This window comes from Cyprinodon tularosa, unplaced genomic scaffold (assembly GCF_016077235.1).
Source record: "Cyprinodon tularosa strain WSP-4 unplaced genomic scaffold, ASM1607723v1 ctg281, whole genome shotgun sequence".
In the NCBI taxonomy this organism is placed as follows: domain Eukaryota; kingdom Metazoa; phylum Chordata; class Actinopteri; order Cyprinodontiformes; family Cyprinodontidae; genus Cyprinodon; species Cyprinodon tularosa.
This window is the reverse complement of record NW_024038987.1, coordinates 675,560-747,648: the sequence shown is the minus strand read 5'-3', so window position 1 is coordinate 747,648 and position 72,089 is coordinate 675,560. Positions and strand designations below refer to the sequence as shown.

The 72,089-nt window shown below is 38.7% G+C and overlaps 1 protein-coding gene across 1 annotated transcript; it reads left to right on the top strand.

The window, feature by feature from the left end:
• Nucleotides 1–33,218: 33,218 nt before the first annotated feature.
• fgfr4 (fibroblast growth factor receptor 4) lies at nucleotides 33,219–52,151 on the top strand. The gene is made up of 21 exons (XM_038290457.1): nucleotides 33,219–33,888; nucleotides 37,568–37,787; nucleotides 40,722–40,909; nucleotides 40,998–41,148; nucleotides 41,238–41,288; nucleotides 42,017–42,286; nucleotides 42,386–42,475; nucleotides 42,646–42,812; nucleotides 42,903–43,026; nucleotides 43,925–44,115; nucleotides 44,201–44,339; nucleotides 44,448–44,638; nucleotides 44,851–44,996; nucleotides 45,297–45,418; nucleotides 45,516–45,626; nucleotides 45,761–45,951; nucleotides 47,688–47,810; nucleotides 48,772–48,842; nucleotides 48,940–49,077; nucleotides 49,921–50,026; nucleotides 50,412–52,151. The coding sequence occupies exons 2-21, from the start codon at nucleotides 37,700–37,702 to the stop codon at nucleotides 50,586–50,588; spliced, it is 2,835 nt and encodes a 944-aa protein (XP_038146385.1). The 5' UTR covers nucleotides 33,219–33,888; nucleotides 37,568–37,699; the 3' UTR covers nucleotides 50,589–52,151.
• The last annotated feature ends 19,938 nt before the right edge of the window (nucleotides 52,152–72,089 follow it).

Here is a 72,089-nt window from a genome sequence, read left to right as displayed (position 1 = left end):
TCAAGGACTAAGGCCTCCATACATGGGTTGTGTGCGCTAAGCACCACCAAAGCCCACCCCGTGTAGCAACTTTAAAAAGAAAACCATTTGCCAAGAACAAATTTTCAGCAGAACCAGGGTTTGGTACACTGCCCCAGAAGATTAACCTCTGGGAGGGGGCTATGGTCAGTCAGGACCAAAACATCCCACTACAAGGGTCCACTATTAGTTTTAGAGGCCACTTACAGTATTTTTCATATCTTTTCTTAAAAACTTTTTTTCTCAGTTTTTTTTTTTTTTTTGGCCTAAAATTTTCAAATAAAATTTTTTATCATGCACGACTTTTATGCATTAATAAAAAAGAAGGAAAAAAACTTTGGGGGTTTTATCTCTTTCCTAAATAGGGAAGAGATAAAACAGGAACATGTGGCAGAGGAGAGGAGGATGCAGATAGGGCTCAGTGAAGCGTGACAAACATCTTAGTTTTTGTGGGAAGAGAGCGCGGGCAAGGGGCGGACAAACAAGACGGACAGAGGAGAAAAAGAAACAGAGGGACTGAAACTCCTACAGCTGGAAACAAAGGGCACCATTGATCAAACATGTCAGTCTGTGGAAGTGAATGAAACCTGCAGTGAGGACGAGGAGAGAAAACTACCATTGCAGGGAGGGGAGAAGCTCGAGGAAGTGGGATACAAAGCCTGTCAAGGTCAGTTTGCAGTGAATGGGGACCTCCACCTGGCTGTTCTTTCACTGAGATGATACATGAGGCTGGGCCCTCACAGCAACGTACAGAACGTACACTACAGTCGGTCAACCAGCTATCAGGAAAATGAAGCTCTCCAAATAACCTTTCATGCAACACTTGAGAACAGAAGAAAGTTAAGATAACTCAGGGGACATGATTTTAATATTTCTATCCGTCTCCATAGAACCCAGCCATGCATGTGTCTGGTTTTTAATCTTTTCTCTCTAAGTTCAACCTCTAAAGTTAGCATACTGCTGTAAATGAACAAAAGTCAAATAGACAAATGTCTGAACAGGACTTTGAGATTGGAAGAAGTTGTTTAAAATAGATCTGCATGAAAAAAAAAAATAGATAACTCTTCTTCAGGATTTAATTGAACCTTTGTTAATACTGGAAACACTTTATTGTCTGGAGAACACCTATAGGTAACAACAGGCTCCTTTTTGTCATAATAAAAAAAGGAACTGTTATATTACCTTAATTTTATGGTTTACATCTTATTCACGTTCTCAAACTGTGAAACGAAACGTGCAGCACAATTGCAAATGCTGTATAAATAGAAAAAAAGGTAAAGGAGTTGTTGAAAACAGGGATTAAAGGTGTCATTATCTTGGCACTGGTGGCTGGATTTGGCTCCTTTCTCACATCAGATCCTCCTGTTCCTGTTTCTATTTAAGCTGCCTGTACTCAGCCATTGGTGTCAGATTATTCGAGCAGTGTGTGAGAGTAACTGTAACGATCCTGTGTTTTTCTGATATCCTGATCCTGACAAGTTTCTGCTATTGGATTTACGTTTTGCTTTGCCCCTGTTTTTGCTCTGTTAGCCTGAGCTGTTTTGGACTGATTCCTGGATTCTGCTTGCTTAGCGACCTTGGACCCATCTTCTGACCTTGGCGTGATTTCACCTTTGGTACCTCCTTAGCTTTTTGATCTTCTGGCCTGGAACCTGCTCCTGCTTCTTGATAAATAGAATTTAATTAGACTGAAACTAATTTGAAATTGATTGTTTGCCACCTGATGGATGTCAGTAGCAGCTCAGCCAATGGAAGAATCCCCTATTTTGCAATTACAACATATAAGTGGGGTTTATGTGCAAAATAACTGAAATGTGAAATCTAAAGAAGACTGTCAGCCCAAATGTCCTGTAGCAGCAGCCTGAAGGCCGAGCCCCGTTTCTGTCTGAGTGCCATTTCACAGCTAAATAATAGATGTAATGACTGAAGGGAAAGCAAAACTATTTGTTGCTCTGAAACCACAATTGTTCTACTATTTTCTTAATCTAAATTAAGCAAAAATGTAATGTTTTCTCTAATAACTAGACAAAACATTAATTGCACCACGGCATTCACACACTAGGCGCTTTTAAACTACTTTGCACAATCAACACATCTAAAATCTTACTTATGGGTGTAGGTCTGTGTTTTAGAAGTGAAGGTCTGTCTAAGGCTGGAACTGCGTCAGGAGTCTGGAATCATTTATGTCACCACAGAACCATAAACCAACAGGAAAGACGCGTGGCACCACGAAAAAACACGGTTTACCACTCAGCCTAGGAGCTTAAACACTTCCATATTAAGGATTACAGCTCTGCTCAGGGTTCTTCAGGCACAGCGTGTGTGGTTTAGATTTACTAAAATGATTTCAGTTTGACTCTTTACACCACCACTGATTGCTAACTGCTCAGTCAAAATCCAAAAGTTCATTTTGACACTAGTACTGAATGTTACAGAAATTAAATAAAAACTTAACTCAGCGTTTCATCTTTTCATTATCACAATGGTAATAGAACCTCTTTCCTAGAATAAAGATCAAAGGTCTTTATTTTAGGATTAGTTTTATGAACCAGGCTGATTTCATCAGATTATAATGATAATCATTGTCCTAGCAACACTTTAATATTAAAACTCACCTTTTTAAAATTTGTAACTTAGGTGCTTGCATCAAAGTTGCTTGTTTTACCTGTTTGTTTTCAGTCTAAATTCACTTGATTTCCTCCACAAGAAGTACTCTTGGTCTGTATCTACTTTGACTAGGCCATGTTAGAACTCTATGGATTCCTTTTTCTTTTGTTGAACACTAACCTTAAGTGAGATATTGATGTTGTTGTTGGTTGTTTCCTGACCTCTTAAATAAGTCACTGGTGTGCTCTGAGTAATTTCTTTGTCCACAGTCCTTTCCTGGGAAGGATCATCATTGTATAATGTATTCTTCATTTGTGAGAATAGATCTCACCTCGGCTCACTTCAGTATTTAGGCATTTAAAGGGCTTTTATTACAGTATCCAGACAGATAAATGTCAATCATTTCTCAGATATTCTTTATTGATTTGTGTTGCTTCTTTTGAGGCAGGTGCATGTCTTTATGATAGAAGACTTGATTAATACTATTGAAGATCTGTGGCAGCCTGGTTTGCCTCAAGATCGCATCATGCATCCACTTCAGATATGTGTAAAACCCTGCCAGAGAGTTATGAAGTTAAAGCCTAGTTTCCTTTTCCGACAAATAAACATAACACAGAAATGCAATAGTCTGATAAGGAAATACAAGTCTGAAAACAGTCTTTATGGTTAAGATCTAAATGATACCACAAATAAACTAATTTACTAGAAATCTTTCTCTTGAAAATTGTTGTGACTTTTTCGACACATCATTTCCACAGTAAATAAATTTTGTGTGTCTAACCCAATAGAACAAATCAGTGCGTGTGCTCTGCGTATAACAGAAAGCTCCTGTTTCGTTCTCCCGTGGGACCAATCAGCTGTGCTACAGCTGTGGGTCTCCACACACCAATGACAATGTGTCACTTATACACCCATAGCCTCGCAGAGATGCATGCAAACTTACTGACATTTACCTACAGACTAAAATAAGCATGAATATGTGCATCTGGCCTTTATCCCTGACCTTTGACCTCTTCGACCCAAGCACCTCTCTGGAGGGTTCAGCTAAACAGCTCTGAGCACCTGTCTCACATTTCTTCCAAATCAACTGCACTCAACACAATGCACACAATGAGCACCAAATGGGAGCAAAAACACAGGAAGACGGAAGTAAAACAAAGAACATCCATTCATCAGCCAACAAATAGGAACAATATACATTTTATTTCATTAGCAACTTTCCAAATCACAATTTATCTCTCAGCTATATAACATAAAAAAGCTTCAATAAATCATAACCTTCCTGCTTATCCTCAGCAGGATCAAAGGGGAACTTGTATTTATCTCCAATTCTGAAGAGTTCCCAATACTAAAACAGCCAGTTTTTAAGGTTTAACTTCTTAAAACTCTTAGTATTTTTAAACTTCATATGAATACTATACCATGATCTTCTATACATATTGATTTGGAAAAATAATATGAAATATGCATACATACATGTTTCATCAAGTTCCCCAAGGGGAAAATGAAGTTATACCTATAGCCTTATATATATATGTATATATTATTTATTAGTATAATACTTTATTTCTAAGAAATATTTTTAACTTTAATCTCAAATCCAGCTATTTACCCTATGTATAAATACATTAAGTCAATCTTTTACGTAAATTACTGATATAATGAAATATGTCAAATCTAAATCTTGACTCTCAGACTTTAATCTTCAGGGTTATGCTAATCAACCATGGACATTTAAAGGACGCCTCCTTTCCTATCCACTGGTGGTTTGGTCATGAGTTCAGTCATTAAAGCGCCATGGTTCATTACCATATAATCTATAACTTTACATCTAAGCATTAAGATGTATATTTAGTATATATTTAGATATAGATTTAAGATATAGCTTTAGATACTGTGGGTGGCCCAGTCTGAAAAACTTGCTGAGGAAAGTTTGTGACCCTATGAATACATTTGGCATATAAACACAGATATGATGTAAAGATATAGATTTCAAAGTGCCACAAAACATGAGCAAAAAGTCTGGTTTCAAATAGAGCTACATGGTTAAAAATTCTTCAAATAGCCCAGATAGCTATAGTTAATCATATTTCCACCAGCTGTGTCGCTAAGATCCCCTTCTCTCCAAAGTTGCTTATCCATACAGAACTGTCAGAGTTTGTGTTAGCTCATAACACCTCACCACATTTTTTTCTTTAAATCAATCTCCACCTGGCGTATGCAAGTTTCAGGCCAATTCGATCACAATCCAATTTGCTTCATTCGGATGAGGTGGAATAGAGGATCAGGGAAGTGTAACCAAGAAATCTGTAATGCTATGTAATGTTTGTACAGATGTTTGTACCCAATTATTGGACAAATTTTAAGTTAGGACTGAAAAAGTTTAAGATTGGTTTAAGATAAAATCAGACAAATCAGACACGGCATTAAGTTCCTGTGTTAAAGGAACATTCAGCAAGTTTTGCATCATATATAACACAGTAAATCAATGGAAAGATTAATTAAAGATTCAAAATGTGGAAACAACCGAACAATTTTTTTTTCTCTGCACAGCATGCTGCTGAGGTTTTTCCTTCTCAGCTGAATTTGCAGCTGAATAGCAGAATTCAAAGCCCTGTAGTCAATCCTCCAGTTTTCCTTCATTCAGTATATTTGTCAAACTTTCTTAATGTTGATAAACATTAGAGAGTTAAAATTTCGACAAATATCTGGGTTCAGACGTCCCCCGGCCCTGCCGAGATGACAGAGCAGCACCTAGCCTCTCACTATAAACCGGCGACAAAATAGCAGCTCCTAATTGTTGAGTTTAACGCCTGGTGATTACAGTGGCTCATAAAACTTCCCTGACAGAGAAACCCAGCCGCCACCTTCCCCTCATTCCTCCAAGGCCACACAAGGCGTCAGCGCCAATCAGCAACCCCCTTTTTCTTTTAACACTGTTTCTTTTATTTTACAGCCTCTGAGGAGGGAGGAGAGGTCTGCTCTCATTTAGCTAACAGAGACCAATAAACTCAGAGAGATTTAGATTAATTGACAATTTACAGCCAGAGGAGGAGACAGGCTGGGTAAGCTCTGCTCGGTCCATCAGCTGAGCTTGACTTTGAACTTTCAGCTTCTGGCTTCTTTAATGGAAATGAGATACACTTGGAGACACCCGATGTTTTGTTTCTGTTAATTAAAACAATATTAGCATCTTTGTTCTGCCAGAACCGCCTTGCCACAGACTTACAGTGAAGACTAAATATACTAAGCTGTGATACCATGCTTTAATTAGAAGCAAGACCTCGAACTCAAGTAGAAAACGAGGTCTGTTGTTATCTACACACTTGAGGACAGTATTACCAACTATATTATATACAGTACACACTGCTTAAAATAGATCTTAGAAGGAATACAAATGTAGAAACATTGGAAATATCTCAGCCCTAGAGATTTTACTTATATCACTGTTTAAACATCACTTTTTACTGTAGATCATCAATGTTTTATGTTAACTTTAACTTTAAGTGGAGCATAATTTACAATGCAACCTCATATCATTAAGAGAATTGTTTGTTATCTTTGCTCCCTGTAACATTTATGTCATTTTATTTCCTCTCCTTCTTTTAAATATAAGCTACACCTGGCCGAGCGCTTTTGTCTTGTGCGTCAGACTCTTTCAGGTCCTCTTAAACCCAGGCTACAGGTGGCAGAGGGCTGTTCCTACTGAGCCTGGATGGGAAGTGTCTTACTATCACCATGACATGGTTCCTCACCACTGTCAGCTTATCCATTGCTTTTAAAGTAAAGATCCTCCTCTCTGGGCTTCTCTCACAAGTTTTTGGTAGTATAGATTTCATGGTCTAACGGGGTTGACTCTTTTGTATTGTAGCCGGATCCAATTTTAATATAAAGCTCCAGAGAGTCCTATCAACTTTAAACTAAAGCCTAATTTACACTGACGTCTGAAAACCGATCCGTGCCGAGCTTAGATCAATTAACAGTGTCGAGCTTGGTACCTTACGACCATTTACACACCACGCTAGCATGATTCCTGGCAGTAGTACTGTAACTACAGTACAGTACTACTGCTCTCTAGAGGCAATCAAGCAATTCAACATGGTTGCTTCCGTAACATTCAGGAGGTTTGTGGAGAGTCAGACGAAGAAGGCATCCTTTGGTGAATCTAATTGACAGAGTCGGCTTTTGGAAAGTGAATAAGACAAATGATAGTCTTACAGGCGCAGGAAGCAAGGACAGACGTTGAGGTTCATCAAACTGCTAAGCAGAATCATAACAAAATTGTGTGGCATGGTAGGGAAGCTAATATTTTTATTAATGTTTTTTTTTTTCATGATTGCTGAGGCTGAATGTAAGCAGATGACGCAGTCTGCTCATGCCCTCTTTGTTATCTGACAACTGAGCCAGACCTGAACTGTGCTGAGCCCTACTGATAAACTGGTACCATGTTAGTGTGGTTCGGTTGTGTCTGGCACGGTGTGGTTTGGTTTTGCGTGCTATTTACACTCAACAGTTATCTCGGTTACCGAGCCCGGAGCGATCTCGGCATTGTTTCAAAAGGGTAGTGTAAATAGGGCTTAAGACTCCTCTAACTGCAGTTGAATGGTACTAGCCACTATACCACTGAGGCCACTAGTGTTCAGCTACTCTATTTGATGGTGAATTTGGTGTAACATTTAGAGCCCCCTGATGCTTTTTTGTTTTGCCGCTTGCATGTATAGGGTGGTGAGAGTTGCGTTGGCTTACATTTGCAAACACCTGTGTGTAACCTGCTGTGCGTATAGGGGTATCATGGGGAAGATGCAGCAGGTGGCACCTTCAAACTTACCTACTCTGGCAGCTGGTATCAAATATATCTGGTTTGCCATCTGGTTCATCTTGACTGGACCCCTAACCAACAAAAAACTTATCACATACTCTCAAATCGTTTGTCTGAACAGGAATTTTATAAATACCTTTTACTCTTCAGTTAAAAATGTGAGCATGGGAGAAAAGTCTTAACAGTGTGACTGTTAAGACATTCATACAGACTGAGGCTGCACCAAAATAGAGAAAAAGAGCTGTTACTATCTGCAGGCTCTGACATAATCACTTACACATCAGGAATAAGCACGATACACATTCTCTGTTTATGTATCTGTGAGCATCTCCTTTGTAATTTCATGATAATTTTTACAAGAGCCTCCTGAGACAACCATAACAACAGGCTACACAGATGGGAAAGTTTTCTGCTAATTTGACTTTAGAGAAACAAAACCTCTGTAGCAATGAAAGGACTGTCTAAAGAACATTAAAGGACTCAGTTTGTCCTCTAACTTTTGAGGCTGGTGATGCTTTTAAGATTCTCAACTTTTAAAGTTGACTTTACTACCTAAGTTAGAGCAGATATACTGATTTATACCTTTAGAGTTAAACAGCATGTTTTTTGCAAATTATGTTTTAGCTAATGGAGTTGAGGGAAAACTGTTGTGTTGCTACTTGTATGGCATCTTTGTTAGGATCCTTCAGTCTAAACTGAAGATGCTTTCTCATTAAGTTGGGGGCTGCTGGGATCTTATTGTTGTGCTAATAAGGCACAGATGTGGACACTCCGACTCCGGAAAATCATCTGAGCAGTCCTGACAGCAGACGCCTCTCAGGGGGGGAGGATGAGGAGAGGAGGGCAAAATCCTGCAGGGACCATTGTAATTGTTTTTGACAGGGGTCTATTCCAAATATGTACATGCGTGAAAATGAATCAAGCTTGTGCTGTCAGCCACTGAACTGAGATATTTATGATGGTGGTGTGGAGGGACAGGATTTCTTTGTCTGGGGTGGGAAAGAAATGACAACGACTTATTTCTTTTTTTCCATTACTTATTTCTGGTAGAAGCATTGTGCAGGCAGAGCACTGAGCCTCCCTGCCCACAACAGTAACGCCTCCCCAAGCACAGGCTTTATTGCATTCTGTATCAATCGACTGGCTGAAACTAGGAAAACATGCACTTTACTAAATAAACATTAAATAATAAAATATCTAAGAAGTAAAAGTGCAGATTTTCTCACTTAAAGTATAGGCAACAGGTGTTAATCTGGGAAAAAAGGTCCCATGAGTGTAAACTATTACAAAACACGAATTTACATTTAGAATCAGAAAAAAATGACTGTGTTTGCAAGACAGATTTGTATGCAGACAAAAAGTGACAGGAAGAGGCCTTTATGGTGTTTATTTGTTTGTTTTTATTTTATCTAAGGTTGTGGTTTGTAGTTTAATTCCATGTTTGGTACCTTTGCCACCACTTGCAACTAAAAGTAGTAAAGACAGAAACACTTGTGCAGCCATTAGTGGTTCTAAGCATTTTGGTGTTTGTTAGGTGATCATAAACAAACTGACTTCTTGTATGGCATTTACTTTACTACTGAATTAAAGACTTGATTAGTTAGCTGATATGCTCAGTGACTGGGCTAACCAGTATAAAGATGATAGAAGCATATTTCTTTCATTAGTTTTTCCTAACTCTGCATTTGAACCCAAGAAAGAAGTGCAGCACTGTTTTGGTGAAAATAGACACAAATGATCCAAGAAGAAGGTGATATAAAATATCATAAAGTTTGTGTGTGCAAGGTGGATATATTAGATTTTGATGTATGGGTCTAATACAGTAAAATTGTTACAGGTCTTTCCAAGGGATCACACAGTGCTTAACATGAAGTAAAGATCAGTTTGTTTATTATCCAAGTAAGTATCATTTAAAACTTTTCTTTTTAGCAACTTTTGGATCAAGGAAAAATTGAAATTTTATTCAAGTTTATGAATGTTCTTATTGTTTTCCCTTATTTGTAATTTTCTGTACATCTCTGGAGCTCCTTTTTTAGAACCAGACTCATATTCTAATAGGCTTAAACCCAAAGAAAGACATTAGTTTGACTGGACAGGGACGCTGCATTCCTGAGGGACTGGGAGACTGTTTGGGCAAAGCAGGCCGAGGTGTTAATCTCTACAATGAATTCTCACCCTCCATAGTAATCTTTGGATATACTTAATCCTACTCTTCTTTTCCCATCTCCCCCTGGCAATGAAATGTTTCTATTAATTGGCAGATTAACCAAGAGTTAATTAAAGTCGTATTGAAACTGAACAGTTGAGGATTATGCTGAATGATGAGCATAGAAATGATAAGGAATTTATGGTGAAATCCCCTTGTAAAACTAACCGACACTGATTTTCTAGAATGTCATAAATTAAATAGAGATAAGAGAATGGATAGCTTTCTTCTTATCTCACATACCTTTAATAACTTTAAAGTATTTAAAATATTTAACACACAGTACCTGTTCATCTTCAACTTAATGATTTAAAACATAATGTTAAAAAGTTCAAATGCTCCTTGACCATAAATTGTATTTTTGGAGAAGAGATTGTGGCCAGTAAAGAAGGCCAGACAAATTTTTCAGATCTGGTTATACATTTTTACAGATCAGAGACAGATAGAGTTTCCAGACATTCTTGTAAAAACAAGGACAACCTTCACTTGTGGATATAAAATGTAGTTTTTGAGAGAAGATGTCTGTATTATGAACCTTAAGGTCTAGTTTTTGCCTTGTGCAGATGTTGTGTTTCTGTTCCCCAGGTAAAGAATTCCTGTATGCTCCACATAGTCCGAATGAAAAGCAGCTGAGATAATCCTTTAAGGACGATTGCTCCCTCTGACAAGGGTCAGTGTTTGCCTCAAGCAGATGAGCCAAGGTCTTGGTGTCTTGAACACAGGTAATTGTAGGAGGGTGTGGGCAATGGATAGTTGGATCAGGGTCATGTCTGTAGTGACATAAGCTCTTCTTGGGTTTGCTTTGGTAAAAAAAGAGCTTCGCCAAGAACATGATAATGAATCTAAGATAATTAAAACAAGAAATAAAATAAGCTTTCACTATAGATTCAGCCTGTCAAACCAGTGATGCTTGATTGGTTTTAGGGATAGTTTTAAAACATTTAAAGCTAACAGTAAATTTGTTTAGAGTATTCCGAGCTATCGCTATGCTGCTATAGGCTAAGGCTGCTGGAGGACACAGTCCCCTTCTGAATCAGGATATTTGTAGCTCCTACCTCCTTTTTAATTAAATTGAATTATATTTTATTTTATTAATCCCCGAAGGGAAATTCAGTTTTGGTATAGCTCATCCACTGGATGCAGTGCTATTGAGTAAGAACACTATTCAGAGTAGCAAAAGGAACTCCAGACTGCTGTGCTGAGTTTGGTCCGCCTTCACCCTCTGACATCATGGACACATTGATGATGCTTGTCAAAATGGGACTACAGTCTTCTGGAAAAGAACTACAAAAAAACTAAAGTTAGACAAATGTAGTGAACAGCCAGGGGTCTCTATTATGAAACCCAAAACATATGCAAAGAGCAACCCTATGGCTCCTTTGCGATGGATAGGAATTTCGTGAAGTCCCTATGCAAACAGAACTATCATTGCCGCCCCAATTCGGATGACAACTGACAAACTTCCTATTTGGATTAAGTGTCCTTACTAATTTACACTATTTTGCTCTTAAGTTTAGTTTTCTTTTTACTGTCACAGTATGGGGGGTTTCTGACAACAATGGAATTTAATGTGTACATTCACCAGATGCTTTTTCATAAGGGGGGGTGACAAGAATGTCTTGTCAATAGGTTTTCATTAATGGAACACCATGCAAGTTTAAAAGTTTTTTTCTTTCCCATACATGCCCTTAAAATTGCCTAAATATATAAGTAGCTTGTCTCTGTTTACTGCAGTTCTCTTTAGAGGCTCCATTAGTCAGTTTATGAGAGTGATTTAGGTAATATCCTCTGGGTTTGGGTAAGGTGTGGTGCATGCTCTTATTCACCTTGCTGCTTTTTTAAATTTCTGCCACTACTGAGGCATTAGCAAGATGACTTCAATATTTTATAACTGTCTTATAACTCTCTTCTCACGTTCACAAGAACAACACTGACCTATTATGGAATAATATCATGAAGAGGATTAAGATTATATAGTTGGGCTCTACTTAGGCAATCTAAATTGGACTGAATTAAATTAAAGTGGTTTGAAGATTCTATTGGATCTCTTTTGACCCACAAAAGATGGATGGATATTTTAGATTTCACCTCTGAATTGTTTTAATGTTTCAAACATTGTAAGCTGTGGGGGAAAAATCATTTATTTAACCAATCTTCAGTAAAATGCTTAAAATTAATATAAAACCCATATTATCCCATTAGAATGACTCACGCTAATACACTTTTTTTTGTCTTTTTCCCCCATTATAAAACCATGAGTCATGCATCTAGTGAGCCTTTCCACTTGAACCCTACTATAGGTGTTAGGAATATATGTTTAAGACAATACATTTGACTGTCTATTCATTTTTTGTATACATTAGGTCGTTTTCACATTAATTGATGGGCTGCAACATCAAACTCCAGAGGAGACAGCGCCAGAGAGTATGTACTTAGGTTTTAAATCCCTCATCGTCTAACAACTCATTGTTCTCCAAATCCAGCTGACCTTCTCTGAGCCCAGCAACAATGTGACCTATAAGGCCCCCCTCAAGACAAAAGGAAAGAAAGATCTTCTCTCTTTCTTACCCCTGACTCCCACTCCTCCACCTAGTTTAAAGGGCTGATCCTCTAGGGTGAGAAGCTCTTAATCAGGGGCCAAACAATGAGGCCCCTGCATCCCTGCTTTTTGACAGAGGGCCTGATCTAATAAGCAGAGGAGGACCAAGATGTGGGGGGTGGGTGCACTGATCCAAGGGATTACTGGAAGGGATCTCCATCAGCTTACTGGAGTGGAGGAAGGGAAGGAGTGGACAGAGAAGGAAGAAAAAAATGGAGGTTCAAATGATACATCTTTTTTTCAAGGAGAAATAAGATGGAATACAAATTGTTAGCATCGATGAATTATTCATGTAGTTGTATTACAGTTTAGTAGGACAGAGGGAAATATTTCTTTATGTGGAATAACATATACAAGTACAGCATGATTTATCCAAAAACTTTTCATGTGTGTGAAACTTTTCCTCTCTACTCCTCATGTAGTGTAATGCCCCCAATGTTTCCAGAGAATACTGCACCAGCCATTTGTACCAGAATTATGTGTTGATGATACATAGAACAACATATTTTGCTGCTATAGTCTGGCTTTTAATCAGCTGACCCTCTGTTGAAACCTGTAATCTCTCATTCAAATACCTGCAAGCTTTTTAGGCACAGATAAAATTCCTGGAAATGTTATCATTTACCCGGCTGTACCTGTTTAAAAATGACAATTCCCCAGTGCAGTTTAAAGCTTTCATTTCCTCTGCTCTCTGGGATATTCCTGTTGCAAGATACTAAGCGATATAAACATTATTGTCAGTATTTTAAGCATTTATGTAATACGTGAGGCCGGGACCAGTGACTGCCAAACCTGATGTTCAACAGAGTTCTTTTCTCTGAGAGCTTGAAGTGTAAGGACATTGTTAAAGGAGGCACAGGGAAAATGGGTAAACATTAAAAGACCTTAAAGGAATAGTACACCCAAAACATGATTAGCCTTCATTTTCTACTCACCCCCATGCTGAACAACACTCTGGAGTACTTTTTTGATATCTCAAATGCATCTGGAGATCTGGGAGGCTTCTTGCTGTCTGCTGACATTCAAATAATGGAGGTCTATGGTGACCGAGGCAGAAAGGTCCATAAAAGTCCACAAAAACGTGTCAATATTCCTCCATACTGCTCGTCCAATGTATTCCAAGTTTCCTGAGTGGGTAGCATCCAGAATTTACTCGAAACGAAGTCATTTAGAATGTTTTTAGAGCATAAACAGTAGTGTATAGGATTTCCTGAAAGCGCGCACCTGCGCGATCCCGACGCTACGGAAGCCGGCAGACCAAACCAGATGAAAGTGCGCATTCAGCTCGGCAAACAACTCATGCTCTTCCTCAACACTGAAGTCCTCAGACATTTTTCTTTCGTTGTTTCTTTCTTTGCACAGGTAAACAGCACATTTCTTCTTCTACGCTTGCATTATTGGCAGAGCAGACGCTGAATGCGCACTTTCATCTGGTTTGGTCTGCCGGCTTCCGTAGCCTCGTGATCGCGCATGTGCGCGCTTTCAGGAAATCCTATACACTACTGTTTATGCTCTAAAAACATTCTAAATGACTTCATTTCGAGTAAATTCTGGATGCTACCCACTCAGGACACTTGGAATACATTGGACGAGCAGTATGGAGGAATAATGACACGTTTTTTGTGGACTTTTATGGACCTTTCTGTCTCGGTCACCATAGACCTCCATTATTTGAATGTCAGCAGACAGCAAGAAGCCTCCCAGATCTCCAGATGCATTTGAGATATCAAAAAAGTACTCCAGAGTGTTGTTCAGCATGAGGGTGAGTAGAAAATGAAGGCTAATCATGTTTTGGGTGTACTATTCCTTTAAAGCAACATTCTGTAGCTTTTAGCCACTAGAGGCACTAGACTTGTAATTTACAGGTTTAACGACCCTGAAAACAGTTAGCTCCACTGCACTTTTGCAAAAAATAGTTTCCCTCTTTTGACTAGCAGATTGCTGAATCATGGAGAAAATTGATTAAATCCTACATTAAGGAACCAAAAATATGTCTACTCAGTCATGTGTCACATCTGATTTTTTGCCTCACATTAACTTTTAGCTCTTATGTAAAAATGCATAGACACAGAGGTTAGATATGCACCAAGTTCTGTATATTTGCCTGACAAATAATTTAATAAATCTCCAATTGAATTAATCCTTGGTTTCAAAATTAGAATATGTGGCTTTAAACTGTGAAGGCAGAGTTTGATTATGAGGGACTAATGTCACATAGTTTTATCTTTCTTCATGTTTAATGTTTCCTCTCTCTATTAACTAATAGAGTAACACTAGTGTTCTGAATGTCTTCCTTGTCTTCACTCCCTGAAAGGATGTCAACTAATGTGCATTTTTTACATTTTGATTACCCTTTTATCAGCTGCAAAGCAACATGATACAATATAAAATGACCAGGTTGCTGAGTAAATAACCTTCAATTTCAGATGTCTGAATTCACTTCTATCATTTCAATTCAGTTTATTTATATAGAGCCAATTCACAACACATGTCATCTCAAGGCACTTTACAGTCCACCAGATCATACAGTAAAATTGATTCAAAGTTTTCCATCTAAGGAAAACCAGTTTGCATCGACTCATTGACTCAAATGCAAACCCTCACACTAAGCATGGTTGTAGCGACAGTGGAGAGGAAAAACTCCTGTTTAACAGGAAGAAACCACCAGCTGAACCAGGCCGAGGCCCCGTCCACACGAAGTCAAAACGAACACGAAACGCTGATATTTTCCAAAACGTTTGCCGTAAAGACGGAGACGTAAAATAAATGTGAGCGTCCACACGAATGCATGAAAACGCTGCAAAATGTATGCCAGGCCTGTAAGTGGCGCTGTGGTGCCAAAGCAAAAATAAGCGACGAAATGTTGGGCATGCGCACTAATATTTATACATGGTTGCCCTGCGGGTCCATTTTCGTGGTTAAGTCAAATTCAGGTGCTGAACTATGTCGTCGATATTGCTCTGTTCTTCCTGGAGATATTCCAGAAGAAGAAGATTCTGTTGTAAGCCCGACAGCAGGGTGAGTAGCATTAGCAGCAACGGCGCCATTGTTGTTGAGATGTGTCGCGCATGCGTGTTTAGAGGCGACGCTATGACGCATGCGTGTAAAAAAAAATATGCGGTTAGAGCTTAAAGATGGAAACGCGAAAACGGCGTTTCGAAATCTTCCCACTCTGAAGGCTGAATAAAAAAAAGATCGTTTACAGACCCCCGAAACGCCGGCTTCATGTGGATGAGAGGCTGGTTTGGTGAAAAATTTGTGCGTTTAGGCCAGGGTTCGTCTTCGTGTGGACGGGGCCTCAGTGTGAGCGGCCATCTGCCGAGGCCGACTGGGGTTCAAGGAGACAGAAGCAGGGATACAAAAAGCAGCTTTAAAAGGCTTATTTTTCTGTAGAGGTCCTTTCTGAGAACTTAACAAAAAAAAAATACAAGAATTATATAGATAATGAAATGAAAACACAAAGATTGAACTCAATCGTACACCGAACATTAGAGATTAAAATACAAGTTTTAATTTTAGGACTTTTTCACTTATTGTCAATGATAATAAATGTATTAGTTTAAACAATAATTTTTTTATATCAGAAAATAATATTCCAAAAATGTTATGACTTTTATATTTTTCATTTTATTTTTATCAGTCCAGTCAGATTAGCAGCCTAAATATGTAGGTTTATACTTTCTTGAAATAAAAAATACAAGACAACGTGCCATTCTCTTGGATAAATGTGTGCTTGTTTATTTTATAAATCAGGAAAGAACAGCTTTTAAGCAAAACAGTCAATCATAGAAGCATAAAAGACAGTGACAAACATTTCTGGATGAAGATCCTATTTTATCTATCGCCACACATAGGGAGCAGGATGGTAATGTTCACTGGTGGATTGGCCTTGTGGGGTCACAAAGTCTCATTTAATAAAAATATCTCAAGATTTTTTTCAATTTCTTTTTATTGTGAGTGTTTTTACCATTACACGGTACTGAAAACTTTCATTAAAAAAAAATTCTGACAATTTCGATTAAACTAAATGTGAAGGTTTAAGTAATTGGAGGCCAAAAGGGTCCCTTCATTCACTGAAGTGTGTGTAACTCTTAATATGAACCAGGAGGGCGGGGGTGTCCTGCTTCCTGCCCCAATGAAGAAGGCGGACCCATTAGCAAAAGCTACTGTGACACCTTTGATGTCTTCATATAAGCAGCCTGCAGAGGCGGAGGAGTGAAGACCAGACAGCAGACCTGATGGGGGATCCAGATGGATCAACAAGAGGTTTTTATCCAAACAAGGCAGAAAGAGGCTTCAACATTAAAAAGAAATTCTCACCTTTTCCTCCATTCAGGATATGAGAGCCAGGGAGCAGTAAAAAAAAAAAAACAAGAGAAGAAGATGAGTGATTTCTGTTTAAGTGAGGTCAGGAGGAAGAGTTAGACCACAGATCCGTTTCCACCCTCTCATTCTGTTTATTGAGCTGTAATCATGAGTAATACCCCCCATATGTAAGACGTTACCGGATTTCCTTCGGAGAACAGTGAGCTGGGAGCCTGCGATCACTCAAGTCTCTGTGTTGAACTTAAGCAAACACACGTCTGCAGGAACATCCTGGGTACATCACGCTGGAGAGTGGCCACGTGTGGGGAGCAACACATGCATATGGGAGAGTGACAGACTAACAACACATATTTCTAATGAATAATTAAATATTAATCATGCAGAGGCAACATCAGACTCTCATAATCTGGTGCAAATTAAGATGTAAGTACATGTGGGGAAAAAAAGCTACAATATGTTGGATTCATGAAGCATTTAGATGAGGGGAGCCCGACCTAATGTCTCCTTTTTTTTCTCCTGCTCTTTAATCATTGAATTAAAGAAACGAGCACTTGGCTAAACAAAGCGGTTTTGACAAATGTGTTTTATTTTAATCCACAAAAAGCTTATACTTTCCTAAAACAATTAATCTGTGTTGATTTAAAGACGCCTCTCTTTTTCTTCTGATTCTATCCTTCTACAATGCCATTTCCAATGGGTTCTGACCCCTTGGACATTTTCACCATTGCAGCCATTAACATCAGTACAGTTTAATGCAAGCCTATTAGCGTGGGGTCTGTCTCCATTCAAAGGAACCGAGCATTAGTGTGCATGAAATGAAACAAATCAGTCTCATTAATTAACTAATTTGTTACTTTCTCAGTTGAGCTAAAATCAGTGCAAACTGCTTAAACATTTTAGCGAACTGATTCTAGCAATTAGATTCCCTCAAAAGAACTTCCATTCTCATCACTGAATTTTATCTACAAAACCAAGGGAGAGTCTAGTCTGTGATTTGGAAGTAAAAGCTGCAGCTGTAAGCCTTCTGGATGGCCTCCAACAGCTCTCCATATTTACAGACAGATGATTTTGCCCATTTTTTACTGTGATGGAACTCAAACTCAACAGACTGGATGGTGGGCATCTGTGAACATAACACTGTATTTAGTCCCATCCGTCTCCCCATCAAATATTACCAACCCCCCCACAGGAATGAAGCATCCCCACACAGTATGAAGCAGTGCAAACATGCTCCACAGTGGGCTTGGTGTGTTCAGCAGCTTCATTTTCTGCCACCCACAGTGTTTAATTCATAGACCAAAAAGTTCAGTGTTGGTCTTATCTGACCAGAGCGCCTTCATCCTCTGTGTCAACTGTTCCTTCTTCGTGGCTTATGACAAACTGTGGAGGGGAAAACATCCACAGTTATGGAACCCCTAACTACACTCTATTAAAAGTTCTCACTGGTTATTCTAAACCAATTTGAATAAACCTGATATATACAGACAAAGAATCAAACAATAAAATTTTTATTTTTACTGTAATCTAATGAGAGATGCTTGCTGTTTTATAAACATGTTGAATAAATACAATCTTTTCAGAGTCTGTTTTTATTTTTAAATAGTTTTGGGTATCTTTAACTTCTGTGTGTTTTAGACCTTCATGAGCAAACATAAAGACGATCAAGTAAGCAAAAAAGAGATTACAGTGCATCTCTACAGACAACATTCATAGGTCAATAATTTTTTTTAATATAAATTAGTGCAAATTAATTTATAATTTAATTGCCTTGCAGTTGAAAATAAATTATTTCACAAAAAGATGTAAAAGGGAATCTCTGTGGCTCCTCCAGAGTTACAATGGACTCCTTGGCTGCTCCTCTGATTATTGCTCTAAATGCTAATCCTGTAAGTTTTGGAGGGTAGTCTTGGTGTTGTGGATGTACAGACTACTGTTCTCATTTAGCAATAATATGTTGTATGAAGCTCTGTGAGATCCTGAGCAGCTTTAATTATTAGTTGTTGTTTTTTTAGCATAACTCTATTTTAGGCTTCTTTTCAACTTTCTATCTGGCCTGTCTGTTGGGGGCCTTGGTCTTCATGATTATGTTTTCTCTAATGTTCTCTGACAAATCTCTGAGACCTTCACAAAACAACTGGATTTACTGAAGTCCAATTACACATGAGAAGAATCAACTCCTTAAGGCAAGTTGGTTTTAACTGATTTTATTTGGGGGTAACTGATTAGGGCGGCACACTTTTAGATTGTTACCCTTAAAAATGTTCAAACCTTAATTCTTCTTCATTAAGAAATATAAACATATTTTGTGTCTTCAAAATAAAGAACTAAGAAAAGAAAAAAATTGCACAAGTGATTTTTTTCAGAGCATAAAATAAGTGGACATGCTGTGGGTGATATATAAAGATGTTTTGATGTTCATATGTGTTTGCATTAGGGGTGTAAATAATAATCGTTTTGTATCGATGCATCGATCCAAAAGCCGACGATCCGATGCATCGACACGTCCGCAAGATAATCGATTCATGTTTGTTTTTTCCTCCGGTCTATTTTTATCCATTTGCTCCTGGGCGTAATTCTCCCTTCCGCGCTGCGGTGCCGCTAAACCTATTTTGCCCTCCTACCGCGCTTCCTGGTTATACTCTTACAGCAGTTTGTTGCAGCAAGCTTGACACAGACATTTTTAAATTATGCTCAGTATTGAAGCGTGGTCTGTGCTACACGCTGTGGGTCTAGATACGGCCGAGGCGATGAGGAAGTGGGGGCGAGTTTAGTCCGACGACGGAGGGACAATGGGGCAAAAAGAGCAGAGATTCAGCTGGAAAAAGGGTCCCAGCGGTCTCGCGCACCTCGCTCTTCTAGCGGGTCGAACTTCACGAGTTGTTTTCCGCAATTTCGGTCATAAAAACAAAACAAGCCCGCCTCCTGTCTGGTGCACTGTTTGCAATCAGCTACAAGCTGGGAGAGGTGCAGCGTCTCTCAAGGGGGCGGTGACGTCGACACTGGAGCCTTCTTCTTCTTCTTTTATTTAATGGCGGTTGGCAAACAACTTATAGGTGCATTACCGCCACCTTCCAGAATGGAGTATGGACCAGACAAATTATTATATTCTCCCTAAAATACCCGTTCTTCTTAGAAAATTAAAAATACTACCAAAAACTACATCCCCAGATGACCTTTGAAACTATTTTCTTATATCTAGTTTATTTTTATTCCTGTCTAACTCTCTAGGCAACATCTCTCTTTCCTGAGTATATTTATTACATTCTAAAAAAATATGTTGGACAGTTTCTCTGGAGCCGAGGTATTGCATTGAACTCATAACACTGATATTGTGCAGTATTTTTGCAGTATTTTTTGATGCAACTTTTCTACTTCTGTTATTTGCTGTTGTTTCTAAAGAAAATGCATAATGATATTACAGCTTTCATTGATTTATTTCAAACTTGAAACTTTGTTTAGCCTGTAAGGTGTAAAAAATCGTTGGTTCAGGAAATCGATACTGAATCGAATCGCCATGATGGATGTGATTTACACCCCTAGTTTGCATGTGCACAGAATCACAGAATGTGCACTTCACTTTTCATCCTCTGGCATCGGACCAATGCCTCATTTGTTGCAACAATTATGCTTTTGTTCATTATTTTGCACCAATCTTTAAGACAACAGCCTTGCACCTGGTAAATGCTTACATTACCATTGTTTTGTGCTGTTTGGTCATTAAAATATGATCTGCATGTTGATGAAGGCAAACACATAAACGCAGGTTTGCGAAAACTATTAATTAACATGAATCATTTTGAACCTTTTTTAATGCTCTGCTGTGCGCATGTACAAACATGTTGCCACTTGTTTTAAGAAGCACAATAATTCTTAAGATTGGGCTCTTTAGACATTAAAGTTTCTAAAGAAAAAAGTTAAAGGGCCATGAATAATGAATTACTATAAAATATTATTAAATATTGAATTAATTCATATTAAATAGTTCTGTCTGGTTTTATTTTTGTTGTGTTTTTTAATTGTACAGTGACCTTAAGTCTTTATTGGTCTGATGCTGATGGTGAATATTCATATTTTTATTAGTAGCAGTAGTAATAGTAGTAGCTGTATAAGAGAAACTATTCTTAAAAGCAAAATTCAGCTCTGCGTGCAAATGAAAATATACTTATTTTCTCCGACAAAGCCTTAAACAGTGAATGAGAAAACTACATCTACGTATATATACATATATGAATTAGAAGAGCATAAAAATGACAAATATACCAAGGTGAAATACTTTAAGAGAAGTTTCAGAGGTTCACTGTAATCTAAGGCTGAGATGGAAAACCAGGAAGTGAAGCTTTGGGCTGTGAAATCCAAACAGTAAAATGTCAGAGGCCGAAGATCACCTCCAGGCAGCGTGTCTCTATCTTGGTCCTGTAGATCTCTAACCTGCATGCTTTAGATGTTTTCCTGCTCCTGCACACCTGACTTAAATAAAACCGTCATTATAAAGTTTATGCATAGAGTGATGACGAGCTGTGAGCTTAAATATTTAATAAAACCAAATGAGCAGATGGAGCAGCTAAGAAGTTTGAGTGGGCACACTCAATTTAAGGAATTTTCATTTACCGTATTTTCACGACTATAAGGCGCACTTAAACGTCTTTTTTTTTCCTCAAAATGTGCGGTGCGCCCTATGGTGCGGTGCGCCTTATGTGTGTTGTAACTGCGACTTTTGAGACCACCTCATTGAGGAGATGATGAAAGAGTGGCTGAATGTAAGGAGACCAGGTGTTTTTTTTCCACCCCTCACCATCGCTGTTAATATGTAACTCCATGCGTGCCCATCTCACAGCTGATGTGAAAAACATGGGGAAACAAATTAACGCTGCTCGACATCGGTGTGAACCGGACGCAGCAGGTGCAGCAGAAGCAGCGAGTTTACATGCAAAGTCAATGGTTGACGCGCATATAGGTGCAGCAAAAGGTCCCGCAGCGCATTTTGGTGCAGCACGTCGGGAGCGTTTAAGCATCTGAAGCGCCGCGCTTCTGCTGCTCGAGATGGAAAAATTGAAGTTTTGCTGCTGGACGCGCCGCATCAACCAATCAGAGAAGCTGATCTGGGAGCTGCCAGCGAGACAGACAGCGCTCTGATGACATATGATATTAACGCAAATGGAAAAGGCTGGATGGATGCGTGGCTGAGGCAGGTGTATGTGAGAAGACTAGGTGGTTTTTTCCACGCATCACCATCGCTGCGTGCCCATCTCACAGCCGATGTGAAAAAAAGGTGAATCAAATGAACGCTGTGCTCGCCGTTATCCCGGGGGTCTGACAAAGGAGCTTCAACCGCTCGACATCGGTGTGAAGCAGCCGTTCGAAGTAAGGCTGCGAGCGGCGTGGGAGCGATGGATGACCGACGGAGACCACAGTTTCAGGATAAGAAGGCAGCGCCGGGCAGATTACGCCACAGTTTGCGGATGGATTGTAGATGCTTGGACTAAAGTGTCTGCTGGCTCTGTTGTTCAAGCTTTCGCAAAAGCCGGCATTATTTCTGAGGAGCTGCGCTGCACGGAAAGTGACTCTGACAGCGCAGATGGGGAAACTGGCATGTCTGATTTAGCGCAGCTGTTTTATTCAGAAACAGAGGATGATGACTTTGATGGGTTTGATTAATACTTTGTAATAAATACATGAATAAAGCACAATCATACTCAGTTTTGCTCCCGCTGTATTTTTCTCCCTGAAAACTTAATTCAACAGCATCCCCGGCGCGTCTCCTCCTCTTCATCGCGGTGGCTGGCAGGTGTTTTTTCATCTAAATAATCTAAATCTTGCAGCTATATTTGCTGTGATCAGTGGGAATAAAGTAGTTTTAATATGTTTTTAAGTGAGAAAGTCCACCTGAAAACTTAATAATTGCAGTCAGTTCATCCAGATTATCTATTTCTGTCGGAGGCGCTCAGACCCCCACATACCAGCGGTGCGCTGACAGCAGAAATCTCTTCATCAGCAGCCTCTAGGCTGGGCAGCCTGGGGTTCACCGCGGCTGCTGGCAGGTGTTTTTCATCTAAATAATTTTAGCTGCAGGCACCAGGATACCGGCAATAAAAGCGAACATATTCTGTCGGCAGGTTTCAGGATTTTAAGTTAATTTAGGAGTGACCACAGCGCTGTGTCATCTGCAATGTCTCTGTCTCACGGCCAGCTGCCAGGTTTGATTAATACTTTGTAATAAATACATGAATAAAGCACAGTCATACTCAGTTTTGTCCCCGCTGTATTTTTAAATACGCAGTAGAGGTATTTAAAGGTAGTAGAGGACTTGTACCTGTATATAAAAAACGCGCCCTATAGTCCGGTGCGCCTTATGTGTGTGTTAAATACAGAAATGGGACACATAACTGAGAGTGCGCCTTTTAGTCCGGTGCGCCTTATGGTCGTGAAAATACGGTAATAGGTCCCTCTTTTTTATTCCTGGGGAACAGGCCTATCTAGTCTATGGGGAAAGCTCAGGTACCACTATAGCTTACAAAGGAGCAACAGGGATGGGAAAATCTATACATCTACAGAGTCTGTTGAAAACCAAACTGACCCATCCAATCTGTGATCCATTTGCAGGTTTGAGATTCTTTTTGGCGAACTAACCCTACAACAATTATACCACTTTCAAAACAAAATACTCCTGGATTCACAATTATGGCAGGTTAAGGTCATCTCCATGTTCTTTTTTTAGCAGTAGCTTACCTTAACTCTTCTTTGGTAGCTCTAATAACAACTTGAGCTTGTCATTGTTGGCTCTGGTGTCTCTCTTGTTCTTGTCAGTACTTCACAAATGGTTTAATTTTCTTGCAAATAATCCGTAGTGATATCATGGTCATTAAAGCAGTTATCAGTAAGTTCCTTGCAGAAAGAAGCATGATTTGCTCTAATTTCATTTTGTTTTAAATTCCTGCTTTTAATAAATATTTTAGAAAACAGAGTGGGCACCAGGAGATGACATGGCACCACATATCATCATTAACAGTTGAAAACTTCACACTGTACATCTATGCATCTAATCCCGTCCTCCAAACTCTGAGTTCTTTATTTTCTTTCATCAAAAAAATTTAATTTTGACCATTGAGAAATAGACCAGTTCATTTTCTCCATTATTCAGTTAAGACACCTACTGCTTGTGGCTCCGGCAGTAGCTTCGCATAAGCAAAGTACCAGTTTTACCTTATGTCCTGCAGACACCTTTGTGTTTACATAGTCATTTTACTGTAATCTTACTTCATCTGCAGGGCCCAAACATGAACGGGGGGGTGATGTTGACCCACCAATGCTACGCAAAGTATGAGCTGTAAGGAGTGACTGTTTAATGACTAAGAGGGACAGCTGCAAGAGGAGTTAAAGGGTCAGTCATTGGATAATCCTTCTCTGTCTGTCTTATCTTAGAGATATGAAGATCAAGAAAAAAAGCCATGAGATAATAAGGTGCGGAGGACAATGCAAAACAACTCTTCTGGTATTTAAAACATAGTAAACATGTTTTCTGCATACGGCACAGGCAAATGCCCCAACCTTTAGGACTACACCCTTCCTGCATAGTCTTAAAGCACACATGGCCTGTGAGGTCAGACGATCCACTTGCATGAAGTTGCTGCGTTTCCATACAAATGTGTTTGTGTGAGCAAAATATTTAAAAGTCAAAAAAAATTTTGGAGCAAATTAAGAAAAGCCTAATGTCTTCAGAAGTTTATGTCATGCTTGGCTGTACGAATGGGAAGTAGTGTTAGAAAATATCACAGATCAGTGATGGACTGAGGTTTTAAGAAATGTGTTGTAATCAGGCAAGAAGAAAAAGATGATCAGTCAGTGAGGTATGCTATGTAAGAACTTACTCGAAAAACATGTTATTCGAAAAAGTCAAAAACTGCCTCCAGCGAGCCTAAATTTTCTTTAGCGAATTTTGGTAAGTTTATTCAAATTTTGCTCTCTCCATCCAGCTTCTTTAAAGTGAAACTTAAAAATTTGGAAAAAAGGGGTTGATGGAAAAACGTTTGAAACAATCCCCAAACCCTTAATTAGGCTACACTTCATATGCTGGTAAAGGTTGCAATTATTTCCATTGGATGTGCAGCCTCTTCTAGAACACTTTGCCAGTGACTTGCTTTAAAATAGCCCTCTGTAAATCAGTTTCTCTAAAGCTAACTTATTTTTTCGCTTGCCTCTCTTGGAAGGCTGCCATTCACAGATTAATAGACTTCAAATTAAGGGTCACCTCATTGATCATTTAGGCAGTAACTAAACAATTCTGCATAAGAAAATACAACTGAATTTCATCTTTTCATTTAATGTAAGCTTTAATAATTACATTTAAAAGAAAATATTTTAAATATATTGCTTTGTGATAAATATTAATGAGTTTATCTCATTTAATGTAATTACTGAAATAAAGATTTTTCATTATTTTAGTTTGTTTACATGCACCTTTATATGGTAGTATATAGTAGTATATCTTTACCCCTTATGCTAACATTATACAGGACAGGGTTATTGTGAGATGCTAACAAAATATACAAATACACTTTTAATCTATAAGACCAATAGATTTTCCAGCAAGGTAACCCTGACTTTTTTTCAGCAATCCCCTGAAAAAGTTATAATAATCCACAAGCAGCGGGATAAATGCAAGAGCTAATGATGAGGGAATACTCTGCATCTGTTTGAGGTTATCTATGCCGGGCCGATAGTTTCATCTGTGGCATCTATCCCACATACTGTACTTCAAAGAGGGACGTGATGGTGCCCACACATAGGCAGTCGGCCAGCAAAACAAATAATTAACAAAGTCAGTGAGATTAATTAAAGCAGCAGGGTTCAGGCAGGGTTCAGCCTTCTGTGTGTGGGACGGAGAGGGAAAAGAGAGGGGGGGTCTGAACAGGAGTCCCCTGCTGGATGTGATTAGTAGACCAAAGAAGAAAGGGAGAGGAGGCGAGGGAAAACAGTCACTGATATCCGTCTTCATGTAAACAGCTGGCTCCCATATTGGTGTGTGGCTTGATAGACAGAAGAGAAACCTGCATTAATTAACTTCCATTGAGTTTTACAGTAAGAAGTGCAGCTGTTTTAATTTTGTTTAGGGTGAAGAGAATCGTTTCTAGTTTGCACCTGTCTTAAACAGAGTTTATTATTAATTTATTATTAAAAAAAATAATAATTCAAACAAAAATCACCTACTAGAGAGATTTAAACTTCCTGCAGCTACACTTACCGGTACCTGCTTACCAATTCAAGACAGAGTTTTTAGATTAATTTTGCCTTGTTAGATGAGCATTGTATTTCTGCAACTGCAACAGGTTTATTACTCTCTACTTTCTTTTTCCTGATTTCTATCCATCATTTATTCAATTATGTATTGTTTGTGCTGCCTTAAGAGTGGCTATTTTTTATTCTGTCATGCTTTTCCACACAATGACAATAAGAGGAATTTTCATTCAGATTCAGAGCACTGAGCAAATGTAAATATTAGTCAAAGACAACTTAACTAACACAAAATATTTATTCAAAATGTATGTTTTTAATATAATTTAGGCCTGCATGGTACTGTGTGAAATAGTGATAACCCTAAACCTAATGGTTGGTTGTTCCAACTTTAGCTGCACCAACTGCAATCAAGCCTTGCAATAACTGAGTATTTTTTAGAACACTGTGGAGAAGTTTTGACGCATTCATGATCATAGGATTGTTTTAATCCACACTGGAGGATTTCTTAGCATTAGAAGCTTTTAAGAGTCACATATGGCATCTCATTGGATTATGGCTTTGACTAGGCCACTCCGAAGTATAACATTTTTTGTTCTTAATCCATTCCGTGATAGATTTACTCCCTCAGAACTTCTCGATAACTGATGGGATTTCACTGTTCAGTGTTATTTGAAACTAAATTAATTTAAACAAAGTTAAAAAATATCTAAAGGTTTCAAATTGTGCTGAAAAGAAGTATGATTATTATTTTACCATTGATATCCATCCAAAGCATTGACTATAAAGGTTTACAACTAAGCTGCTCCTCATGCTTATTCATTTGAAGCCAGAGTTCATAAATGTATATAGTATATTCTACTTTTATATTGTATATAACTATAGATCCTGTATTCTGTATATATATATATATATATATATATATATATATATATATATATATATATATATATATATATATATATATATATATATATATATATATATATATATATATATATATATATATATATATATATATACAATTTGTCTGCACCATCTACACTAGGTCAAATTTCCTATAAGTGCAAACCTTGGTTATAAACCCAATTCTTATTCATAACTCTTTGTGGTCCTGACAAACGCATACGTAGACATTTTATATATGTACATGTACATTTTTTGTTTGTTTGTTTCAGCAGCATATTCTGCTTGTTTGAGCCAAGCTTTAAGCAAAGCCTTTGTGTGAACAATCACGATGAAAAGGTTCAGAGCTTTTCCTGTTATGGGACTCTCCTCCCTACCCTCTCTCCTCTGGCTCTCTTTCAGCACCACGTTTTGGCAGCAGATCTCCCCATGCATCACAAAGCCTGAGCTTGCAGTTGTCCTATTGTGTTGCAAACATTGCAGGTAATCATTAACGTAAACATGCAACAATGGGAGCTGCAGCGCCCGGACAGTGTGGGAGTGGATGCATGGCCCAGAGGTCAGGATGCAGAGACACTGCTCTGACCCGGAGCCTTAAGTAAGACGTCAAGTGGAATTTAAGGAATATCTCTAAATGTTTTCTCCAGACATTTTGTTGTAACTGTATTTAATATTTTCTTGTACTTTAGCGAGTTTTTAAGATTAGTTACATGCAAATTAAACAGATGGGTAAAACAGTACCATCATACCACTCTTATTTTACTTATAAACTAGTTCATTTACTACAATGACTCAGTAGATAAGTGTTACACATTGTACTGACTAATTATACAGAGCATTATGTCTTCAAGACCTTGTTTATGTAAATCAGCATGGCATAGCCCTATATTTATCAATCAGACCTATTAAAAAATGTTTTGATGCAGAACTGTTAAATTATTATAAAGCAGGTTTAATTCCTGCCTAAGTCTAGTTATTTTCACAATTTGCTTTCGATGTGACAACAAAAATTTCTCAAAGGACAACAATTCTCTATTTGTTTACATGACTATGGTTGTTTTTAAGCGTTATCCTCCAGTCACCAATATATATCAATCCCTAGACAAACACATCTCTTTATACACTGCATAGGCGTAAAAAGATTAGCCAGGGCTCAAACACCTTCAGAAGAGCAAACAACTACAGATTCAGACCTCATAAAATAAAAAATATGAAACTTAATAAGAAAAATAAAGACTTCAGAGCAGCTCTAAAAAAATTTGACAGTTCGATGTGTTTATTATTTGTCAAACCAATCAAAAATGACCATTCGACAATGTGTTGGCCTTTGGGATAAAGTAAGTATGGGTCAGCCTTTAGTGTGGGTGCAGAAACAAAATTGAAAGAAAACTTTTTAGGCTTAACTTGCTAATTTTGTAAATGAGCCTCTTTCAATGTGTCAGAAATCTGAATCTAAAAGGGATCTGATGTATCTCTGAGGTGTCCTTGCTGTGAACCGGCCTAATGAGCCACCAGCCACACCTCACCCATTCATCCTGACCTTAAATCCACCTCACTTTCCCTCCAACCTAACTTCTCCAAGATGATTAGCATTCGCCCCAACCAGAACCCTCCCCCAATTCCTCCACTATCTGTTATCAGCTGTCAGGCACCAGCCAGCCCCGGTATTCTCCATTAACATCAGTATGCAGTGGGCTATCAGTGATATCTGGACCCGGGGGCACCAGGAGGGATCGGCCCTATCACTGATGTCATCAGATAAAAAGGTGAGAGGGAGACTCTGATCCTGGACGAGGTGGTGTGGGGGGGATTTAAGCTTAACTTTTCAGGCAAAGTTTTATTTTGAATTGTCCTCACCTACTAAATGTGATGTTGAAGATTCCCCAGACAGCTGTAAAATAATAACACTGAACAGGATTTAAATGAAGGCTGGTAGCTGTGCTCATCAAGATGTACTAGAGAATGTTTAAAGTTAAGAGTAAATTCACAACAACACTATTTAAAAATGAATAAAGACATTTAACTGTAAGCAAGTTTTTACTAATAAAAATTTTTAAGCCAGAACTTCCAGGCAGAGGTTATATTTAGGTATGTTAATGTAGAGCTACATCAATAGTGTGAAGCAGTGAATTCCAAACCTAGTCATTTTTTATGTTTTTTACCTTAACACACCTGATTTAGCTGACTGCAGTTCTCCAAAAATCTTTCAGTCAGTAATCAACTGAGGTGTGCTGAAAAATAGCACAGATGGTAGGACCATTGCATTGTAGCAAGCAGCAAGATCATGGGATCAAATCCTGGCCTGGGCTCTTTCTGCACTGATTTTGCATGCTACCCTAAATTGCCTTTACTGTGTGGTACAGCAGACTCCAACTGCAACCTTGAGATCCATACACAGCTGAAACAAATGACTGATTGTCTGATCGCCATGCCAATAGATTTGGTAAAGTGCCTGGTGATGAGCCACTTTTTTGATTCTGGTTGGCTGGAGTAAGGATGTGCCTAAAAGTTGCAGGGTAGTAGATCTCAAGGCCAGGAGTTGGAGAGCACTGGTGTAGTGTGCCCATGCATGTTTGTCCTTAATGTTTCTGTGTTGCCTTAAATAGTCTGGCAACCTCCTTTCCAGTGATTACTACAAAAAGGCGCCCACAACCTGCTAGAATTAGTATAGATGAAGGATGGACCTGGGAAACTAAAACAGTGGTCTTCAAATGTATTCCTGAGACCGACTTTCCTGCACCTTTGAGATGTGTCTTTGCTTGAAATGCTTGCATTCCCTCTTCAGCAGTCATCAAAGGCCTGTTAATCAGCTGAATCTGGAGTGTGAAGACAGAGAAACACCTGCAGCACAGTGGGTACTGAGGACCCAGTATGAAAACAATCTGGTCTCATCTCGTTGGGTTGTCTTCCACTTATCTGGGACCGGGATGCAGAGGCACCAGTCCCACAGAGACTCCCAGACTTCCCTCTCCCCTGACACCTCCTCCAGCAGACCTGGGGGAAGCCGGGGAGCTTCCAGGCCAGCGTGTACAAAGTCGTACTCTCATCCTCCCAGTGAGACTTGATGAGGAACACGTCCCTAGGGAGGTGTTGATCGAAAAAGATGTCCTAGCCACCTCAGGTGACTCCTCTCAATGTGGTTTCTGAGCCTCTCCTCATTCTATTTCTGAGGGAGTCTCAGTCACTTTATTAAAAATGTTTTTTCAAACCGGTTGCAGGACAAACATACAAGACAGTGAGCCTTGATGGCCAGCTTTGAAAAACACAAGGTTAAAGGTCACTAGTTTGAGATTTCTGCTTTACGGTGATAAAATGATATTCTGTCCTGCTGTACCAAACTGTTTAAAGGAAGGTTGTTGTAATTAACCTGTGAATGTATACAGGAAGCTGATCAGCAACTGACCAATCATCAACCACGTTACTTCGTGCTTAGAGGTTAGAACAGAGCATATTTTACTCTAAAAACTGAAGAGGAGTCTGGAATAATGTAACATGATGAATGCAGGCTTCTGATTCATGTTTTCCTTCATTTGCTATATTCATTCATCAACTGCTGTATGTTCAAGAGGCATCGGATAGATCTTCACCCACAGCCATCATGATGTTGTGTCCTATATTCCTCCTCTGTCTGACGAAAATGCAGGCTGCTGTTTTTGCAATGGAATAACATCACTGACTTAATATAGAAAATAATTTTAGCTTTAGACTAAATGCCTGCAGGTAACTTGGTGGTTCCTATAGTTATTGGAGCTTTGTTTACACTGATTTGGTCGGAGAGATGTTACAGTTGGTGTGGAAGAATAGCTGCAAACTGTTTTATATGCATATGAACCAAGACTGCAAGTTTAAACCTAATTGAGTAAAAACGAAAACACTCTGTCATTTTAAAATTCTGCTGCTTTAATTTATTTCAATACCGATTTATTTCCTTGAAATATGATAAGGTAGCATTTTTATAAAATATAATCTAATTTCTTTTTTAAACATCTTCTTCAATTGCTAATAAATCATCTTAATTCCTTAAAACCAGGTCTATTTGCTTTAAGCTCCTGTGTCAGGGGTGTGTCAACGGCCCTAATTATAGGAATGTGTCTGTATGTGAGGCCATTGAGTTGGTTGCAGTCCCACCTGGGCCATTAGCATAACAACAAGGTGCAATAACATTAACACTGCGGTGCCCTCCCAAAACACATGTATCTAATCACCGAACACTCAAGTTTGCGTAACTGACCCTGGTTGAGAGGAAACGTCTTTAAATCGATCCTGTAGAATCTGAGCTCCCTTGCTGTCGCTCACAAAAATAACTTCACCAAAGACATCATTAGATTCCTCTTCTTGATTTATATTCTGCCAACCAGCTTTTATGAACACAGTTTCCCGTGTGAGCTTGTGTAAGCTTATACATGTTCTAAAACAAATAAAATGCATGCATCCACACACTGACTCATGAAACAAACCAACCAGGGCTGGCCCAGCAGGGGAACCATGCAGCGCTAGCTGGCATTAGCACAACTCTTATCTGCTTTATGACTTCCACTTGGACTCAGTTATTTGTGTACTTTGACTTTTGCTGTTAAGATCAGTCTGGCCTGGGGTGAGGTGACAAAGGTCGAACCTGGAGTTTATTTTGCTGCATGATTTTTAGTGGAAACTCATACCTGGACCATGTTAGAGATTTCATCCACACATTACACAAGACAGAACATGCGGCTTCCTTCTTCCTTATTGTCTTATTCTGTGTTTCTAACTCTCAGAGCTTTTTTCATTCAACATGGTGTCTTGTTTGGGTGAATCAGCTTGACCTGACCAGGACCTGCTCCAGCCTTTCATCTTCATATCTCCATCCCATGGAAGCAAAACTCTCTCATTCATTTGGCAGATTTTGACTGCACTCAATGTTAATCTGTGCAAAAGTCAGGCAAATAACTAACCATCATCTGGCATTCTTGTAATTTGCATATAAAATGTATATATATCATCACACATACTTCTATGCATTGGGTTTTATTTATTGATAGGTGAACAAAGAATATTGTATAATCGGAAAATGGAAGAAAAAGATGCTAATTTGTCTCACATAACATTATAAAAGCAGACCTTGTATTATAACAAAGCACTAATGTGTGAATCAAACTCGTTGGTCAAGGCCTCACAGACCAGAGAACAAACGGCATCATGAAGATCAAGGGGCAGCAGGCAGGTCAGGAAAGAAGATTTAATAAGTTAAACTTATAAAACAACACATCAAGCTTTGAAGAACTCTGGAAGGAGGGTTAACTTGTCATCTGCAAATAGAAAACTGCAGTCCCTGCCATCTACTCCATGTTTCTAACAAGATTATTAATCTAAGTGGCAGCCCACAGGCCCTTGGTAACACTGGAGTAGCAGTAGAGAGCTCCAGCTAAGGAGGGAGAATCGGTATACAGGAAATCTGATTTATATGTGCTTCAGAAATCTGGACTTCATGGAGGAATTGGTGGAAGAAAGCAGTTATTGATAAAAGTCCTAAGAAGTCTGGTATTTAGGTTGCCCAAAGCTATGGTGATGACATGACAAATAAAAGGAGGCTCTGGTCCAGAGGAGCAAAAGTGAACTTAAATGCAGACTTTTTGGGGAATATAAACTACTAACATAACCCTAAAAACACCACCCCACAGTTAAACATGGTGGTGGGAGCGTCATGATGTGGGGAAGCTTTTCTCTAGAGATCTACCCCATAAGGACATGCAGCTATGAATCACAGCATAACTTTTATAGAAAGCACAGCCCACCTTTTATATTTATTTTTAACCAACTATCTAACTCATTTACTTTTTTGTTGTAAATTCTCCAGAAAACAGTGAGAGGAAGGGAAAGCTATAAGAGGAAGAGTCTTTATCCGCAATGTTTCTTAGCTTAATCTGCCAAAGTGGGGCGTTAAAATACTTTCATCTTCCATGTTGAAATGCTAATTATTTTCAGTGAAATTTACCCAGAGCTTTGAAATGAGGGGAGGCATTAAGGCTCAGCTTGTTAAGATGATAAAAAAAAGGGATTTATCGGATTTATCTTGATTCTTTACCGCAGTAACAGGATTACTCAGCTTTGTTCTTTCCTTAATGCAATTAAAACATAGTGACAATTTACATGGGGGGATTAGGCTTTCCCGTTAATTGAATGCGAGCTCTAAAGAGCAATTAAAGCGCTATAAATTATATTACTTTATAATGAACTCCTTCCACTGAGTGATTTATGATATTAATTTGGACTTTTTTGTTGGTTTGTTTTTTGTTTGTTTTTTTGTTTGGGGGTAATGAAGTAAGATTTGAAACCTCTTTGGATAACTGCTGATTTCTTCATCGCGCTGTGGAGAAGGAGAGGGGGAGAGGGTCTGACTGTGCCATCTCCTCGCAGCGGAGGGATGGGAGCATTTTCTATGCGCTGTGGTATAAGGGGTGGGGGGTAGCAGGGGTATACCTCTCCCCCTCCCGTCTCCCCCCTCTCTCTCCCTCCCTCCTCCTGCTGCTCTCCCGGCCTCTCTCAGACCATTGTTGTGATTGCAGTCCGGAAAACGGCGGAGTGTTGTTGCAGGTCTGGTGCGCGGAGGACGCAGCCGTTCGCCTCTTTTTCTGCACCTTAAAGAGCTGACTGTCTAGAAAAGGCTTCAGATCCGCGGCTCAGACGCAGAGCATCTATGTTGTTCCAGGAGATCCTTATTCAGAAGCGGAGAGCTCCCAGAAGCGCTGCGTAAAGGCGCATTTAGGACGGTACAGTGGAACCAAAGGGACACGTTTTCTCTCCAATTAATCTACAATTTTCACCAGTTTGGATGATATTTTAAGAAAGTTTTTTTTTTTTCATATTTTTAAGTATTCTTGCAAAACAAACGTTCTTTGAATTCTTTATGGATTTGTAAGCTGCGCGACAAGCCGCGGACTTTGCCCCCGGGGATAACAGCTCCTTCCCCCGGTCACCAGCTCCGGAGCAGCTGCTGTTCATGGTCCTGGAGCTTTTTCCCCTCGATTCTACCACTTTGATTTGATCTGGAGCCACACAACCTACTCACGGACTCCCTTTATGGAAGGATAGTGCATATTTTCAATGAACATTTCAATTTTCCCAGGAGCGGAACGGGACACGGAGTGATTTATTCCCCCCTCTGGTGCCAGTCCTCTCTGTAGGAACAAACCGGGAGAAGAGGTGGGTTAAAAGAGCATTCTGGACCTAGACTCACCTGTCTGTTAATTTAAATAATTTATTTATTTAAAAAAAAAAAAACAAAACAATGATTGAACAATACATTTTCTAGGATGTTTGATTATTTCTTTCTAATAATCTTCAGGCACAGTTGTTTCTTACTAATTTATTTTTGTATAAAATGTTGCAAATCTATTGGAATCAGCTGTTCCTAAACCTTTCACAACTATTCGACGAGATAAACATGTCTTGTTACAGAGAGCGCAGTTTGAACTTTGTCACAACAGCCTTAAATCTAAAAAGGGAACAAAAAAAACGAACAAAATAGGAATCATTCTGTCAATTCAGGCGCTAATATGACTTAACAGATTGTTTAAATAAGACAAAAAACGAAAGTTATTGATTTTTAGAAACTGCATTCAGCTTTAAATTGATCTCCGGATGTTTCCAACAATCCGATCGGTTTAATTGAAGCTGTTGATTGGTGGAGGCGCGCAGGCGTCAAACACCAAACCTGCTCCAGGTCAGTTCGCACTGAGATTTAAAGTTGCCTCTGTCATTTTCCATTACTATCCGTGATCACAGGATGCACGCATTATAAATAATTTTATTCTTCATACATTTTGCAGAACTTTGGGGATAAGTTTGCACAAAATACTCGAATGTCACGGCTAATTAGATTTTTGCAGCAAGCTGCTTTCCATAACCCATATTTCATTTTGGTCCCTATTTGGCTCAGTCGACTCAGAATTATGAAGCCTATCATTTATTGGAGTTAAAGACCAGCATCTAACTGCAGACCAGTGCAGATTAAAGAAAAAAAAAAACTCAAAAATTTCATGATAAAGAGCCTCAGCTGTCACAGTGTGTTTTGCAAAGTAGGTACACTAAAAAAAAACTTACTGGTAGAATTTGTAATATTGGTGTAACATTTTGGACAGGTTATTAGAACAGATTTTTATCATTATACCTTTGCAGAAGTAAAACAAATGTTATAAGATAAAATACAGCTAGATGAATGTAAACTATGAGGTCATGTTTGATTTGATTGGGCTAACACTATAGGTTAGGATAATTTTTTCTATTTGTTTTGTCCTTTCATACGAGATATTACCCAAGAATCGAGGGTTTACTTTGCAAATGAGACACAAAATATTACTGAAATAGTAATAAAGCTTTTAATTATATTCTAATAAGATTACATTTTTTTATCAATGTCATGTGCAACAACTGATAATGACAACTAGAATCAGCCATGCAATATCATGGATTCCATTCCTTAGCAAAGACTGATTTTGTGTTTTTTTTTTTTTTCTTCACAACCACAACTAGAATGCCCAATCAAGCAACAACTATAAAAACAATTTGCATTAAGTATGAGTGCTTGAGATAATCTAATTAAGGAGGAATTCAAACTATGAAAATCTATTGTGAGAGATGGCACCAATAACATTTTCCTTTACAACCAAGATTGGTAATTTCATACCAATATTAGAGTTAGGGTTAAGAAAGAAACTTGCTGGCAAGTTTAATTTTAGTACTAGTGCTTGCTCTGAAACTTTCCCATTTACAAATCTTCTGAAACTTAACTGTTGGGAAGTTAATATTCATTGAAGACAACAGGAGATATAAATGTCTCCCTTACTGTTTTACAATCAATGCAGCAGGGTGTGCAGTTGTTTTTACAAAACAATTAAAAACAAACCACTGGACTTTGTTTTCCAAGTTTGAAGATGTTTCGCTTCCCATCCAGAGAGCTTTCTCAATTGAAAATGTCTGGATGGAAAACAAAGTCCAGCGTTTTGGGGTTTTTTTGTTTGTTTTTTTTACTTTTTTGGAATAGCTATGACCTGGATGACTGAGAATCGTCACAAGCACAATCTAGTTGTGTCAACAAGCATCCTACATGAAGTTCTAATTTGGATGCTTTGATGTGATTTGTTTGTGTATCTGATACTTAGAGATTACCAGTATAAATTTCTATGTATACAAGGTAAAAAGCTTTATTTAGGTTTAAATACTTTTGATGGGTGATTTTTAAAACTCTAAATTTGTTTTTATAGTGTGAGAATTGAGGAATGGTTGGTACAACTGCCCTAGGTATGAAATAGCAATAGGACAACATAACCAGCATCCTTGCATACAAACCCACTCAGTTCTGGTACGGTATATAAATAGAAGTGGTGTTCCTTCATTCCTGAATGTTTTTGACCAACCGAACAGGTTTATTAAGCATTAACTATAAAAACAGGCCATTGAAGCCCCCTTCCCTCCGTTTTTCTCTCTGAATAAATAAAAGCAGAATACAGTGGAAGTGTTTTTGGCTCGAGCTGAAGTTCAGCCGCCATCGAGAGGAATTAACAGCAACAGGAGAGAGAGATGGGGGGGGGGGGGGGGGGAGTTTTCCAGTCACTAATTGAAAAATAATACGTTTCATTCAGTAAAGCTTGTTCTCTTAACGGAATGTGTGTATGCGCCGCTTGGGTCTGGCGCCTGAGCTCAGCTGGCGCAGCGTGCCTCAGAAAAAAAAAAGAATGAAAAATCCCTGCATTATTCCTTTAGCTCTCTTACAACCAGACACTGTTTATAGTCTGCCTGGAGTCTATAAGACCAATTTTTGGGCTTCCATTTGAATTCAAACCCTCCCCAACCGGCATTTCTTAGCACCTCCAGTACAAATGAACAAAAATAATAAGAAATAACAAAACAATTCACTGATGCCCTTCTCCTTGGAAGAAAATCTGCCATGATTAACCAGGATATATTTTCCCCACGCATTACATTTTTGTGTCATATAAAAACTTATCTATGGTGCTTTCTGCTGAACAGCTCAGTTTTAGTCTAGTGGACCCAAAGTACATTATATTGTAGTTATTATAACTGAGTGTAATACAGTTGAATAAGCTAATCCTAACCCACCCTAAGCCTGATTGCCTAACATACTATTTTTCTTGCATCAAAGCATCGAATCCTCATCAAGTGTCCATAATAACATGCAATGGAAAACTGGTAGGCTGCTATTGCCCCATCACAGGATGCCACCCTGTGCTCCTAGCCATATCATCATAGCACCATGGACACCAAACCAACAAGTTAGAAACATTAACTTGATTACATTCTTTATAATCTGATCTGGACTCTAAATATATCTGTTAGGACCAGGTTAGCACATGACTTTAAAGAAAGCATCACATTTCCATGATGACAAGTAAATGTTAAATCATCTCTTTCTGATTTGAATATTGTATTGGTGTTTTGAGGAAATTGCCCACAGTGAGTTTGGAGACATTTTCTCAGGCATAATGCCGCTCCCTGGCAGGTTTCAAGTGTTTTCCCAGTATGGACCCATTATCCCCAGGCTAGCCTAGCGCCATCCATTGATAAACAACAGGCAGTAACAGCCCTGCTTCTTATTCATGATGCAGGAGCGCCTGGATAATGTGGGACAGACAAGTAGGACAGTTAGCAGGACATCTGGTTAAGAATACAGCTGCTTACAGTCAAAACAGCCACTCTCTACAGCTATTTGTCTGGACAATTGTTTGTGTTTTTGACATCTAGCCTCAAACCGAACAAGAAGGTTTGTGTCTTTAGCTGCTCTGTAGACAGGTCTCCTCAAACAGTCAGGGTTTTGACCCTCAGAGATCTTACTATCTGTCTTCTGGTTTGTTTACCCTTGCAGGATCCAGATTTAAAGACTTTTTTTGTGGCCTCCTGAAGTTCCTGATGCAGGAGACCAGAGCGTGAGGCCATTTCCATGCTTCCTTTTGTTTTTGCATCTAAACCATAAACATCAACGCATTGCATCTAGAAGATGGTGTGGGACTCCATATTCTGTGTTCTCTTGATCTGCCTGGTGGACAGAGTTGCAGTCAGAAGTGTTCCTGGGATGAGAACCAAAGGTAAGACAACTTACAAAGTCATGCACCCTTTTCAGTCCAAGTTAAAATTAAACACAACCTTCTGTATATCCTGCATAAAAAAATCCAACCTAAATGAATTCAATTTCCAGAACTTGAAGCATCTATCCCACAGTCATTGAGACAGTTTATCTCTCTAGGGGCTTTTGTTTGCATATAACTTACATATTACCTCTTGCATTATCAGAGTACATCCCTAACATCCTCTCTCCTAGGAAGGATGTAGTTTCTAGTGGCACGAGTCCAGAGGAAGTCAGGATGACAGCACAGATTAGGCGAGGGGCAGTGGTCGGGGTTCGGATGGAGCGAAAGAGTCGAATGCGTTTGAGAGTCAGAGTGTTTTTGCTGCTGTAAAGTGTGCTACCTGATCCATCCGGGGCCCTGGGGCTCGGAAGTGTAAATTTGCCTGGCTGCGTGCCAGCTGCAGAGGATAGGGAGGGGAGGGGCTTTTTTTCACTGATGCTTTACAGGCAGACGTTCAGGCTTTAGGCCAGCGCTGTTGGTTTACAGTCCCAGTGCACTGTTCCTGTTCAGCAAAAAGCTAATCAGTCTAATTGTTCTCTGCCAATCAGCAAGTTTTAGAGTTAAAGCTAAAGCGATGAGGGCTGTTTATCATTAGTGGTGCAAAGTTTTTAAGTCTGATTTAAACACTAGGATGATTCATTTCCATGGAAATGTGGAAACAGATGAAAGACAAAAAAAAGAATGGGGCCCCCAGAGGCCACAGGGGCCAGCCATGGCTTGTTGTTCAGGTAACGGTGTGCATGAGGGAGTTCCTTCAAATGCTTCAAACAGCCTGTTGACAGAAATGTCTTACATTGTCTGACATGAACATGAACTGTTCTTGGATTTATCTTTTGTCTGAGGTGCTCTTTGAGGATTCTTAAAAAGGTTAGTTCTGCTGTGGTGCACACTATACAGAAATTATTTTAGACAGGGGGGAAGGAAGGCCTACAAACATTTATCTCTTTTTATTTAATTTCTTTTTTGTTTGTAGATTAAGAAATACAAAAAACATATTTTGGCCACCAGAACCAAGCTGATCCATTTTGGTGTATTGGCTACACTTTTTGTTAGCTGTCAGGAATATTACAAAGCATGCAAAATATCCTCACTTTACCTGAGTTTTGTCATTCTTATGTGTGGTCTTTACCAGCCTGTGAAATGTTTCTGTTAAGATCCACAGACTGAGAACTGTAGCCTCTCTTTAGATTGTCATTTAATTTGTGTGTTTCTAGTTCTTTGGTGTCTGTTTTTAACCTTTGTAGAGCAATTGTTGTTAAAATCAGCTGTACATCTATGGGTTGTTATGACAAAATGGTGATCCTAAGTTTCACCTTTCTCCTGCAGCTCTCTATTAGGGGCTTTATATATTTTAACAAAAGCTCATACAGTCATAAATCTGTATTTATAACTAATCCAAATGTTTAACTTTATGGTTATTGCTCTGACTGTCGGTAATGGCAAGTTGGTTCAGTTGATTTTTTTTTTTCTTATAGCAATTTCTTGACCAAATATACCTATTGAATTGTCGGATCTCACAGCTGCATTACTGAAGTAGGCCATGTACAGATAAGAACTAAACGTATTTAGAGAATGATATTCAAACAATTTCTAGCTTTTTTAAAGCAATCAGAAAAAGGATGGAGTCATTTTTAAGTTTTGTTTCATTCCTCTGGTTTCAAGGGGAGCAGATAGAAATAGCTGATTGTTGTTTGGTGCATTTTTGGGTCGGCTCATCAAGCTCTTTTCATTGTCCCAGCTTTCTGAGTCTCTTGCTGCCAGCCTGGTTGGCTGGCTGACCGACTGATTGGGCGGCTTGTTTGTGTTGTGTCTCTTGTTGTTTGCCCCCTCATCTTTGGGTGACAATTCACACTCCTTTGTAAGTTCAACTCCAGGGCACTGTTACTGTCTTAGCAAGTTCATTAGCAAGGCTGCAGACTGTGTAGTTTGGGGTGCTTGCAAATTCCCCACCTTTGGCTACCTTTTCAGAATGGTATTTCTACATTTTTCTGACAGATTTAATCAGATTCTGGACAATCAAGAGGCATTCAGCAGAATGAGGACAATACTAACTTTGGATCTAGAGTAGTTCACTATTCGCCTATTGTATCGCAGACAGAAAACGCAATCAAAATGAAAAAAAACAACAACAGACTTTTCAAGAATGGGTAGGAGCCCTAATGCTTTCTACCTCTGATTCACAGCAGCAGCCTGAACTGGCTATTCTAAATAATGATAAAAAAAATGCAGCTCTTCTGTTGATATTGGTTATTTAAACTTGCATTTAAAACGCATATAAAACAGATTTTTGTCACGTTTCTTTAAATGTGCTTTCTTTCATTTGACCAAATCTCTGTGTCTGATTTCCTACTAACAAGGCTGTACATGTGTTATTTGTTCCTGAAAGCATTACCTGCATGCACTCTGGGTGATTAGACAGAAAGGCAGCACTTCACTGCCACAAGGGAACAGATTGCCCTTTCACTTAGTGCTCGCAGGAAGCAATCAGACAGAAAATTACCCTGGAAAATTGCTCATCCTGAGCGACGGAGCAGTGGCAGGAGGCTCTGTCCAGGGAGCAGATATGCTTTAGGAAAAGTGGCCCCCTCAAGCTGATAGTGACACCATAGTAGCTGTGCTATCAGGATACTCTATCACTTGTTTCTGGCAGCATTAAATGTCCGTGGTTATTTAGGAACATGGTGTCCTCTTTTTGGTTTATACTGAGGTAAAGGGCATGTTTTTTTATATTTTCTCTTATTTTAAGTGATCTGAAATCAAACCACCTTAAAACAATTTATTTAGACTGTATTCTTCATAAATTAAGCCAAACAAATTCCATAAATTAGATTAAATATAATAATCAAGTACTCATTTTACTCCTCTCCATTTCCACCTCTTTATGTTCTCCAGATCTTCGTCAGTCCAGGCCTCTGATTGTACCAGGGTATCCAGAAAACACCACAGCGGTAGTTGGAGGCCAAGCAAAACTCTTGTGCAAAGTCCACAGGCCACTATCTACTAAGGTGCAATGGCTAAAGACAGATTCAAGCAGCTCAGGACAAACCCAAGGAGGACCATCTCGCATCAAGCCCCTGACAGTAAGAAGACATCCGTAGCATCTAGAAAAAGCTCTGCAATTCTATTTATTATGTTGAGTAATGATGAAACATGATCTTCTTTATGCAGTCCCTGAAAAGTAATGGCCCCAAGGTCAACACTCTCCATCTGTCCAATATCACCATGGGAGATGCAGGCGAGTACATCTGCATGGCTGAGAGTGTCCATGGAGGACAGACAGTTCAGGCAATGCAATCCGCATGGCTGGAAGTCCTGCCTGGTGAGAAAGTCTTATCGCTTATCTGTTTTCATCTACTGTTGTTTATATGACATTTCAGTGTTTAAAACCACGACATATCTTGTTCATAGGTATCATCAATTCTAGAAATGTAGAAATGACTGCTGCTGACATCCGAACAGGTAACTTTAACAAGTTTTACTGCTCCATGGTTGAAACCTTGGGAGGTTTCTGCATGGTGCTTGCGTGTTCTCTCTATGCATGTGTGGCATTTCTCCATTCTAAAGCTTCCCACCACAGTTGCTGTATTTTAGGCTAGCGGGTCTCAGTAGATTGCCTTGGGTGTGAGTGTCTATGCTTTTTCCTGTGTCTCCTTGTGGCCCTGTGGCTGATTGGGGATCTATTCCTTGCCTCTCCCACACTGAGGCAAACATTCAGCCCTATAGGGAATCAGGCAGTATAGACAATGGATAAATGGAAATGGCCGTGGCCGTTTTCTGTTTTACCTAGACCTTAACTAAACACTAACACTTCACCATCCCTCTCCATCCTTTGTCCGATGGCAGCATGTTCATTAACTTCCTCCTGTCCTCTTGCTTGTTAGTTTTCTTTACCTTTTTTTCTGGGTTATAAGTGATGGATATTTGCTATCATTTTGCTTTCTGTCTCCCAGTTATCCACTGGAGAGGAGGGGTTGTGTAGTGGAAGGTCAGGTCATTATGAATTTGGTTTTATGGTAGGTCTGTTGTACTCAGATCTTAGATTTTGAGGAGCTGAGAGACATATGGCCAGGATGACATAATGGTTGATCCAAGAGACCAGTTAAGGTTAGGGTTTGGTAGGGGAAGTGGGTTTAAAATATCAGAGAAAATTTGCATAACTGGACTGTCACCATCTCCAAATTCAACAGAGGTTTCTCAAGACCATAGCGACGACACAACAGAGCATCTTCTTCTGGAGCCAGGAAACATCCTGAAGCTGCGCTGTGACACGAACATCCGACCGGGCATGGCTGTGAATTGGTACAAGGAAGGAGTCCGGCTTCTACCTACACCCCGCATCCAGATGCGTGGTGCAATCATGGAGATCACAGATGTGACATACGAGGATTCAGGACTGTATGTGTGTGTTCTCTGGGGAAGCAAAAACCCTGTGAGGAACTTCACCATCACTGTGGCAGGTAACAGGAACCAACCATTGGCCTTTTTAGACAGAAAATGTGATTGTTCCTCATCAGTGGTATTTGGATCTTTGTATTGACTTTCTGTCTTGTTTCAAGATATGCTAGGCTCAGGGGACGATGATGAGGACAGTGGCTTGGAGGACTCCTCTGCTGAAATTGAGAATGACCAAGTTTACCTCTCCAGAGGTGTGTAGTTTTTGGAAATCTAAAATTTGTTGAGGGTTGGCTCAAGCCTTAATGATTTGGTTGTTTCCTCAGGCTAAAGACTTATATTGGTCTTGTTAACATCTTCCAGCCCTTATATAACATTGTGTTTTTTTTACAAAGGCTTTATTTGCTGGTTTTTGTCTCAACAGGTCCCTATTGGACCCACACCCAGCGTATGGAAAAGAAGCTTTATGCTGTTCCTGCAGGAAACACTGTGAAGTTTCGTTGCCCTGCAATGGGCAGTCCAATACCAACAATTCGCTGGCTCAAAAACGGACGTGAGTTCAGAGGAGAGCACCGCATCGGGGGAATTAAGGTAAGTGTTTGTGGAAGACTTTGATCTTCTTAAGTGTTTCTAGTTAAGGAGATTTATAAGTTTATACATATATATTTTCTTTTTGGCTAGCTAAGACATCAGCACTGGAGCCTGGTGATGGAGAGCGTTGTACCCTCAGACAGAGGGAACTACACGTGCGTGGTGGAGAACAAATATGGATCCATTACTCACAGCTATGTTCTCGATGTTCTGGGTAAGACATGGATGATTCTTCATCAGATTTGTGGAAAAACAAGGGCAATGGACAATATGTTATCTGGCTGATAGTAGCCAAAGCATTATTAAGCACTTGCAAAAATGTATTATTTCAATGGTTGAACTCATTTCAACTTTATTTGTATGGCCCTTTAAAACAACTACAGCTGCCACAAAGTGTTGCACATAACAATAAAATGAAATGCTGTAAAGACAACAAAGCAGTTTAAAAGAATAAAACAAGTAAAATAAATAAGCAAGATTTATTTAAAACAAATAACTGAAAAAACCTGAAGACACTAAAAGAGAGTGTCTAGCTTTACCCACCAGGGTCAGGTGAACCGAAATCTGGTCCCTTCCATTTGTGATGAGCATCCAGTACAGTTTTCTCCCTGGTTTGTGACAAAATGCTGAGGAGAGTGCTGCAGGTTATTTGTTCATTTGTTTTGCATGGGGTCAATTTCTAACCCTGCTGATGGGGACAAGAGGTGGAGACTAATGAGACAACTAATGAGATCAGAAAGTGACCGCAGATCAAAGGGACCATTGCCAGTGCGGCATTCTAATGGCCCAGTTTTGATCCCAAACTGACATTTCTCATTCTATTGCCAACACAAAAACACATTCAGAGAAGAATTTGAACGTTTCTGGCTATTTTTAGACATTTGTTTACAAAATACCAAAGTTTCCCTTGCTGTGTGATGTTATTTCATCTTTTCTCAATGTCACTTCTCTTTATACTTTTTTCACTAAAAGTCTTTGTTTTAGACTTTTCAAAGCTAAACTATTATCTGTAGCACTTTTCTTAGTGTCTAGTCAATAGAGCTATTTACAAATTCATGGTTGATGTTCTGATTCCCTTACTGTGCCCTTTGTCTTGTTTTATCCTCTTACAGAACGCTCCCCCCACAGGCCTATCCTGCAAGCTGGTTTACCGGCCAACACCACAGCAGTGGTAGGCAGCGATGTTCAGTTCCACTGCAAGGTTTACAGCGACGCTCAGCCTCATATTCAGTGGCTAAAGCACATTGAAAGAAATGGCAGTCGCTATGGTCCTGATGGGACTCCCTACGTTCAGGTCCTTAAGGTTGGTATCAATCGGGGAACAGATAGAAAAGAAATCTCTCTCTCAAATATATACATCTATAATGTTGCATTTTTTTGTCTTGCAGACTGGAAGTCTGAACATGTCAGAGGTGGAGGTGCTTTACCTTTTCAAAGTTACCATGGAGGATGCAGGAGAATACACTTGCTTAGCCGGTAATTCCATCGGCTTTGCCCACCAGTCTGCCTGGCTCACTGTGATTTCAGGTATGAAAGGAAAGAAATTATGTTTCAAATTTATTTGCAACAGAAACAAAGCAATTATGATTTGTTATATCTTGTGGATTAAATCCATCTATATCATTGCTTCTACAGAAGAAGAAGCTGAGTCAATGGAAGCTATGGAGACCAAGTACACTGACATCATCATCTATGCCTGTGGATTCGTGGCTCTGATCATGGCCATCATCATTGTGGTGCTGTGTCGGATGCAGGTGCACCCAAGAAGAGAGCCTTTTGATGCCCTTCCTGTACAGAAGCTCTCAAAGTTTCCTCTTCGCAGACAGGTACAACATTTATAAACTATGGAAAGGCACTCAATTAGACTCATCTTGTCTTCTAATGGTTCTAAAACGTAATACATATTCACTAATCGCTAGTTGTCGGGATTCATTATATATATTTCTGCTACTTCTAAAAAAAAAAAAAACATTGTGCAACCTGCATGTACGTATGATTTAAAGGGAGGTTAATAAATTTGAATTTTCTTTTCCTAAAGTATTCAGTGGAATCAAACTCTTCTGGAAAGTCCAGTGCATCTCTGATGAGGGTGGCTCGCCTCTCGTCCGGCTGTTCCCCCATGCTGGCTGGAGTGATGGAGTTTGAGCTGCCCTACGATCCAGACTGGGAGTTTCCCAGGGAAAAGTAAGCATTGATGTTGCATAAATGCAAATCTTTCATTATTCAAAATCCTTGAAACTCTCGCAACAGTGAGGTGCTTTTAAAGGCTGTGTTTTAAAAACCTAAATGGCAGTGAGGATAAATATGTTTCATTTGGCTGCCGGGATCAAGACTCAGTAAAAGGTTCAGCTCTCAAATCCTCTGGGGACCTAAAAATAAAATAGCCCATTTCTGGCTCTCTCCAACCTGTAGTTTAAGAAACCAGAGTTTCAAATTATGGATTTGTACAATTCTTATTTGGACATGCTTATTTTCTCTCTCTAGCTTGACACTAGGAAAACCTCTAGGAGAGGGCTGCTTTGGTCAGGTGGTCAGGGCTGAAGCCTTTGGCATCAACAAGGACTGCCCGGATCAGGCCACCACTGTAGCGGTCAAGATGCTCAAAGGTAATAAATATAAAAAGACTCACTTAACAAAATAAATGAGAAGTTTTCATCTGTTGCCTGTTTTTCTAAAAGTCATAACCTGCTTTTTTTCCTTCAGATGATGCCACAGACAAAGACCTTGCAGACCTTATTTCAGAGATGGAGCTGATGAAAGTGATGGACAAACACAAGAACATCATCAACCTACTGGGGGTCTGCACACAGGATGGTGAGCTTCAAGTACTCTTCCTGTCTCTTAAAACCTAATTTATTGTCTCCCAACCTGAGTGATCTCAAACCCTGAGGTTACAGTCAGAACATAGACAGTTCTTCATCTTGTGTTATATCCCCCTACCCCCACAGGCCCCTTGTATGTGGTGGTGGAGTATGCCTCCAAAGGCAGTTTGAGGGAGTACCTGCGGGCCAGGCGACCTCCAGGCATGGATTACACCTTTGATGTGACTAAAGTGCCTGAGGAGCAGCTCACCTTCAAAGACCTGCTTTCCTGTGCTTACCAGGTGGCCAGAGGGATGGAGTACCTGGCCTCAAAAAGGGTGGGTTCACATGAAAGGGAGGAAATGACATCTGAACAGCTGTAAATCTCTCAATGAGCATTTTATAGATGTCAATCTAAAGAGGCACTGCAGGATAATGGCACTGCTACTGATTTTTAGTTGCTTCATGGCAATATGTTATTCTATTTCAGCTCTAAAGTGTTGATTTGTTTGGGATGACAAACAGCAGTATTATACCCATTGGACTGTAATCTTGATATTCCAGTCGGTGATAGCAGCCTTAATATACAGCAGACATGAATGTACATCAAATAGTTCATACTCAGTTGATGGTCTAACTTCATTTAAACACTCACTAAAACGGTTACAAAGAGCAAAATCTGATAATTAGGTATGCTAGTTTCTATCCGGCTAGAAGAGGTAAGTTATGTTAAAAAAATATTTTAGCCATCAGACATTTTCTCTGTGCATCACTAATGTGTTCCAGTTGTAATTTATTGGCTAGAGAACATTTCAGCTCTTAGAGTTGTAGGTCTTCCCAGAGCCCCAAGTTCAATTTCAACATGGTTGATGGAGCAATTAAAACATAGCAAAACCTACAGAAATAAACTGTTTGTTTCTTTCTCTGATTACATTCAGGGCATTATCCGGTTTTAATGAGACTTTTTTTTCCAGTTTTTAGCCCATAAAATGGAGAAAACTATATTATAAGCTTTGATACTACCTGTGGTTAGCATAGAAAGTTAGAAAATCCTCCTCCTTTGTGCCAAATCGAGACAATTATACTGTAGGTTCTGAATAGGTTTTAATGGCTTAATGACGAGGGTTTGATGTTTACTCATTAAACTGCATTTTGGCTCCTCAAACTGATTTGTTTCTTCCTGAATCCCGATGGCAGGACCAGCTGTTCTCCTCCCTTTCTCTTTCTACTCTTTGCCCCCTCACCCCATTTTTCAGTTCCTTTCATTTTCCCAGCATGCACTCCGTCTGTGAGTGTTTCTTATCAACACGTCTCTTTGTGTCTGCTTGCCGGTGTCTCAGAGCGGCATTCCTGAGCAGCGAGCTGCCGCAGCTTCAGTCCTGTTTACTCTTTCCTATCCATCTGCCTGTCCCTTTTGCTTGCAGGGCTTTGTCCTGTTTGCTAACTGCCATAAATCTGTTAGCAAACAGGCGAGCGGAGCATAGCCGTTGTCTGGCATCAGGTTTCTGGCTCTGCTGCATCCTAAGAATGCCAGAGCCTGAAACTAACCCGCCATTATGGGGAGACCCACAAACCCAGAGTGGTTCATTCTGCAGGTCTCCACAAATCCCTCGACTATTTCGAATGAAAACTAAAATAAACTTAATGACATACATTCGATGTGGGCAAACACTGCTTTCTTTTTTCCCTTCTTCCTGAATGGTTGTGTTTAAACTCTATTTCTATAAAAAGACATTTTTATTTTTGTGGAATTCACTACAATGAGGCACTGTGAGTTGATTTTAGACTGCAGTCCTTTCATTTGGATAGAAAATCTGTAATTATTTTCTGTCGGCTGTCTTGAAAGAATAACCGAGGCGTCTTAAAGTAGTAGAGCTTTTCTGACTGTTAAAACAAGAAGGTACATATTTTTTTACTCGCTTATTTGGTGTCTGCTGCAGATCGAGAGTGATTTCTGCCAAAAACAAAACAGAATTAGGAGCAGCAAATTAATCAAGATATTAGGGTTTACCAGGAGTAGTGGACACAGCATTGGCCATGCAATCATGTTTTCGTATTGTCTTTATTTCTGCAGTGCATCCACAGAGACTTGGCAGCCAGGAACGTTCTGGTAACAGAGGACAATGTGATGAAGATTGCTGACTTTGGCTTAGCCAGAGGCGTCCACCAGATCGACTACTACAAGAAAACCACCAATGTGAGTCACGGTTTCTGCCACTGCTTTTTCAGGAGTTTGCTGGTTGGAAAAATGCTTTTTATTAAAATGTCCACTGCTGAAACACGTTTATGTCAAGCATTTTATGGTAGAATTGCATGGTTTCTTAATGACCATCTAGGGTATTCTTGTTCAAATTAATCAGATTAAGGGAAAGGTGTAGAAAGCTGCATGGTGTCCTTCTTATTTTGTTTTGGTTTCATAGCAATTGACCACAAAGTTGAGGATTTGTGGAGGACAATATTCCAGGATTTCACTTAGAGGTGTAACTGTATCAGCAACTTTATTACTCCTCAAAACAAATTAGTCAAAACAAATTATGTGTGAGTTGTTTTCTGTGATTGATTTTAATCTAACTTGCATGTAATTTTATGTAACGGGTTTGGAACTTACGTCTGCAGTGCATGCAGACGTTAAGTACTTAATAAGTAAGTAAAGTACTTAATAAGTAAGTAAAATAACCAAACTCCCTGACACAGTTTTTTCAGTTTGTAGTCTTCTGTAGCTCTTTTTCTAATAAAATCATTAAACTTCATCATGACTGTTGGTAGAGTTCAGTGTAAGTAAGTATGGAACTAAGAACAAAAAAACTGACCTGGGAAGAAGGAAAGAAGGAATGGATTTAGTTGTGAAAGAGGGACACAAGGACAATATGAGGGGAGTTGGGAAGAAAGAAGATAGTAGAAAAGGTCAATGATCAACAAGAAATTAAGAAAGAAAGATGATGATAAACAACAAGAGGAAGAAAGAAAGGACATAAGTGGGGGTGGACAGGTGATAGGAAAGGGAACAAATCTACAAATATAAAACCTTTTTACTCTCTTTATTTTTCAAAATATCTAGACTTGGAAAGTACAAAAAATCAGATTTCAGATATTTGAAGACTTCATAGGAACCATGTTCAGTGACTGTAAGACCTAACATGTTTTTACTGGCTCTGCAGGGACGGCTGCCAGTGAAATGGATGGCACCGGAAGCTTTGTTTGACAGAGTTTACACTCATCAGAGTGATGTGTAAGTTCCTCTTCTCATCTATAAGAGCATTTGGTCTTTGTTTGACTTCCAAGAGCTAAATGCCTGGACCTGATCTTTTCCTTTTGGCTGCTCTCAGGTGGTCATTTGGTGTTCTGATGTGGGAGATTTTCACATTGGGGGGTTCGCCATACCCAGGCATTCCTGTTGAGGAGCTGTTCAAGCTGCTAAAGGAGGGACACCGCATGGATAAGCCCTCAAACTGTACACATGAACTGTAAGTTTGAACGTTCTCTTCTCCTGGTGCTCAGTTTTCTGGCCTATTTCTTTTCTGAGATAAAAAGGAAGAACATCAATGCTGCATCATGTCTTTCAGACTGGTTCAAAGGTCAATCTTTGGATGTTTTCATTCAGTTCTGTTATATGAAAAACACTTCAATATATAATATATATTCAGTATATTATCATATATATATAAGCTTCAATTTTGTAATTAATAATTATAATAACAGCTTTTGCTGTGGTCAGGTCAGACTATGGTTGGGTTATACCAATGCAGTTTATTGCTCAGTCAATTTATTATTGTGGTATCTAATAATAAAAATATATTTTTTAATAACCTTTTTGGCTTTGTTTGCCAAAGTTCACAAGGTAAGTCAGCAGCACATCAAGTTACAAATCCAAGTCATTATGACTAAATTCTTTGTAGCAAGAATAAATTTGTAAAGAAAGAGATTAAATGAATTCATGCTGTCTTAGGCATATGGTCATGAAGTAAAAATATATGTATTCTATAGCAACTTCAAATTTAATTTGAAAAAAAGACTTTGCATCTCATTGAAATTTTCAGATTTACAAATATAAATGTTGCACCTTTCTGATTTAATGATTTTGTGGCACTTTTCAGTTTTCCATAGACCTACCTGCTGCAGCCTTAATGAATCCTATTTATAGACTTCTGCTTGTGTGACATGTTTGGATGTATGCTTAAAATTTTTTAAGTTTAAATCCTTTAAATCCTTCCTAATTGATCTGCTCAAATAGACATGTTTGCTTTTCTATGCCATGTTGATAGCAATGAACATTGTAATATGATGACATTTTGCTCTTTCCCCTGCAGGTACATGCTGATGCGTGAATGTTGGCATGCTGTTCCCACCCAGAGACCAACGTTCAAACAGCTGGTGGAGGAGCTGGACAAAGCTTTGCTGTCCATCTCTGACGAGGTGAGCATTCTCAGCACTCGTACTCATGACGTTCAATGTTTACAGATCTAAATAAATCACTAGAATTGTGAAACTTCAGCTAAGAAAATAATCTTAATGCTGAATGATTTATCTTTTTTTATGGTCTTAGACTCAATATTTTTAGGCAAATCTTAACAAATGTTGAACAAAATGGTTTAAATTATGTTTTTATGTAATACTTTACCGCTTTAAAACAGTCACGGTACAACAGGTAGTTGTGGCACATGTATGTATTGGGAGGAAGTCTAATGCTGTCTCAGAGAAGAGACCAAATTCATCTCCACCGCAGCATGCTTACTCATTTTACATATATTTCCATGGTTGATATCAGAGTTTCTCACCAGCCTTTTCTTTTTCTTCTCAGTACTTGGACCTGTCCACCCCATTTGAGCAGTACTCCCCATCTTGTGAGGACACTTCCAGTTCCTGCTCCTCAGATAACGACTCAGTTTTTACGCACGATGCCTTGTCCACTGACCCCTGCCTGCTGGCCTACCAGGACGTTCGCTCTAGGATAGACCCAAAAACAGCTCTCAGATAGACTCCAGAACACCACACCAGAGTGGAAACTGCCTTGAGCTGCCGCCTGGTACCAAAACTGAAGGTCAACAGCTGCATTTCTTGAGTTAAAGGTTTAATTCTTGTTGGACTTTGTTATTAAAGCCCTTAGATAGAAGTAGGCATTTATATTCATACACATGGAGCACTGAGGCTGGCAAGCTTCTTCACAGCCTGGAGGTCTAAAGAAAAACATTTCTGCGTTCAGAAGAACAAGCAAAACTCTGGACTACCTGCTTGGAAACAGCTGCTAACGTTAAAAAGAAACATGGCACTAAACTCAAAAGAAGAGACCCTGAAACTCAAAACTCACTAAAGTGCTTTTTCTATCTCGCCTTTGGAGAGGCGACGGACAAAGATCTGCATCCACCCTCCACCCACCCAAAAACCAGGGCTTCAAATCTTGGTTGTGAGGACATTTTAAAGAAAAGATCATTATTTTGCTATGTTAAAAAGTTAAGAAATTGATTGTCAATATAAATTACTCTATATAATATTTTACATTTGTATTACTTATTTAAAAACAAAGGTCTTAAATCTCAGGATCTCACGTTAAGAAGTTGCTGCGGTGGCAGCAAAGTGCCTGAACTGATGATTTCCTGTGAATATATTAAAAAGTTAAATATTTTATGTACATATCTATGACAGAAAAACAACTGCCTTGCATAAATTATTCTGAATGACGTGAAAAACGGAACATACTGAGGTGAAATGATAGAAAATGTTCCTCAAACACAAAGTGCCAAATCAGCTGCATAAACTTATTTAAACTCATTTAGAGGCTGAGAAATAATAAAAAGTTTAGAACAGTTACAGCTGGGTATGTTTGAAGAATTTGCTGGAATGAAACCCTTCATTTTGATTTTATTTCACCTCCATCGCAAAGATAAAGGAAACAACTAAAGAAGCGGTTTGGTCTTTTTGCAGAACCTTATAATCAGCTAATGCATCACCTGTAGATAAATGACACACCTTTGATCTTTATCAATAATCCAAATCAGTTAAAGGTACGTGCTAAAACAAGAAAAGCACATATTAAAAAGCCTTTCACACATATATGGAGAAATGGATAGATCAAAATGATGAAGGTTTGAGGTGCTGCTCCATTTTGGATCATCCTGAATGAATCGAAAGATCAGTAATAATGTGCTTTACTGCCTTTAATCCTGTGTAATAACATTAGAAGTAACATGGCATGTTGAAAAACCGTAGGGGAGCAGGAGAAGGGGAAAATACATCTGGAGATCACGGGGGACACCCACCCTACTGGGAGAATAAGGGACACATTTAAAAAGAAAGGAGTCTCTACTTTGCTGCGGTCACCCCAGCATAAAGAGGAAAAACTAAGTAAATGCTTAACAGCAAAGTAGCAGCAGTGCATGTAGCCTGCCAGCGAAGCAAAGTTTGCTCCATAGCAATCCTACAGATTCATGGCAGGGGGAAAATATGTTGGGGACTTTTTTGCTCCACTCAGGCGGGTTGATATTGGTAATAACATGGGAACATCTAAAGGATTTTGTTAGTCACTACCCCCCAAAAAAAAAAATGAAGTGAAAAGCTAGAATATTATTGTTTTCAGTGAATGTATGGAATTTTTACCCTTAATTGTGTATTAGACAATTAGACAGGATTAAACAGGAAGTGAACCATTGCAGTTCACACGGGAAACACCTCCAGTGCAATCAAAGGCTTTTTTTAATATTTAATCATTGGCTGCAAACCTTAGGACAACTTAAAGATAAATTAAACAAAATTAGCAGTTGTTTTAAGATGAGTGTACGTTTTGTTTGAATGTTCCACATTTGTACGTGATGCATATGGGAAGATTATTTGTGGTGCATCACCTCTACTCTCTCTTTCCTTTATTAACACTCATCAGTTTCTATGCAAAGAGAATCCTTTGTAAAGGCTAGGGCGGTTTCTTGTTTGCTTTGGTTTTGTCAGATGAGATTTTAACTTAGCTAGAGACACAGAGGGTCGCTAAGCTTTTAAAAGTAGGTCTACTCAGAAATGTTAAATGATCCCTTGAAAAAAAGTAAATTTTCTGAATAATTCCAAAAACGGAAAGCCTAAATTCTTATGCCATGGCAATATAAAATTTCTGTTTAATTTCCTTCTGGATCAGTTGAGGTTCAGGTTGGAACTCATCCTTTGAAAAGGAGGATGGACAGTTTAGCATGAGGACTGTGTAGGGAGCTGGTCCAAGCCCACTGTCATTACTGATGGGCGGGAGGGGGGGGGGGTCTGAATGAGAAAGGCTGTGTGATTGATTTCAAATAAAGGAGGAGGGGGAGGGACCCTCTATTGTCTGACTGTAACCCTTCACCCAGCTCAATCTGGTGGCGAGGGATCCTCAGGTCCACAGCCGGGCCGGACAATGAGGGCTTTGCCGGCTTAATGGGTGTGACTACAGACTAGAGGGAGTACTTTGGGGGAGTTGAGGAGAAGGGGTGCATTGGGTTAGTTTGAGCTTGTGTGCAAATGAAGAGGCTCTTATTATGGTAATGCCCCCCACCCCCAATCCTGATCCCCCAAAGCCTCCTGTCTTTTTAAATTATAAATCTTTATTCAGATTTGCCGCTCTGACATCCAGGAGCAGCTGTAAACATATTTTACTATTAGATAAAATCACAGAAAGACGCCTTCCTCCTGAACTGACCTCAAAAAGAGCAAACAGTGATCACCTTGCGACGCTTGTGACCAATTTTAAATGAAAATGGAAGGTTTCATTCCAGCAGCCAAACTCAACCTACCACCATGTGTTGGTTAAAATGTCTTTCACTTTCGGTCGTCTTATTCTGACACATGCTTTTTTTCTCCTCTTAGATTGGCATTCAAATTCTGCAATTATTTTTACATTCCTGTAATCTTCTGGTACCAGCTCCATTTGTAAACCTGTTCTCGAGCAGAGAGTTATTTTAGAAATATCTAATTTATTTGTTTAATGTTTTGTTTTTATATGAAATAAAGTATAATTTAAAATAAAACTCTTGTGCATATTTTTCCATGTTGTGGTGGCAAAATCCTAATATATTTCTATCCATGTTATGAATTAATCATAAAAGGAACATGATCATTCAAAGCATAAAATTCAAACAAGGGGTTGGTAAATTGTAAAAAGCAGTTTATAAGTCTTCAGCCATACTGAATACAAAAGTCCAGGCTGACGTCAAAGCACCAATGTGCTATCATGGCCTAGTCAAAGTTCAGACCCAAATCCAGTTAAGATTCTGTCAAAATATTTTTGTAGAACTGAGTTGTTCTTTTAAATTTTGACTCAGGTGATCATCTATCAAAAGATAATGTGGGATTAAGTTGGCCTGCTTAGCAGTGCGATTATTCGTTCAAGACTCCCTGGTGAGGACTCCTCATCCTCATTCAGGAGGCTAATCTGATTAGAATCAGATCAGCTGGAAATTGTTTAGCTGTGATTTGGTCTGAGTTTCTCTATTGGTCTTGGTTCCTTTTCTAAAAAAACATATATATACAAATACAATACAAATATCTGTATCACTTGTTGCTTATTTACTTATTCATTTTAAAGCAAACACCATTTCTATAAATTCTAGAGTTTTACTGGTGACTCAATGTGTTTTTTTTTTCTTTTAAATCATATGTAGTATTACAAATGCAGTCCACGCTATATATAATGTAAGTCTTGATTAATATTCATGCAGTATTGGTCCCAATTTAACTTTATTTTGTACATGAGACATTATGAACACCTGGATTTGCTTGAATCGGTGTTGAATGGTTTTAGTTATTTGCTGCTATATTCATTTGAGTTTTTTGTCTTATTTTCTTCAGAAAAAAAAAGAAATTACAACAAAGCACCTTCCTTTTAAAACCAGTGGTCTGTGCTGTGACAAAAATCCTCATGCATGTGCAAAATGAGAAATAGAACCAAAAAGTTGTATAAGGGAAGGAGAGAGAGATGAAAGACAGAGACGCCGAGACACAAGAATGAAGAGATCAGGTTAAAGGTCAAGAGGAGGGAGGAGAGGGCAGCAGTGATCCCAGCCAGCTATGCTGTTTGATGTCCATGAGTGTTACCCCGAGATTTGGCTGAGCGAGTCAGTGAGTGTGTGTTTGTGGACATGATGACATGGCAGTGTGTGCATTATCTCCTGTGCACATGGTGTGTGGTCTGCACTAGTATGCAAGCATGTTTATGTGTCTTATCTCCCATGAACAATAAATCTTTCACTCCCCCTTGATTCGCTGCAGCTCTCAGATTGAAAGCCCTTCTGTAACAGAGGACCAACATGCTGTCTGGTGTGCAGCACTTAATCATAACTTTTGTTAAATGTGGTTTTAAATTACAAAAGGATACATATGATCATATCAAATGTATGCTTTTATTATGCATTAATTAAGCTTCCCTACTCTGACCCAGCTGCTGAAACTAGGACACAAATTGGTGCTGAATTGCCAGAAAACCTGCTTCAACTTCAGTCTTTTGCTCTAAATTATCACAAATTTGTTCAAAAAACACACTAGTTTCAATTTGTTTATCTTAATCAGGAAAAATGTCTAACAATAAAACAGTTTTATAGAAAGCGGCGTCCTCATATGTGCCCAAAAGAAGGATTATAACAACAATTAAATTAAACTGGTCATGACAACAATCATTGATTAAATTATAGGTCATGGAGCAGATCTAGATATTTTCTTATACTCTGAAGAATTTTTTTTCATCTAATCCTCATCTACTAAAGATTTTCCTTTTAACCCGACAGGTCTCTGTCTCTCCGTTTTGAGTTGTTTCTTATAAATCTGACACTGCATTATTAATAGCCATGTATATATTCTCCTTCCTAACTACAGTGAAGAAGTTTGATCAAAGTCATTTCAATTGTAAATGCCAAACTGCATCTATAAACAAGATCCCAGTATGGCAGGTATACATTAGTGCCGCACAATATTTAACAAACTTATCATTACAGTATTACTGGAATAATGCAAAAAAAAAGAAAAAAACCTTGCTGCAAGAAAAGTCCCAGTTTTATTATAGTACTATTAAAGGTATAGTGGCGGGTTTTCACAATTTTTTTAAAAGACTCTAAAAAAAATGCCTATTAAACGTGTGTGAGATCATGCATAAGCCTATTTCTCCTCGTGCAAACTCTGTTTAAAAGTTGTTGTTTGCATTGCTCATGGAAGCTTACTTTCCAAAAGAAGATTTTCAGAAGATTTTTCCTCTATGTCAGACTCACCACCGGTAAGTGAAAATGGGGATTGACAGTTAGGAGGACCACTTATTTTGATGATCCACCCGGAAAAAGAACATCCTCCAGTATACCTTTAAGTTCTGATTCCCTGTGTCAATAACTTGTATGGCTATAATTTATTTAATGCAGTATTAGATGTTTTAGGGGGGTGATATGATGACAAGGTTTAAATTCATTAATTAAAAAAAAATGTCCTTGCACAAAACCTCAGCTTTATACCTCAAGTAGCTTTTCCAATATAATATTGCTGTTGAGATTGAAATATTTGTTTTCCATTAGCTAAAAAGACAACTCATCATCTGAGCTCTTTGTGTGGTCTAGGCACAAAGAAGAAAGCTATTGAAAGTATTAAATTGTTTACTGCGTGCCATATCATAATTACAACATTCACCAGTAGTCCTGCATATTGCTATTAGCTGTGTATCATCTTGCAGCCCTGGTTGATATTGTGGTAAACTAGGCCTGCAGGAAATGAAAACACAGATAATAAATAAAATATGTGGGCTAAAGCTGTATATACTGGGCAGAATATTGGTCCTACTTCTACCAAATGACTTAAATGGTCGAAGGTTGAATCCAAAGTTATTTGGTAAAGCAGCAATGGAACTAATTTTATCATAGGATATGTTTTGCTTTATCATGTTTTCTTTTCAGTTCAGCTCATTCAAGAAATAAATAAAAAGAAGAAAATAAAATATTTCTTTGACTCACTCATCTGTTCTGGCGGTAAAGTTAGCCTATAACTTGATTCCCATACACTCCCAATTTTTATAATATTTAAGACACATCTTTAATAAATAATTATAAAATTACTCAAACTTAAGATCATTTATATAATTTATATTAACCTGTAAACATTTCTGTAAGAGTACAAGTAGAATTTGAAAATCTGAATTTTTATATTTATATTCAGTGCAAAAATACCCCCTTAACGGTCTCACAAAGGTTGTAGCTTAGTTTACTTGTGCCTTGGAAAATCTAAGAAAAATCAGAAAAAGGATGGAAGTGAGTTTGGAAACAAGAAACTCTGGACATGAGGAAATAAAGAAAAAGGGACACAAGGACAGGACAAAATAAAGAAGAGAGGTAGGATATAAATGGGGAATAAGGGAATGAGGGAATGGGGGTAGGATACAAGGGAAAGAACAAATGCAGAACACAAGGAAGTAAATAAGGAACTTACAAAGGAAGGATGTGAAGAAGAAAGGAGCGCGTGTAAACTTAGCTTTCCACTCCCTGACCATTTTAAATTCAAATCCAGAATAAACTGTATTTGACTCTAATGACAGTTAGAGTGAATCATTTTAAGTTATCGTGATATTATTATTTAGCACAATCAATATATTTTGGCCTCTATTTGTTGAATCAACAGTAGTTATCGTCACTTGGCAAAACTTAATAATCAAAGGATCAGATTTGTTATGAAGAGACTCAGACTGAAGGCTTTGATCCTCCAGGAAAGTAAATCCAGGATAAAATAAACAGATCTGCTGACAATATCCGTCTCGCCTCTCACAACTCTTCAGCCTCATATCCTAACAGGAATTCAGACTGCAACAGCTCTGATAGAGACAGCCTAAATATTTAAGGCTTCCAGAGCCAAAGCTGCTCTCATATCAGCTCCTAAGCACATGTTTGTGTCACCCAACGCAACACAATCACAAATAAAATGTTTAAGAGTATGGAAAGAATTTATAAAAAGGCACATTTATTGCAGATAAATGTGATTGGGAATGTTCTGTGCCTCTATTTTTGGTATTTCTAAAACAATCAAATCAGAAATTAATGTTATTGAAATGTTTTTGTTGGCTAGTTTTAATGCTCAATGTAGAATGAAGAAGGAAGGCACTATGAGAGATATTACCTGATGTTTTCCAGCAATTTGGGCTGTAAATTCTCATGATGAGGAGAAGAGCCAAGAAAAAGTCCAAAAACTCTTTTAACTCAGAGAATGTTTAGAAATATTCCCTATATGTTTGGTCCTCAACCTTAAAGGTGCAATCTCTAAGCTTTCTTTGAACAATGTTCAAATCATATGCTTGCTGTAAAGGAAATTCATTTTCTGTTGTAGACCAATGATGAAATGGTAAAATGTTTAAATAAGAAAATAAATTCTTAGAAGTAATGTGAATTATAGGTTTCTATTAAAAGTGATTTAAATCCTACATTTATAAGTCTTTAATTATATATATATACCGGTATATATATATAATATATATAGTTATATTATAGTTATATTATAGTTCTTATAGTTCTTGTGTATGAGCTGAACCATGTATGATGTCAAAAGTTATGCAAGATGTTAATCTAATTCAAAAATGACCCAGGCAGGCAAATTTAACAGTTTTTTACGTGTATAAATTCATGTTAGAGTAGTAATCTTTATATAGCACCAATTTACAGCACATATCATTATGAGGCACTTTGCAAAGACAGTACAGTCAGGTTGGTTAAGTTTCTATTCAGGAAAACCAGTTGATTGCATCCAGTCATTGACTTGCAACAATTTTCACTTGCATTTTGACTCTTTTGCAATCCTTTACACGGAGTAGGCATCTGCACGCAAATGCCATCTTAAGGGTTTAACTTTAGGAAGCATTTGGTGATTATTTCTGATGAGTTCACATTGACACTGTTAAGATTTATCAGCCATTTGTCACAGGGCACAGGCCAGACACATTGGAATCCACGTGCAGAGCTCTCGTAGTGCACAAAAAGATTTTCAAGGAACCTAAAAAGATTATGTGAAAAAATAGTTCATATGGAAAAAAATATAATGGAAAAGATAAAATATAAAGAATTAACAGGACATATATGGAGGCTAAGTATGTACATATAGAAAATTAGCAGGTAAAGTATTATGAAGTAACATCACAAAACATATCTGTTTATGTATATAACAATGCACAAAGTGTGGATGTGCTGTGCAAATAAATAATATTTATCAATTAAATATTGATGAATAGACAAGGCTGCACATTGTCCATTATGTTACTATTATTATTATTATTATGCTCTTCTAATGTTTCAATTAAACGGAATTAAGCAGGTATAGTTGGCACTTAATAAAGGTTTTCTTTTCTTTTCTACTGTATGTTGTATGAAATAATATTATTGTAGTTAAAGTGAAACAAAACTGTGACAACTATTTGAGCTAGTGAGGGTTTGTAGAGGTCAATATGACTGGGAACAGCAGAGTGAACTGAATCATTTTGATTATGTGAAAATGTAAAAACTTACTTTAGTGCATAAACTGAACAGATCCTAAAGAATGGATGGAGAAAAAGGCAGAACCACATAAGAGAAGGAATTAATGTGAAGCAGGTGAGGCAGAAACCACTAAGGAAAGGAGAGCTGATGTATATGAGTCAAGTTAACCTGAGACCAATAGAAACACCAAAGAAACAATTACAAAGAAATACAAATATTTAGACTGTCTAACTCTATTTCATTCAAAAGACAGGAAGCAGAGGTGAATCTTTGAAAGCATCTTAATTTGAGCATCTATTACATGAACTGGTATAATAAATACAAAAAGTGTAGAAAATTTAATAATCTGTTTATCATTAGTTCCTGTGATTTGGTAAGCTTTGACTTTTAATGTCTTTATAACAGCTTTTTAAAATAGCTGTTATAAAGATATTAAAAGTGGCTTTAATAAAAAATGTAATAAACTGCTTGTAAGAGCAGCAAAATACATGTTATGAAAGTTTTATTTATCTTGTTTTAAAGTTGTTTAAATTGTCATTACAATGTATAATGCCAGTTATACATCTTAAAATATTTTTTTTAAGATGTTGAAATCTGTAAAGTATAATATATCATGTATGATATCATTTTTATTTATTTATTTAGGATTCTGAAACTGCCTTAAAACTAAAGCTTTCTCCCAAATCCAATGTTTTGCTTTTCAGCTGATTTAGTCAAATCAGAGACAATAAACGTGTTTTCTCAAGTAAAGTGTCTGGATATTGCTTTCTAATTTAAATAAAGTCTGATGTGTTTTATCACGTAGCCTCTGCTATTGAAGCAAATAGTTATATGTATTGGATTATATGTATTAGATGTAAATTATATATTTGGATTTTGTAGGGGGTTTCTTGCATGAAAAAGCTATTTAAACTAAAAAAAAACTGGTTAAGCTGGCATTTATTAAGTTTTTGATTCAGGATAGGAATGAGGTTAAATCAATAAGGGTTTTTGAGATTAATGAGACCTCTTGTGCTGTGTGAAATCTGAGAACCTTTTTGGACGAAACAGGTGAGCATATCACCCGAATTAACTCTGAAATGTTGTTCATTTCAGAGTTAATGCTGTCTATCTTTGATATTCGATGTTGCTCTCATGACCACAGATTGGGGGAAAAAAGAGTTTTTAAAAAATCAAACAAAGCATAAAAAGAGCTTGAATCATATTGAGGAAAAATGTATATTGTGTCGTATTTTTTATCCCTCTTGGGCAAACTGTCATTGTCAATGTTTTATCAGACTGGCTCTGGAAAACAGATGCAAACTGTGGATTGATCAGTTATTCAATAGATGGCAGAATGTATTTCAGTATTTATAACTTTTTCTTTTGCTGTGATTTATAAATTTTAAGAAAGAAAAATAATACTTTTTACTTTCTTTTTCCCCCCTATTTTCTTGCTTTTAGTAAATGATAAAACCACAGAGCAACTCATCTGTTTTATCACAGATTAAAGTTTAACTCTTCCACTGAAGAGCTTTGAACTCTGGACCATATATTCAGAGTACAAGGCTGTCTGTGAGTGTGTGCGCCTGTTTGTGAAAGATCCAGAGCAGTATTTGTTAGTCTGCGTTATCTACTGACCTCCGGAAGTATTTGTGATTGCGTCTACACACACACTGAGTGATAAGGCCAGGAAGACAGTGTGGACACAGGATGTTGAGTTAACCCTAAAAAAACACGAGGGAGGCTTATCGCACAGAGAGGCGTCCGGAACACAACAAGCAGCCACGTGGATGTAAAGTACTGACACTGCTGACGCAGAGAGCAGACAGCTTGCATTGATACACTCTGCTCTTTTCATTATGTAAACATTACTGCACACCAACCCAAAACACTTTAAATTTGCTTAAATATGACATGCAAGCCGCAGAAAACAGGTTTCCCATTGACTCTGGGTTATTTTGAGGTACAAGAACAATGATAGGAGGCAACATCATTCAGGGAAACTATCTGTCTGATCAGTAGAATTACTTTCCAAAAGAATCTGTCAGATTTAGGATTTGCACCAGAAAATCATGTGATGAGGTGAAAGTCGTATGCTTCAAAAACATTTAAAGTTAATGATTCACTGTTGCAGGAATACACTTTACACTCATTCAGTAAATGATTCATGTTTTCCAAAAAGAGGAATATATCAATGTAAAAAACAGTTCTCCAAAAACATATTCTTTTTCACACTATAAAACCTTAAGCTTTAATCTTCTTATGCTAAGATTTTATTGGATCAAGAAAAAATACATAGTTCATAATGGGTTGCTGGAAAAAAGCATTTCGGAAGTTTCGTCTCCATTTTCAAAAAAGTGAGTCATGCATGTGTTGTTAGTCTCCAGAATCAATGCTTTGTACAGGCTCCTCCTGGAGCAATAATAACCTGAGTCCCAACCAGATCTGTGCATCTGCTGCGGTTTAGCTCATTCATCTTTGCAAACAGCCAAGTGTTGGCCAGATTGGATAAAAAGTATTTACAAACATATTTCTTTAAATTTTCCAACAGATTCTAAAAAACATCCGGGCCTCCATTGGTTAATACATTTCCATTGATGATTTTGGTGTGTTTTTTTTGTTGTTGTTTTTTTTGTTAGCACATTCAACTTTGTTAAGGACAAAGTACCCATTGAGAATATTTTCACCAAACTTGCCTTCACCTGCCACTGAAAACTAGAAGTGTGGCACCGGCCTTGCTGAGCTGTGCTGTAAGTTGTCGATCCAGTGGATTGGAAGACTAGACTCACCAGCCGGGTGTCAGGAACAATTGGCTTCCCTCATTGAGAAAGTTGTGGGAAGTTTAAAGGAGGTAATATAAGAATGCATCCATCCATCTTCTCCCGTTTAATCTGTCAGGGTCATGGTGGGGTTGGTGCCTTTCTCCAGCGGTCTATGGAGACCTGTCGTCAACAGTACTTTGCAGATGAAACAATATCCAACGCTAAAATTAGATTCTGGAGCTCTTTTTTGAACCTTTATCTCTTATGATCCTTCAGCGTTTGAAGTTTTCTGTTGCGTCTGTATTTGAATTACATCCCTGTTTTTTTACATCTCCTTGGCGTTGCCTCATTAGTTTATTTCTGTAATGCCAAGACTGTGCACCCCATAATTTAGCTGTACAACAGAAGAGGTTTCAGATTAATTTGATTTTGAAAAATGAGCATGAAAACTGGATAAACGTTCAGGAATACACATAGAAATCTCTTTGGAGGACAAAGCAAGGTTAGTGGCCGAACGTATGTTAATGGAATGTGCATATGTATGTTCGTTCTTCATTTTTCTGTGTTTTTAATTTATGTCTGTGTATTGTGTGCATTTTGAGCTGGTGTCTCAGCAAAATATCATTACAGTTACATGATATCAATAACAAGTTTTGATTCTTGATGCTAAAATAGAACACTATGCTCTAAATGAAAAACACATTCTTCTTTTTCCTGTTTCAGACAAGCTCATCCTGTAGAAATAATGGTGTGAAAAAGCTCAGAGACAGGAGGCCCCAGTATCCTGAGCTGGACATGCAGACAGAACAGGGGCCCCCATAAAGCCCAGATTTCCCCTTCGTTCTTCTTCCTCCCCACTACTGACCGGCCCTCCTTATTTATTGCTATGTAATTTCTACACACTAATTGATTTGGCTCGGCTTTCAGGCTGCAGGCAGACAGGAAGCCAACTATCCCAGAAGTTAAGACGAAGAAAAGCGTGTCTATGTGAGTCTGTAAAAAAAAAAAAAAAAAAAAAAACAGATGTTACTGAAAAATTTAACCCAAAAAAATTAAATAAAGGAATAAACAGTTAGTTATAACTAGATGCTATAAAATATTTTCCCTTCTCTAATTCTGTGTACCACAAATATTGTCTTATCACCAGGTGAATTGGGATCATAGCAGAGTCCTTGCATGTTTTTCAAGTAAAAGTTCACGAAATTATAAGACTTATCTTTCCACAGTCTCTACTTATATGATCATTTTAAAGTATACAAAACTAAAGCTAACCTTGAATTTAATGCTGAAATTTCTTGCATGTGAAGTCTTTAAATATGAGAGATGGAAAAAACAGATGAAGGATCACAGTAGTATGGAAGGAATGATACAAGGAAGCAATAGCTCTGACATCAGGTCTTTTCAGAAAGATATAATAGTTAAACAGAATCGGCAGGCCAGGTATTACCTCTATGGTAAAAAAAAAAAAGAGAGAGACCTTTTATTGAGGAGCTGCAGACTAAGGCCCCGTCCACACGAAGACGAACCCTGGCCTAAACGCACAAATTTTTCACCAAACCAGCCTCTCATCCACACGAAGCCGGCGTTTCGGGGGTCTGTAAACGATCATTTTTTTATTCAGCCTTCAGAGTGGGAAGATTCTGAAACGCCGTTTTCGCGTTTCCATCTTTACGCCCTAACCGCATATTTTTTTTTACACGCATGCGTCATAGCGTCGCCTCTACACACGCATGCGCGACCAGTATCACAACAACAATGGCGCCGTTGCTGCTAATGCTACTCACCCTGCTGTCGGGCTTACAACAGAATCTTCTTCTTCTGGAATATCTCCAGGAAGAACAGAGCAATATCGACGACATAGTTCAGCACCTGAATTTCACTTAACCACGAAAATGGACCCGCAGGGCAACCATGTATAAATATTAGTGCACATGCCCAACATTTCGTCGCTTATTTTTGCTTTGGCACCACAGCGCCACTTACAGGCCTGGCATACATTTTGCAGCGTTTTCATGCATTCGTGTGGACGCTCACATTTATTTTACGTCTCCGTCTTTACGGCAAACGTTTTGGAAAATATCAGCGTTTCGTGTTCGTTTTGACTTCGTGTGGACGGGGCCTAAGGAAAAACGTCATGATTAAGGGGTCTTCAAGTTTTCGTTCTTGCTTTTTTATTACAGTTCCCTTGATGTTTCTTGTTCTTTCAGTCAAGCCTTCCTAAAGCATATCTACGCTTTGATTTTTACTTTTTTTATTTCCCTCTTGAGGTTATCATTTTGGTTATAATTTATACTCTTTTGTTGTTCTCATGTTCCTTGAAATTATTTCCTGCTACTTCATTGTTTGTGTTTTGGTACTTTTTAACGAATTAGAGCCCCTGAACACAACCAACGACACTTTGGAGTAAAAAATTTAAACAGTCTCCTTCCGTGTTTTGAAATCTGATAGCAGTACCTGTTGAAGGATTTAGTCATAGAGTTAGTTGCACAGACTAGGCCACATTCACCATTCTAGATGTCAGGGTTCTGCCCTCTGTTTTGGTTTATTTTTAGTTGCTTTGTATTTTTGTGTTTTGTTTTAGTTGTTTTCTAGCTGTGTTGTTCTTTAGTTACTCTCTGTTCCCCCCTTGTGCTTGTTTCCTTTGTTATATTGGTTATCAACTTTAAGATAAGTTAGTTTCAAATACCAGAAAGGTGTTTCCAAATGATTGAAAAGTATTAAGATAAATATTGTTTGGCTGTTTGTGAAGCATCCAGCTGTTTGCTGCGTGCTTCCACCTCTTGGCCAGGTGTAAACCTAGTCTATTCTTGTGTGCAGTTCTGTCTGCATTTCAAGTTATTGCCCTTAGATTACTGTATGTTTTTTCCTTTTGTTTAACACAACTGTAGATGCTGGAGATCGGCCTGTTTTCCAGTTTAGTCCTGTTTCTCTGACCGTGACTGGCTGGATGTGCTCTCTTCATCCTCTGACATGGTAGTTGGCTCGGAGCTCGTCTGCCTGGCTGTGTGTTTCCTGGACGGGGCCGCCTTTTACAGCTGCTTTTTGTATCTCTGCTTCTGTCTCCTTGAACCCCAGTCGGCCTCAGAAGATGGCCGCTCACACTGAGTCTGGTTCTGCTGGAGGTTTTTCCTGTTAAAAGGGAGTTTTTCCTCTCCACTGTCGCTACAAGCATGCTTAGTGTAAGGGATTGCATTTAAGTCACTGAGTCAATGCAATCAACTGGTTTTCCTTAGATAGAAAACTTTGAATCAATTTGACTGTATGATCTGGTTGAAATGTAAATTGCCTTGATATGACATGTTGTGAATTGGTGCTATATAAATAAACTGAATTGAATTGAACACTTTCTTTGTAATACCTCATCTCACTTTTGTTTATTAGCCCCTCTATTTTAGTCTCCATGTTTTCTTTCTGCCCTAGCATAACCCTCTGATTATATTACCTCTATTGGAGGTCGGGAGCATTTTTCACTCTTTTCTCAGAGGTGAAGTTCACCTAATGCCATATACACTCACCGGCCACTTTATTAGGTACACCTGTCCAACTGCTCGTTAACACTTAATTTCTAAGCCACCAATCACATGGCGGCAACTCAGTGCATTTAGGCATGTAGACATGGTCAAGATGATCTCCTGCAGTTCAAACCGAGCATCAGTATGGGGAAGAAAGGTGATTTGAGTGACTTTGAACGTGGCATGATCGTTGGTGCCAGAAGGGCTGGTCTGAGTATTTCAGAAACTGCTGATCTACTGGGATTTTAACGCACAACCATCTCTAGGGTTTACAGAGAATGGTCCGAAAAAGAAAAAACATCCATTGAGCAGCAGTTCTGTGGGCGGAAATGCCTTGTTGATGCCAGAGGTCAGAGGAGAATGGCCAGACTGGTTCGAGCTGATAGAAGGGCAACAGTGACTCAAATAACCACCCGTTACAACCAATGTGGGCAGAGGAGCATCTCTGAACGCACAGTATGTCGAATTTTGAGGCAGATGGGCTACAGCAGCAGAAGACCACACCGGGTGCCACTCCTTTCAGCTAAGAACAGGAAACTGAGGCTACAATTTGCACATGCTCATCGAAATTGGACAATAGAAGATTGGAAAAACGTTGCCTGGTCTGATGAGTCTCGATTTCTGCTGCGACATTCGGATGGTAGGGTCAGAATTTGGCGTCTACAACATGAAAACATGGATCCATCCTGCCTTGTATCAACGGTTCAGGCTGGTGGTGGTGGTGTCATGGTGTGGGGAATATTTTCTTGGCACTCTTTGGGCCCCTTGGTACCAATTGAGCATCGTTGCAACGCCACAGCCTACCTGAGTATTGTTGCTGACCATGTCCATCCCTTTATGGCCACAATGTACCCAACTTCTGATGGCTACTTTCAGCAGGATAATGCGCCATGTCATAAAGCTGGAATCATCTCAGACTGGTTTCTTGAACATGACAATGAGTTCACTGTACTCAAATGGCCTCCACAGTCACCAGATCTCAATCCAATAGAGCATCTTTGGGATGTGGTGGAACGGGAGATTCGCATCATGGATGTGCAGCCGACAAATCTGCAGCAACTGTGTGATGCCATCATGTCAATATGGACCAAACTCCCTGAGGAATGCTTCCAGCACCTTGTTGAATCTATGCCACAAAGAATTGAGGCAGTTCTGAAGGCAAAAGGGGGTCAGACCCGTTACTAGCATGGAGTACCTAATAAAGTGGCCGGTGAGTGTAATCCTTTAGTCTGTCTGATATTCTGTCTGTGCATCATGCTTTGTTCTGCATGTTCATCTCATCTAAGTTCTCCAGTTATTTATTTAAATTTTCACCATGCTCAGCCCTGGTTCCTGTCAACTCTTTAGTTCTTCACGTGGTGGGAGTGTAGCAAAAAGCATTGAACGGCATTTGAAATTGGACATCGACAATTTGTTCCAACATTTAAAATGCTGTGTTTTTTTCTTTTACCGTTTGTTTGCTTATTGTTGAAATACATTTGCGTTCTTTTGTTTTGATTTACTAATTTGTCCATTTATAAATTTTTTTTTATAATTTAAATTGCCCTTATTTCATATGATCCCTTTTCTTTCCAGGGACCGAGTAGTAGACCTGAAGCCATGTTTTAAACAAAGAGATGTTTTAATGGACTTGTTCAGTAAAATAATGTGGACTACTCTGTGTTCAGGTAGTGAATGTGACCCCCTGCAGGTCTACACAACATGATGAAATGTTGTGCTTTTACTAGCTGTAAGTGGTAAACTCTCATATTAGAAATATTTTAAAAGAAATAGGCTATGTATAATGTGCTTTACTAAGTAAATTGAGTTCCTGAAATAGACATCTTAATAATATTACATTTACTGAACATGGCTGGCTGGCTGGCTGGCTGGCTGGCTGGCTGGCTGGCTGGCTGGCTGGCTGGCTGGCTGGCTGGCTGGCTGGCTGGCTGGATGGATGGATGGATGGATGGATGGATGGATGGATGGATGGATGGATGGATGGATGGATGGATGGATGGATGGATGGACAGACAGACAAGGCAATAGACACAATACATGGAAAGACAAAAATGTATAACAAAGGATAAGCACAAAAGATAAAGAGGTTAATATCAGGCACAAAAAACAAGGTTCCAAAACAGCACAGTAAACAGATTAGTTGACCAAAACCTGCAGCAAACAAAAAAAGGTTTCAGTCTTGATCTAGTTTCTGCACATCTTAAGTTTTCAGAGATTTTGTTCCAGATCTGAGGAGAATAGAACCTTTATGCAAATGGCTCTACTTGGTTCATACTTAGAATCGACTGGTAAATATATTTCAGACTAGTACCATGTAATCCATTTATAGGCCCTATTAAACAGGGAACCAGTGCCATCTTCCTCTAAAACCAAGTAGCTCCACTGAGTTTGTAGCAGCAGGTAATTTATTGCATTATTTTTATGACACTGAACTGGCTGTTTTCTGTGAGTTGCTGACCTTTTACCTAAAGTCGTTTGCGGGATAATTTAATTGAACCTCTGACCTCAAACCACTTAGCATAGAGCTAGCATAACACTGACCCTGTGTCGCAACTTAAATGCTGCTTGGTTTGGCTCAGAGACGTTTACTTTTCTATTGCATGTTTTAGCCCATTTACAACTAATTACTTGTAATTTATACTTAATTTACATTCCAACTGAAATGACTCCAAGGCAGACTGTAGCAGGGTTTTGGGTGATTTTTTTTTTCCCTTTAAAACACACAGAAACACACACAACTTAATAATTAAAGTCATTTTAAGAGATACAAACATGTAGTTAATCTGTCCAGATTACTATCTCACCAGATTACTATCAAAAATATTTTGAAGTATTTTTACAGATGGAGTGCTGTTTTTTTTAGGGGGTCAAAGCAGACGCATGAACTTGTGATTGCAGGATTATTGAAGTTCTATTGGACCAATTTCTGTTTTATCTGAAATTTTTTATTGTTGTTTTTAAAGTTTTTGCTTTTCTCAGAGGTAATATTACCACTAACCACATAGCATTTTTTTCTAGGCACTATACTTGGAGTCACTCCACTGAAAATGTATTCTACTATTTATCAGAGAAATGACCTGTATTCTGTGTGTCTATACACTGGATACTATACTAGACTTAATGTCTGAACATCCACTGTTAAAGCTACCCTGCATAACCTATGACCTGAGTATCTGTTTTAATTGAGATATATATTAAATGACTTTTGAGGATCAGACCTCCAAATCCTAGGCCATGGTTCTCCACCAGAGAAAGGTGGACTCCCCACTTCAGGTCGGCGGAGAGTCCTTGTCTCAAGTGTAGGAGTTCAAGTATCTCGCAGTCTTGTTCACAAGTGAGGGACGGATGGAGCGTGAGATCGATAGACGGATCAGTGAGGCGTCGGCAGTAGGGACTGACACAGGAGTGGATTTTCACTCCTGTCCCGTCCCACTCCCACAGAAAAAAATTGTGTCCCGTCCCGATCCCGGGCCAGAGTAGAAATCTAAATCCTGTCCCGTCTCACTCCTGGTGAAATTACTCCCGCTCCCATCCCGCTCCCATTCAGAATGACTCCCGCTCCTGCACCACTCCCATTCTTGTTTTTGAGCGCGGGTGAAAAGCTCAGAGCACTGTTGGTTTATGGGTCGTGTAGTTTTTTTGACTCGCATTATAGTGTAGGCTTCAAGGAAAAAAACTACAAAATGGCGGCGGCAGTACTGGATTTTTTTTCTTTCTATTTTATTTTATTTTTTGGCATCGATCCTAGTTTATTTTAGTTACTATTGGTTTGCTCCCGCTCCCGTCTGCTCCCGTTAATGTTTAATCCTGTACCGTCCCAATCACGTGATCGTTACTAATACTGACTCCCATCCCACGGGAATCCCACGGGAATCCCGTGACCCGTGGGATTCCCGAAAAAAATTCAGTCTCTAGTCGGCAGTGATGCGGCCGCTGTATCAGACTGTTGTGGTGAAGAGGGAGCTGAGTCAAGGGGCAAAGCTCTTGATTTATCAATCGATGTATGTTCCCACGTGCTATGGCCATGAGATCTGGGTAATGACGAAAAGGACAAGATCTTGGATACAAGCGGCCGAAATGAGTTTCCTTCAAAGGGTGGCTGGGCGCACCCTTTGAGATCTGGTAAGGAGTTTGGAGTAGAGTCGTTGCTCCTTCACGTCGAAAGGAGCCAGTTGAGGTGGCTCGGGCATCTCTTTTGGATGCCTCCTGGTCTCCTCCCTCAGGAGGTGTTCCGGGCATGTCCTATTTGGAGGAAGCCTCGAAGAAGTCCCAGAACACGCTGGAGGGACTATGTCGCTGAGCAGACCTGATGTCACCTTGGTGTCCCCCCAGTGCAGCTGGAGGAGGTGTGTGTGGATCGGGAAGTCTGGGCATGTCTGCTTAGACTGCTGCCTCCACGACCCGGCCCTGGATGAAGTAGAATAAAATGGATGAATATTCAGCACTTGGTGAATGACGATGTCCCGTGCTGGCTGCTGTTCTCAAAAACTAAGCTATATAATTTTAGAGCGAAGCGATGTGGCTGAAAACTGATAGATGCCAAATCCAATTCGAGGTTAAATTACACTGTTCACACTGCAGCAATATGAAAGGAGCTAAACATCTATGTTTTCAAAATACATTTCGAATAACAGACTAGATTTTTAGAAAGCCAGAATGTTGCTGTCTGCATCACATCTGCTTTTCTCAGAGGTGGTGAATATTCTGTGTTTAAACACGTTTAAAAAAGTTACCCAAGGCGTCATGTATGAATTATTGTGCAGTTTTTAAACAAAAAAATAGGGGTATAGAGAAAACTTAAGACTTGTGGGGAAAAAAGTCATTACACCTTTCAATTAGGCAAGGCAAGTTTATTTGTATAGCATATTTCAGTACATGGACAATTCAAAGTGCTTTACATGAATTAGATAACAAAAAAAAATAAAGAAAAATAAGCAAATAAAGATTTTAAAAACATGTGTGTCTATGCATACTAATTTGCAGAAAATCAAATACAGCTGGATACACCTCAAAGATCATTATTACAGCCAACCAACAACCTATTGAGTGACATCAGTGACCCACTACAGAAATCGACTGAAAATAAAATGTTTTTCAGCTTCGTTTGGTTCTACAAAGTTCATATGAAGTACAAAAGGTTCAATCTCCTGCTGCACTGCGCTCAGTTATCGCTTCATAAAGCAATATTGGGAAGTTTTTGTGCTGTGCTGCTTGGCTGAGATTTCTGGAGATGTTCTTGGTCATGTAAGAACTGTGGCACATTGATAGTTGGTGCTGCGGTCTCACCAGTTTTATGTGATCTCAGCTAATCACGTGTAAGAAAGAGAAATGCCCATTTTATTATACTGATTACTGTAATGCAAAAGAAATTGTTTTTACATATATATAAACTGTGGAAATCTACTGATCAACCACCTTTTTTTCTGCCACAGTGAAGTGTCTCTTGAAAAATAAACCTTTCTGCCTCACAGACCGATGCCTATTTACAGACCTAAACAGAGAAATGTTTACTTTTTAGGCCTACATCGGACAGAGATGGTTTCCATAATTCTTTTAGATGGTTTTGGTGTTGAATGAGGAAGAATGGAACTCAGTTTCCTTGTACAAGTTTAAAATCTTATCTTAACACCTCCAACTTATTAAAAAACAGCCTTGATGCTCCTTTAGATTATGGTAACTATTAGAGCCATTTTATCTGGTAAGATTTAGTGTTTTTTAGATTGAGCCAAACAGAAAAAGCTGCAATACATTGGCTATGTGAGTGATAACAAACAACATAGACACAGAGCCAGTGTAGAAAACATGTTGCTCACAAGCAACAGCTGGTTACATGCTGCTGCTGCCATTACACAGTAGAAGAAGAGGTGATTGTGGCGTGAAGCATTTTTAAAAAGACGACTGACCACAAGCCTGTCACCACATACAGGGAGCCATCCTTTATTATAGTATGTCGTAGTATTATATAATATAGTATAATTATATTATGTGTGAATGGGTTACATTTGTTTTAAATAAGTTGATCCTTGCCACGATAAATGTTTTTTTTTTTTAACAGAAAACTATCAGAGGAAAACTAGAGGTAGCATGAGCGAGAGAGAGCGAGAGGGGAAACAGGATGCTTTGAAAGATCAGTGTAAAGGGTCACCTTTAGAGTAAACAAGGGTTCATCCAAAAAAATATGTTTTAGAACTGACTGCAGAGACCTTTGGTTTGTGTTTTCAAAGCCAGTTATGGGTTGTTTTGTTGGTGTGGCTAATGAAACTAAACCAGTATCTCAGGAAATTATTTGAAAATTGATTGTTGTATTTTTTTCAGATAATTAAATATTGTTGTTATATTTTTTTTTTTTTACCTAAAACAATTTGAGTGAAAATACTGATTTTTTTAAAATACAGTAATCTGTAATTTAAAAGGTTATCAGAATAAAGGGGTGAACAGAAAATCCTACCAGCCTTCACATTGTCATCTGTAAAAAGATGTTGAAAGCATCATTTTTTTCCATTTCACAGTTTTTCTTCTTTTTGTATTGAAGTACAAGATAAAACACTGATGAAATATAGCAAAGTTTGTTTTTAAGACTGATAAATTAAAAAAGTTAAAAGGATATGAACAGTTTTTTTGGACAACAGTAAATTATTTTTCTTTGACTTTATACCAGTAATTATTCCACATGCATGACAGTTTCTTCAATTAAACCGGTTTTAAGTAGTTCAGCAGCAGCTAAAATTAATAATTCATCCTGCAAAAACAGTTAAACTTGATTTGCATTTTAAAATTCTTTATTAAA

Coding starts and splice junctions, on each gene's coding strand:
- fgfr4 (XM_038290457.1), top strand. CDS start 37,700: ATGGTGTGGGACTCCATATTCTGTGTTCTCTTGATCTGCCTGGTGGAC. Junction 45,627..45,760: donor GGGGGTCTGCACACAGGATG/GTGAGCTTCAAG, acceptor CTACCCCCACAG/GCCCCTTGTATGTGGTGGTG. Junction 45,952..47,687: donor AGTACCTGGCCTCAAAAAGG/GTGGGTTCACAT, acceptor TTATTTCTGCAG/TGCATCCACAGAGACTTGGC.